The sequence below is a fragment of the Porites lutea genome, chromosome 2 (assembly GCF_958299795.1).
Source record: "Porites lutea chromosome 2, jaPorLute2.1, whole genome shotgun sequence".
Classification (NCBI taxonomy): Eukaryota; Metazoa; Cnidaria; class Anthozoa; order Scleractinia; family Poritidae; genus Porites; species Porites lutea.
The window spans coordinates 16,777,210-16,838,514 of record NC_133202.1 but is presented as its reverse complement, the minus strand read 5'-3'; the positions used below and the strand labels follow the sequence as shown (position 1 = coordinate 16,838,514).

The 61,305-nt window shown below is 39.6% G+C and overlaps 5 protein-coding genes and 1 non-coding gene across 6 annotated transcripts; 2 read left to right on the top strand and 4 right to left on the bottom strand.

Moving 5' to 3' along the window:
• Window positions 1-1,593: 1,593 nt before the first annotated feature.
• On the bottom strand, window positions 1,594-6,668 carry LOC140927888 (uncharacterized). Its single transcript, XM_073377585.1, has 6 exons — window positions 6,538-6,668; window positions 6,311-6,340; window positions 5,799-5,845; window positions 4,204-4,285; window positions 3,338-3,877; window positions 1,594-2,076 (listed from the first exon to the last, which is right to left on the bottom strand). The coding sequence occupies exons 1-6, from the start codon at window positions 6,598-6,600 to the stop codon at window positions 1,774-1,776; spliced, it is 1,065 nt and encodes a 354-aa protein (XP_073233686.1). The 5' UTR covers window positions 6,601-6,668; the 3' UTR covers window positions 1,594-1,773.
• A 7,058-nt stretch (window positions 6,669-13,726) lies between these two features.
• LOC140925719 (neuropeptide FF receptor 2-like) lies at window positions 13,727-14,641 on the bottom strand. Its single transcript, XM_073375613.1, has one exon. It carries the CDS (start codon window positions 14,639-14,641, stop codon window positions 13,727-13,729), a length of 915 nt encoding a protein of 304 aa, XP_073231714.1.
• Window positions 14,642-33,765: 19,124 nt separating this feature from the next.
• LOC140927887 (proteasome subunit alpha type-7-B-like) lies at window positions 33,766-40,964 on the bottom strand. The gene is made up of 7 exons (XM_073377584.1): window positions 40,765-40,964; window positions 40,528-40,654; window positions 40,322-40,446; window positions 38,189-38,311; window positions 37,304-37,423; window positions 36,843-36,905; window positions 33,766-34,310 (listed from the first exon to the last, which is right to left on the bottom strand). The coding sequence occupies exons 1-7, from the start codon at window positions 40,867-40,869 to the stop codon at window positions 34,203-34,205; spliced, it is 771 nt and encodes a 256-aa protein (XP_073233685.1). The 5' UTR covers window positions 40,870-40,964; the 3' UTR covers window positions 33,766-34,202.
• Window positions 40,116-40,187, bottom strand: Trnae-cuc (transfer RNA glutamic acid (anticodon CUC)). Its single transcript has one exon. It is a non-coding gene; the product is annotated as a tRNA-Glu (tRNA).
• A 63-nt stretch (window positions 40,965-41,027) lies between the features above and the next one.
• On the top strand, window positions 41,028-55,516 carry LOC140926685 (uncharacterized). Its single transcript, XM_073376398.1, has 8 exons — window positions 41,028-41,447; window positions 42,824-42,989; window positions 48,609-48,861; window positions 49,813-50,031; window positions 50,670-50,741; window positions 51,410-51,514; window positions 52,916-53,020; window positions 54,471-55,516. Exons 1-8 carry the CDS (start codon window positions 41,193-41,195, stop codon window positions 54,589-54,591), a joined length of 1,296 nt encoding a protein of 431 aa, XP_073232499.1. The 5' UTR covers window positions 41,028-41,192; the 3' UTR covers window positions 54,592-55,516.
• A 1,256-nt stretch (window positions 55,517-56,772) lies between these two features.
• LOC140926684 (uncharacterized) lies at window positions 56,773-60,957 on the top strand. Its single transcript, XM_073376396.1, has 5 exons — window positions 56,773-56,822; window positions 56,899-56,967; window positions 58,484-58,554; window positions 59,552-59,626; window positions 60,517-60,957. Exons 1-5 carry the CDS (start codon window positions 56,779-56,781, stop codon window positions 60,585-60,587), a joined length of 330 nt encoding a protein of 109 aa, XP_073232497.1. The 5' UTR covers window positions 56,773-56,778; the 3' UTR covers window positions 60,588-60,957.
• Window positions 60,958-61,305: the final 348 nt, after the last annotated feature.

Below are 61,305 nucleotides of genomic sequence, written 5' to 3'. Positions count from 1 at the left end.
CTCAAGAGCTTGAGGTATTACTTAGCACAGCGGGAATATGAATCAGGTTAGCCGCACTATTGAATCTGATTAGGCAAATATTCTAACTTTTAAGAAAACTGATGTCCCATACCCTGAACCTTTGTGCTCCATACAATTTATAGGAAAGAGGCCCTTCTCTTCATAATACATAAACTTCTCTACATAATGTTATCACAAACTCCAAAGGTGAAACAGTTTAGTAACATAAGATTTTGGTTATTCTTACTCCCAATTTACAAGAAGTGAATAAATAATGTTGATGAAATAGAGGCAATTACACCACCTGTAAACAAGTTAATATTTTTAATTTAACTAAACGATGATTCTCACTTGGATAATTACATGATTTTTTTTGCCCTTAAGGCCCCTTTAATTCATATATTTCTACAGGTTACTGCACAGTGATGTTGGGTAAAAGCACACTATTAGCTTATCCTTCCAAAGTCTATCTTAGTTTGTATAAAACAAATTAATGTTAACAGTTTTCATATCTTAATAGGTAAAGTAGCCCTTTGAATATAAATATGTACACCACATCTATTTGTGGTATAGTTTTATCCTTGGTTTAAATTCACTTTGCATTGTTTACAGGTATGGTGACTGTGTTAATGAGTTTAAAACAAGGAAAAGTAAAATTCAAATCAAGGATAAAATTGAACCACAACTTTATCATACAATTCACTAGATCTTTAGTCTTTATACATCTTAAAGGCTCATGTTCACCCAAGTGGCTTTGCACACCCTGACTACTCCAGAAAAATTGATTTTGCACAGTTAAAAATTGTCTTCAGTGTGTGTAGAGTCACACTTTGCCCAATCAAAACACTGAATTTGACAAAAGAAGTGTTTCAAAATAAATACACAAGCATGTAAAGCAGCTTGGGTGAACATGGGCCTTTAAATCCTGACACATCAACAACCCCTTACAAACAGATCCAAACCAATCATGGAATATGCTGACACAAAATGATAACTTAAAATGTGCGTTACTGTCTTTTTAACTTTTTCATTGCTCTCATCTAGGAAACACTGAATAAACCCATTACGTACATGAATATATTTCTGTTTTACCCATGATGAAAGTGTAGCCACATCATGATGATAGCCTTAAAACTGTCGCAAAACAATGTCATGGACAATAAAGGCACAGTCTTACCAAAATACAATGTAACGAAATTGTGTTACATTTAAAAATGAGTGTTGTAAAATAATATCCCTAACTGTGCCCATGACACCTAATTAAATGTAACAACTAATGTCAAATGGCACAATTGGTAATCTTTCTATAAAGACAGTTAAAATCCTGCTACAACTAGTCATTATGTGACTAGCTCTGATCTTGTGTCACAACATTTTTGTATTGTGCATTACTTGTATGTAGCAAGCAAAAACAATGGACATTTGGCCATGCCACCAATAATTTCCCTGCAAGATGATGACTGAGAAAGGAGTGAAGAAACAATATTATTTTAATCCACGGACTTTCTGCACTCATCCTAAGACATCACTTCCCAGGGAAACTGTTTACTGACATCACAAAATATGTTGGCTGTTTTCTCAACCTTTGTATTACAGTCATCCAACACCATGTTAAATGACACAATTCATGTCATGTGTTCTTGTCACAACATGGAACTCCTCTTCCAACTTGCTTGATGCAATCACACTTCACAAAACGTGCCACAAAATCTGAAGAATAATTTTGTAGGAATTATGCATCTTGTGTCACAATCTTCAAATCTTTGTATCACATCACACTAGAGGTGGCTGTTGCATTGGTGACTGTCCTACAGGTGCTTGTCCCATAGGTGACGGTTGACCCATGACAGATTGTCCCTGCATAGGTGTTGGCTGTTGTTGTGCAGGGTACGGCATGTGTGACAAGCCTTGCTGTTGGGGAGGAGGTCTGTACGGATTGTATCTTTGTGGTTGCTGTGGTTGTTGAGGGTAACCTGGCATCATGTTGCCTGATGGCATTCCTACTGTTGTTGGAGGGCCATATCCAGGGTGACTGTGTGATAGAGACTGCTGCTGCTGCTGCTGCTGCTGAGGCATCTAGGATACAAAATCAAGAAATACTTATTTTGAACATCCGAGTGGAGTATGTAGCCTGCGAAAACGGCCATTTCTCCTTGCTCCTCTCCGTTGGTGATGTTTCGCGCGGAGGAACATCTCAGCAAAGAAATTCCATATGATGATGTAAAATCTGTCCAGAATCCGGTCATAAGTGCTGATTGGAGGATGGAGTAGTAAAATAAATTTTAGCTATTATTTACGAACGAGAGACAAAAGACAAAAGGCTACAAAGGTCAAATGCAAATGCGCTGAAACTATAAGAAAACAGTCAAAATTTGTGGAATATATTCTTCTCTAGAAGAAGCATTTGAATTTTGCTGCAGCTCATTCGCAGATGAACACAACACTTCACCAAAATCGACCAGGAGAAACACAAAATTGAACAAATTTTGCATTTGGAACCCCATGACAACCCGATTTATTATATAAACACTGATTTACGTCATCAGTATGGTATTTCTGTCGCTGAGTCGCAGATGTTCCTCCTCACCAAACATCCCCAGTGGCGAGGAGCAGTGAGGAACGGCTGTTCCCACAAACTATAGTGTATGCTTTTTTTCTGACACAAAGACATTTTACAGTTATCTTGTATGGCTTGATTTCATCGGGAACCTTAATCTACCATTCAATTTAACTGTTTTCTAAACAGTCATGTATATGTATTTTCAAGCCTATATTTTTAACATTATGATTATAACAGCTGTCGCCTGCTGTAAAATGTAATGTTTTCCACCAACAAAGTTATTACTGACTCTCATAAAAACCGTGAGAACTAAAACATCATTCCCAATCACAGCAAACAATCTGGCTGCTAGATGACGATTTTAAATATATGCCAATCTAAAAAACCTGTAAGTCTTAATAAAAATATTTCCTCTGAGGTCAGTATAACACAGCAACCCGTAGGCCTCAGCTTTGGGCAGTGGAAATGAGGGAGGAAACCATGAAATCATCCTCTCCTTGAAGGCTATAGGATGTTTTCTGGAGAAAAACCTGATTAGAATGTAAAAATGATAGCACAGGGCTGTCACCTTGATTTCAAGTTGCCAGCTAAATACAAGGACTAGGTGGGGTATCAAAAGCTATTGATTTCTTTTGGTTATACTTTTTCTCTATTTTCCTATGAAAGTACACGTAGCTGGGGACCATGTTTACAGTAGCCGGGGGAATCCCCGTCGCCCGGCCCTTGATGACAGGGCTCCCTGATAGCAGATTAAACGAATCATAAAACATAACAGACCTGTTGGGGTGCTCCTTGTCTATATGAGAGCTGCCGCTGCTGCATCATGTACTGTTGTGATTGCTGCTGGTTCTGGGACAACATATGTTGACCCATGGGTGGGGCATGGGATTGAATTGGCACCTGAGGAGGTAAATTACCCATGGATGCCGACATTGGGGGTGGGGGAATAGGTCGGCCTGGCTGGGTCTGAGGGGGGTTAGGATACCCCATATGACTCTGCACTGTCATAGGTGGATGTTGCAGCTGAGGGGGAGATGAAGTGGACTGTCCCATCCCACTAACAGAGCTGGCACCATAACCTGCTGAGGTGGGACCAGTCATTCCTCCAAGCTGTGACGGCATGTTAGACTTCATAGGATCATTCATGCCTGATGGCATTCCACTGTTCATTACCGGAGCATTTGACATCATGTCTGTAGATGAGCTGGAGTTGGGTGTCATGTCTGGTACACCTGATTGTAACATACCAGAGCCTGTAGGTGGGGTCACTGAAACTGGAGGTGTCTTCATTGTGGAACTTCCCTGTGCACCTGGGGCCTGTTATAACAATAAGCTGGTGATTTCAGATGTAAACACTTTCCATTTAGGATTACAGGAGTATATAAAATTTGTTGCAACACTGTTTTTACAGCCATTTAAAAATTGACAATACATCTACTTTTACATTTACATTAATTTAATTGGTAAAAACTTTACAGATATTGTACCAACAAAAACTCCACCCATGCAATAGGGTGCATATCTTAATCCCCTAACTGGGAACAAAATAGGAGGACAAGTCCTACTTACAGTCCCCCTCCCCCTTATGACAGCCCCCCTAAATAAGCACATTATCTGTAACTGTACTATTAATGAGCACATACAGGAATGGTGTTCTGCATGCTTTGAGTGGAGTCAGCTAATGTAGCAAGGTACACTAGATTGCGGTGCAAGAGTTGCTGGTATCTAAGGACAAAAAGTAGATCCACAATGATTAGTGAAGCTATAAAATAACACCACAGTGGTGGTTACATCAAGGGGGCATGCCATAGTGTCCTTATTATTTGGGTGTCAGTATTAAGTGGGTTCACGGAAAAAATAACCTCACAGATACATGTTTTTATCAATATTAAGACTAAAGAAGACAGAAAACCTTGCTTAATTACTTAAATGTGACTGTATGAAGTTCATCCTAATGATAACTCATACTCATTTTATCAGAGTCTCAGTCATTTATCATGCTCTTGGTCTAAAATTACCTCCAGTTTTAAGTATTATTCATAAAACATGTCAATGGAATCTGTGACTTTGTATTGATGCTTTTAGTTTTTGACTCAGCCAGGTGGACTGAATATTAGACAGATCCCTTTTTAAAAAGTTCAGTCATAAACAGTGCGCAGCTAATCATTGTCCACAAAGTGCAGAAGCTGACAATAAATAGAACGTTTGTGACTCACAACACACGCAACTGTCTGTTGTCCATATTAAGCAGGTCAATTTAGAAAAAAATAATGAGCTTTTTGTTGGGACAGATGAAACTGTTCATTATATACAGGTGTCCCTAAGGCTATTACGCAAGAATCCATAGGGTAGGGTTTCACTCTACTTAGGAAAATGGATTGTCACTACACAGCAGGTTAATATAAATATCATTTTTAAACATTAATTCATCACTTCCTTATTTTGACTTATGCCAGTAGAAAATCTCAGTCTTTTTAACTTCTCTTTTAAAAGAAAGAAATGATCGTAGTGACAGACATTTCAACCCTAAAATTCGGAAAATAGGGAGACTTATTTTGCCAATGGCACTGGTTACTTTTGCAAGGGAGGGGTTTTCGTAAGACATGTTCATCAGAATAATTATAATTTTACCCCATGAAGAATCGACCATGACTTTACATGGTCACATGTCATGTTTTAGCAACATTTTTGCTGTTAAAATAATATTAATAAGCATTTTTTTATCCACCTTCAGCAGTATTTATAGAGCAAAGGCTAGTGGGATGAATTACCCACCATGGAAAAAAATAATTCAAATAAGTGTGAAAGGGTTAAGAATCTCAACTGGTTCATGACAAACCAGTGGGCCATTTGCAAGCATGAATGAGAATCTGAACTAGGGACTACTGAGAGGAAATCCAGCTTATTTTCAGGCTAGGAATTACACTCGGGACCTCTGGATAACATTCTTATCCAGTGCAGCCATCACTGCCTTCTGTAGGCTAGACAGTCCATTTGTTGCTAAAAACAAACTCCAAATTTTTCATTTTAGTTTTTTGTCTCCTTTCTCCAGAAATCAGCAGTGTGTTTAAAAAATCGACAGAGAAAGAGGCAGCAACTGAAATCAGGAAACTCCTAATTAAATCAAGAAGGCTGGAATGAATGTTCAAGAACAAGAGCAATAATGTATGAAATAATGCTAAATTATGATAATCATCACAATCATCATTATTTTTATTACATTTTCTGCCATACTTACTGTGTGCATTCATATGCCTTTCCTTTATTTTGGTAATCCACAATAGCCTGGAGGTAAAACCAAAATTAAGGTAAACACATTTCAACCCACAGTTTATGAGAAATCAAAACATTTTAGTCAACTAATTAAGAAGTTGAACATTTTAGTGCTTTTTTTCCTCTAGAGTTCTCTATCCAGTTATAGATTTGCATTCGTTTTCATCTGATTTTGGATCAATAAAGAATAGCTTTTCAACTGTTTCCCCTGTCCTTGGGGATGGTTTAATATTTCCCTTGCAAATCTGATTAACATATTAGACTTTCGGTGGCAAGAGTCGGTGACAAATAATTACTTTCGTTTTAGTTTTAAGATACTCAGTAAGAACAAATAGGAAGTAAAAAACAAAACAACAATTACCAAGTAAAAACAAGACGACATATAAACTCACTGTAATTTGTATGATGCTGAATCAAAACCTTCAAACAACAAATTTCAATTGAAATCTATAGGCTTAAGCTTACTTTATATTATACCTGAATAAGCTGTGAATTCTCATCTAGTAGCTGAAAGATTAAAGAATTTTTTAGATAAACCAACCATCTGTAAAAACAATAATATTCCAAACAATGCACAAACTCTTTACTTTTATGATAACACTGGACGGATCATGTCATCTTGTTTGTCTATTAGCAATGTGCGCTTCTAGTTCACTGTTTATAAGCTTACTGTTTAAAATGTTAAAAGTAACATGATTTCGTACCGACTGAACTGTCTGTTGAGTTGGCTCTGTTCGCTGTCGTCCAGATACAAATGTCATCGACATTATGCACACGACTTTGTTTTCCTTTCTTCAGTGCAGAAAGTCCCTGAAGTATGGCAAATGGATGTCGATACTTCGTGTAAGTTACACCATAATGCCCCCGATGAAGGATGCGACTTCATATAAGTCGAAATGAAAAATCCTCTCGTTCGATTGGGATTTAACCTTGTCAAAATCTCATAGCGCAAGGCACAAATTTCTGGCGAACAAGTATGAAAACTGAGTCAGAAAATTCATTTTACCGTCCCATCCATCACAGGCGTAGGGCTGAACTCAGTAAATTTGCATAAGCATGTGATGAACACGTTTTTATCAGCCAATCAGAGATGATTTTTTTCCAGTTTTTTTCCGAGTCGCATGGTAAGTGATCCTTGATGCTGATCAAAAGGATCGTAGTCGAGAGAAGGTGAAAGCTCATTAAGAAATGTACAGAAAGAGGCTAAATTTTCCAGGCAACTGTTTTCAAAAATGCCAACGTACAGGGGCACCCAATGGATCTGTTCCTCAAAATATCTGTTCTTCAGGCACATTTTTGCTGGCTGGGAGATGTGGAAGAAATAATAGTCCTTGGAAGGCAAGTGTTGCTGGGAAAAAGATAATTCAGGGTGTCAGAGGGGATTTGAAGTCTAGAATAGCTGCTACGGGTTACTTGTAGAGGTTACTTACCACTCAAGATCTGAATTGTGCCCTATGAAACTTCCCAGTAAGTCAGGTTGCAGGTTGTAAGGTTGCTGGCTGGGAACTCTTCCATCAGTCTTGCTGGGAGTGAGGAACAGATAATTTTTTTCCAGCAATCTCCCAAAATGCATTAAATAGTCTCAGAAAACTTTATTCACGCTTTGTTGTTGTTTTTAGGTCTTTTTCTCAAAATTTCCCGTTGGGTGCCCCTGAACGTATAGGGATTCAAAAAAAAAGATAAAGGTTTTGGAAGAACAAAACAATACATTGAGACAGGAAAATCAGCTGGAAAAGGACAATTTGGGCTATCTGCAAAAGAAGTTACATATACTAGAATGGAAAATCTACCCTAGAAACAAGAAAGAGGTTTCGAGAGGTTATATAACATGTTATAAGCTACAATGAAAGGACGGGGGGTGACAGCTCTAACAAGGGCTGTTTCGGGAGAAAAACAAATTTATTCCGGGAATCTGGAGATTTTGCCGGGAGTCGGGAAACCTGGGCAGTTTTTCGGGAAATATGAGATATTTTCGGGACATTGAACAAAAATTTGATATTACATGTTATCAAACAATATGTATACAGTGAATCACCCTGTGCCGATACGCTCTATCAAGAGACTATAAAGGGGACAGAGAGGCCATCCCCCATATACACCCTATTCCATAGGTAATTCGTCTCGAGTTATTTTTAGAATCGGGATAAAGTTACCTCGCGCGAGGCGTGGATGTTTCGTGGAGGTTTCGCATGACCAAACGCCGTGCAAAACATGTCGGGCGAGAGGCAATGAAAGCGTAAAAAGATCGAGAGCATTCCTGAATATTGAAGCGAAATGAGTCGGCGCTCACCTGGGAAAAAGGAATCGCTGGACTCTTTGACAACCCGTGAAATCAGTTTAACTCGAAGTTCTCGTAACCTCAGTGCTTTAATAAAATGAGAAATTTCGCCGGTCTATTGAAACCGGTCGTTTGTACAATTTAGGGAGTTTAAGATCCAACGACGCGGACGACAACTAGAACATCAAAAAAACAATAGGTTTAATTAGCAAAAAAACAACTTCGCACGTGCAACACACTTTTTTGTTCATTTCTTTCCCGTTTTTGCACGACTACGACGTGAAAATGCCTAATTTCGCGTTTTATGGAGGACGTAAATAAGCAACGACGAAATTTTATTTCTCTTTCTGAGCTTGAATATGGTCCCTTAAAATTCAGCTTTAGGAGGGTTCGCCTACAGTTGACAAAGTAGGTGGGTAGGAATAATCGCTATAAAGACTGAAAAAAATAAACATCAAACCAGAAATTGCTCTCTTCAAACTGTAAATTATAAATGATCCTGAGAGAATATTCAATGTGTTAAGGATTTCCCTGCTCTACTGTTAGCTCTATGCAAGAGAGGAAGGGCGATTCTTTTTTAATTTCGGTTTCGCTGACACAGCTTTCGCAGAAATCTCGCTGTAGTCGTTTTCGTCGACAAAAGGAATAGCAAAATCGCTCTCCGCGTCTTCCCCCATTTTGTTCTGCGTCATTTCGTGAAGGACGCGTGGCTCTCAGCGTGGGTCATCCACGCGGAACACATTCGCGCTATGTGATTGGCTGTTGTTTAATCCCCCTTGAGATCTGTGGTGTTAAAAATAACTCGAGACGAATTACCTATGGAATAGGGTGTATATGGGGGATGGCCTCTCTGTCCCCTTTATAGTCTCTTGGCTCTATTCTATGTATTTTGACACTTGAAAACGGCTTAACTCCCCATGATATGAAAAGACCAATCAGCAACGTTTCCAACTAAAATAGCATGAAGTTCGAGTGCGATTGACCACGTGGAATCCCCAGCGGATGGACAAAAGAACCGTACCGGTGCAAGGGTCGGTGCAAGGCACATACTAGCAGTTCACACCAGATTCCATCATTCATTAGTTCAGGGGTATTTTTACGCTGCATGTTAACGAGTTTTAAGAGCACATTCCACTGATTGCATACTGGAAAACTTGAAAAAAGTACGTTAGAAGTACGTAAGAAAAAAACGAAACTCATTTAACCTTGTTAAACGAACATGAGGCGATAAAAAGTAGTATGTCTGTGAAGACTCTTTAATCATCCTGATCTCGTCGGGGTCCTTCCGATTTTTATCGAAAATCCCGAATCCCGATCAATATGCGTTCGGAATAGGAAACTACAAGTTCCAGATTTCGACAGTTGTTCTGAAATTTTCAAATGAATTCTTATGATACTCATACAATGACACCACACAGAGTATACTTAGCTGAAAGTTATTTCCAGAGCAATTTCAAAAACCGCACAACTTGTATAAAATAAAATCGACTACTTCTACGCGAAGTCACACCAATAAAAATAAGCATAAAAAGGACAATTGATTTAGAGAACATTTTGGACAGAATTTATCCTCTTAGAACACTAGAAATGGCGTTTCAGAGCACCAAGATTTCAAAATTTTCTGGGGGAGCATGCCCCCAGACCCCCCTAGTGGCTGGCCCCTTCAGCCCTGGCCTGATTCGTCCGTGATTAAAAAACAAAAAAACACGATTTTATGTACTTAAAAAGTTTGACAGCCTTTCTGTGTTAACATGATACCCTCTAACGAAATTCTAATTCCCAGAGATACTCCCTCTTCCGGGGATCAGGAGCAGGGTGTAAATCATGTCATCATAATCATCGCTTAGAATATAACGTTGGACGACTCATTTCGGTTATAATTCACGTAAGTGAGTAATCCCTCTCCCCTAAATACTGCTTTTGTGCATCGCATTGACCTTCTCGTCTGAGTTCTTCATTCAGTCCTCATATTCCCAAGGCTTTATTTGAAACGGAATTGTGGTATCCGATAAGAATTTTACTGATCTGACTAACACCAATACTATTTTTTTTAATTCGGTGCTTCTTATTGGTGTAAAACTGCAAATTGAAATCTCTTCAAACTCCTTCTTTTTATAAAATGCAGAGTTTAATTTCAGTTGCCTTGAGTACCGGCATAATCTTCCTTCTCCGTGGGAAGAATAGACCGACGTGAACAGCGTTAAAGCTGGAACTACTGTTTTTGCTAGTCCGCCTTCTATTTCTCTCAGTTTTACCTTCTAAGGCTGTTTTTATATACATAGTCCGTAGTCCGCGTTTTATACCTAGTCCGTGTTTATACTCAGTCCGGAGTTCTCATTTTATACCTAGTCCGTATTTTATACCCAGTCCGCAGTCCGTGGTCCGCAGTCCGCAGTCCGCAGTCCATATTTTATACTGCTGACCGGTCAAACAACCAGTCTGTGAACACTGAAAATTCCTTGAAAAGCGATGCGATATTGTTCGCCTAATACTTCACAGTTGGCGATTGAAGTTTCTTTCGCAGTGAGCCTCCGCTTGCGTACCCCGTTCAGAGAAGTCATTCCCGGCTAAACTTTCAAATGAAACCAGTTTTAAGATGGACAGTATTTTGATTTGCACCCGTTTGTTGTAAATCAAAATGCACCTTGTTAGCGGTCCGCGATACACTCACTTTCCGTAAATAAAGCAAATCCTGAGAAGATATGAACAACCATATGAATTTTCTGAATTTCCATGGCACATATTAAGTCATATTTTCCTACCATAAGACCATAAAAAAATAAAAAAGACAGCAAAATCGATCCTTCTCTCCACCGACGACGGATCATTCACGAAAACAACCACGCGAGGAATAAGCGCTTTCAACTTCCGGCGTTTCCGACAGCCAATCAGATCTTGTGGCATTGTTCAAACAGCCAATCAGCGTTACGGCCAAAATCTGGCCGTAACGAGCACAAACATGGTAATAGTTTGTATCAGGCCCAATTGCAACGGTAGAATGTATGAGAACCGCTCAAATTGGGCCTGATCTCAGGTTAGATCGCGTGAAGTGCACATCTCTTAGCTTGGGGGCGACTTCGTCAAACACACTGTAGAAATCAGCGATTTTCCCTTTATTTCTGTTCGGAGACTTCTGAAAAATAAATTCTAACGAATTCTTAGCATAAAAGAGTCGCATTCCGTTGATCCGTACCCTGGGTACCAGAGGTAGTTGATCCGAGATATATGTCGTCAAGTAAGTGTTTGTTTACATGTATTTTGCGGGATTTTATTTGCCCTTAAACCCTTCTGCGACCACAGTTTATGCTCGGTCTGCATTTTACCCCAGCCTGCGTTTTACTAACAGTCTGTAGTCTTCATTTTACACTCAGTCTGCATTTTACCCCTGGTCCGCAGTCTGCAGTCCGCAGTCAGTCTCTTACCCTGACCGTATTTTTTTCGGTTTCGCTACTTTTCAAATTCGCTACGTTCGAGTTCGCCAGCTACAAACTGGACTCGCTGCCTTTTGGCGAAGTTCAAAACTTGCATCTTTAGAGGAGAAAGCTTAAAAGAACAAGAAACATATCAACAGATTATTTTTATGGCTAGCGAGATTTAAAAGGAAATCTTGTCAATGGTTCAGAAAAAGTAATATGTAGCGAATGTGTTATAAACCTGGAGGTAGCGAATTCGACAAGTAGCCAAACCGGGTGTTATCAGTACCTCGAGGAGAAAAGTCGGCTCAGAATCGCTGTGTTTCTTCCTCGCAGACGTCCGTTGGGGTTCGTTTGTCACGCATTCATTTCTCCCCCACGGTCCGTGGGGGAGAAATGAATGCGTGGCAAACGAACCCCAACGGACGGCTGCGGGGAGGCTAACCTGAACCCATCGACAAAGGCAATGCAAGGTCAAGAGCAAGGCCGAGGTTTAGAGTTTCTAAGTCGCAAATCGAAGGACTAAGAGACCTTGGTTTTACGTGGTCAAAGATTGCAGCAATGATTGGTGTGTCTCGAATAACATTGCACAGGCGTGTTAAAGAATTGGGGCTTGAGGAAGAAACACGCTACATTGAAATTGATGATCAGCAGCTTGATGTTTTTGTCAGGACGATTTTGGCGCTGTTACCTAATTCTGGGGAGGTAATGATTCGAGGTGCACTTTGTGGTCGAGGTGTTACAATTCAAAGATCTACGACTAAGAGAGTCAATACAACGAGTTGACCCCACAAGAAGAGGGCGCAGGCAGCGTTTACGAATAAGAAGAAGAGTTTATAGTGTCCCAGGCCCCAACAGCCTGTGGCAAGTACCCTGTTAACGATAAAATAGTTTTTGGGCACCTTCATTATACGGAATGCTTGATAGAGTGTTTGTTGAGGAGACCAATGTTTTTTTATCAATTATTGAATAGGGCTTTTTCAAAAAAACTATAACAGTCTTTGTTATCCCTTCAAAATTTTTCATAAGCATTGTTTTCAATTTCTCTTGGGGTGATTGTAAATCCTAAGAGAAATCGTAAACAATGCCCTCTCTTCTTGTGGGGTCAACTCGTTGTCTTGACTCTCTTAGCCAAGATTTTTGAATTCTGACACCTCGACCACAAAGTGCACCCCGAATCATTACCTCCCCAGAATTAGGTAACAACAACGCCAAAATAGTCCAGAGAAAAACATCAGGCTCCTAATCATCAGTTTCACTGTAGCGTGTTTCTTCCTCAAGTCCCAATTCTCTAACACGCCTGTGCAATGTTATTCGAGAGCAGCATTCTTGATCGCTTAAAACCAAGGTCCCTTGGTCTTTTGATTTGCGACTTAGAAACTCTAAACCTCGGCCTTGCTCTTGACCTTGCATTGCAGCCTTCGTCGACAGGTACAGGTTGGTATCGAAAACTATTGTCATTACAGTCTTCCTCAAGCCAATTTATGCGCTCTCTATACCGCTCAGTTAGACGTTCGTACAATTTAAGGAGTTGCTTGATCAGCTAAGTTATGTCCTCACTGATATCACAGTTCCGAGACTCAAGATGCGAAGGAAAAACAGAAATTCCCGGCAAATCCTTTCTGAAAGAACAAGTAACCGATCCGCAACTGCTTATTCTTCTGTAAAAATATTTTGCCTCATCTCTTCGTAGGGAAGTTCTTCAATAAATCATTTGAATTCATTGCGCAAAATGCATGTAAAATCATCCGTCATGATGGAGGAATAAATAAGAGACTGGGAACCAACCCTATGCCAAGCAACCGCCCCTGTATGTTTCAGGATTGCGTGACAAGTTTTATATATCGTGACAAGTTTTATTTTTTAACAAGTTTTATATACTTATATTTACAACGAGAATATTCATGACTTTTATTTATAGAAAAACAAGTTTATATTTGCAACATGTTTTATAAATTGCATGACAAGTTTTATATTTTAACAAGTTTGATATATTAAGTAACAACTGTTAAAATTTTTCAACAAGTTTTATATATTTTGTTACAAGTTTTAATTGTGTACTATAACCCTTATACTAAAACTAAGATGTTTTATCCATAAAGCAAAATGTTTTGTATATTTAATGTAAAGGTTTACATATGGTAAGAAGTATTTTTGATACAAAAGGCATTCCATACGTCCCTTACAACGTTTAGGGCTTAGCTACTTCGAGCCACGTGTAAAGCAGTCAAAAAAGAGTTGTATGCACTCTCTTCGGAAATGTTCATTTGATAGTCCGTAAACAATGGGATTTAAGCATGGATGCAGAATGTTAAGGATATCTCCAAATTTAAAGATCGTTTGTGCGATCTCTGATTCCTTTTGACCTCCAAAATCAAGCAAAAGCCAGGCGATTTGTCCAGGCAGCAAACAAATCACGAACAGGATCACAATCATGGCTAGTGTTTTGATAACTTGAATGTTTTCTTTTCTTCTTTTAAGTGCGGGTAAGGAGCTTTGGGGAATGGCTGATCGCCAGAGATAGATACCGATCCTAGCGTACGCAACACTAATGATTAACAAAGGTATCACAAATTGTAGGATGAAGAGAGCAATGGTGTACGCTTTTCGGTGATTTATGGACGGCCAGCTCTCGTCACAGATCCCGTTGTTAGCTTCAGAGACGACTGAGAAGGGAAGGACCATTATCAAGGAAGAAAACCAGATGGCAGCGATCCAAATGTATGCATTTCGCTTCCTCATCTTTGGTCTATAGGGGTTAGTAATCAACCTACAGCGATGCACCGCCATGGAAAAGATGGTAAAGATACTCACGAAATAGAAGATTGTCGGCAGAGGTGTTAAAAGTCGACAATAATACGAGTTTCGGTAAATTGTACTTATGTAAGAGTAGATGAATATTGGTGTTTCTATCATGATGAGGCTTAAATCGGAAATAGCAAGATTCAGAATAAAAAGTCTGGGAATTGAACGTCTATGTTTTTTCCTTGACATCACTGTTATTACCAAACTGTTACCTCCAAAACCTAAGATAAGAGAAGCAATGTAAAAGCCAAGTTCAACATTTCCCTCGTCTGTACTTGGTGGGTCACGATCGGCGTCTGTGTTGTTTGACATTGTTTTGTTGAAATGTTAAGGCCGAAAAGACATTCTTTTACCACTTGTCTTGTCACTTTCTCAGAACATCAATTTAGCCTTGTGTGAACTATTAGCAATTTCTTTGTTTCCTTTTGGTTTATGTTTCTTCCATTGCCGATTAAAAGTTTCAATCGTAAAATGTGAAACAGGAAAATTTAGTCTCTCCTACGTCAGGTGAGCCAACTGGATACTGAGACATGTATTTATGGTCTATGGCGTAAAATCATCAATCACTTATTAAAATCACCAATCGCTTCTTTGGCTTTAATTGATGTAAATTGCCTCATTTTAAAACACAATAATTATCTCGATTAAATGTTTCTTACGTTATTGCCCGCTAACAATTTTGGAATATTTGATAAACATGAGGCCGTCAGTAGTTGAAAGATGTGCCTAAAATATAGACAACAAAATACAATTTGAATAGGTTTTACATGCATACTGTCATTAAAAAACAAAACTATAAGAAGAGAGAACAAACAGTTTATTTTTCTTCGCTGCCTTTTTAAGCCTCTGTTAAGTGATAGGAACAATCATTTTAGGTTTCTTTTAAGAAATAGAAGAAAATTCCAATTCCAAACTCGGGCGTCAGTTGTTTAGTTTCTAATCCTCGCTTCGGCTGGCAACCCCTCGCCAAAAGCTACCACTAATAATAGTCTTTTACTGATAGATTAGTGAGTGTGTTTAAGTTTTCGTCGCTTTACCATCAAGCATTTTTTCAAAATAGGGAAACTGTCGTGAAAATATTTTTTTACACTGAAAATAAAAATTCTTTCTGTACACTCCCCATAGACAGCTTCATATATTAAATGTTAAGTTCATCTTCGAGTTTAATATTGTTGTTTTATCATCTACAATTACGAACACGTTTCAATTTGAATTGTGATGTTTATGTAATACCTTAATTATTAGTACTAAATTTCCGCGTATATCGCGTGGTCTTATTTTCGCAATTTTAACAGGTAAAAAAGGGGACTAAATTTTGCGATTAAAGCGTTCCCAACTTTATTTTCCTTTTTTAAAAAGTCTGAAACTTTAAAAAAATAAATGAACTGGAATAATCAATGTGTGAAATGTTTGTAAGCTATTGCCATTTTACAAAGGAAGACAATGCGTCAGTCAATTCCACCTGCGCCCAGCCCCCCCTCCCCGGGCTACTGCGGGGCATTTGCCCGCCTTGTCAGTCCCGGGGGTGGGGCATTTGCAAATTTTGCACTGCCCGGGGGCCAGGCATTTGCCAACCCCCGGGCCATTCCCGAGCTTTTGACACGCATGCAGTTTCCTATCAGAATATAACTACACAGAAGAAGGTTTTACTGGAAAAAAAGCAGATGGGCTCGTCTGTCAAGGACAGGAATAAATTGTAGAGGGTTGTAAAGGCATGTTATCGATTTTTCATGTATGTATGCATTTCTTCATTGCTTATCAAGCCAGAATTACGTAGCGAAATTGGAGCTATCGATGTGAATCAACGTTTTTTGGTTATTGAATCAATTTTCTGTTGATATTATTTGAAGAACATCCTTTCATATTTATAAAACTATTCATAACATATAACTTTACACCGCTCTATTAATTCTAATGTCAATAATTTTATATCAACACTAAAACCATAAACTGTTGCATGTCGTCGCGGCGTGAAGTCTTAATTAGAATCCTCGCGCTATTACAAAGGAAGACGTTAACTAAAAAAAAAAATCGCACTTTAAAATGCTTAAAATGGCACTATTTGACTGTGCGATCACTGAAAAAATGTTGCAGTGTTGACGGAGGATGGGGCATTTGCCCTCTTTTTTCGTCCCCATCCCGGGGATTTGACACCTCAAGAGTCCCCACCCCCGGGAATTTGCCATCCAAGGCAAAAAAATGCTAATGCCCGGGGGTCAGCCCGGGGGGGCCTGGGCGCAGGTGGAATTGACTGATGCATAAACAATGGGTGTTTCTCGATACATATCATGTTAAGTTTGACAGCCGTTATAGTAATTAGCTAACCTGAGATCAGTCTGTATTTTCGTTTCGCTTTGTTAATAGCATCCCCGCTTGCAAAGCACGACCACGTAAGAGAGATTGTATGAGAACTGCTAAAATTGGGCCTGATCTCAGGTTAGAAATAAGCGCGCTAAAGGTTGTTAAAACGTAGTTGACATGTTTTTGATCAGCGCGTTCCGCTCATAATTTAGGAAAGGGATTGGAGTATTAGAGTCAAATTTCTTTTTGAGATTAAAACTTGAGATTTTCTAATGGCACATTGAATACTGGCACACCGTGAAAGCCAAAGACAAAAGTTATCACGGGCAAAATAAGAAAACTTTAACTAAGTGGCTGGCTTCAGTTGTTTATGCAAATGTACCCAAACGTTCTAATTTATATACCCTATCCTGCTTGAAAACCATACCCTTCACAGCGGTACATACCTATTTATAAAATAGCTAAGATAGTACGCGCCCTCTGATTGGTCGAGAGGAGTGTTTGCATGAGAGTATGTAAACATGGTTGTGGCGTCAAGTTCTTTGGCTTTTCGCGCGCTAATCACGCAAGCACGAATTTGAAAAAGTTTTGGAGTTCAAAACTCGACAAGTTTACTTTATTTACCCATTCCTTCGTCGGCTGAAACATGGAAAATCGTTAACAAAGAAGGTGAGTCAATTTTTCTTCGCTTTAGCTGACATTTTAAGCGAGAAAAATCGGTATTTTGGAAAGCATCTTTTGCAAAACAAGAACTGATTACGCGTGCAAGACTTCGTAGACAAGATTTTGCGACTGGTAAGAACTTCTCTTTTAATCAGCGCCATGCAAAAAGTTTTGCTTTTTTTTCTTGGGAAAGTTATTTTACAAAAGCAATAGAAAACTATAATAAATAACAGTACCCCCCCTCCCGGGCTGTGCTCTTTCTAAAAGAAGCTTGCTTTTCTGAGGTTTTGTAAGAACTAAACAGAAAAAAAGGATTTTCCATTTTAAACTTTAAGCTCTCCTGGGACAATCAAGCCCCATAGGAAAATCAATGGTAGTCTTCACACTAGAGCCTAAATAAGCTAAGAAATATTTCAAGACAAGTACATTTTAAATTCTTCAAGTAAAAGAAAGCTTCCCACACAGCCTATCTTTTGTACTTCAGGTTTACCTAAGCCTATTTTCCAACGCAACATAATTAAGATTCATTGACATGCTTCGCTTTTCTCAAGGCTTAGCCAAGAACCGCAAGTTCGTTAAGTCGGTAGACTACGAGCAGTCTCTCTTTTTTCTTGGTCCGTCGAGCAAAACGCCCGAGACACGCAAATGAACACGCACGTGACTGATGGTGCGAGACGAAAGAGGCACTCCCCTTACTAAATCTGAAGAAAAAGAGAGACTGCTCGCAGTCTACTAAGTCACTTGAAACTTTCTTGAATAGTTTCAACTATCCGACTTAATGAGATTTTACTTAGCCCTTCACACACGCATTTTTGGTTAAGTAAAACTTACCAGCTCTTAAGTGTTACTTAACAGCCTAGTGTAACGACAACCAATCTTTCACTTTTTGATTGACCAGTGTTCGGATGACAGAAAGGGCAGGTTTCACCTTCTGGTATCCTAGTTACATAGGGCCTTCCTAGTACAGTACGGCCATGATAGACAGGTGTCTATTTTACAGAGGAGAAGACCCGGGGGGTACTTTAGGAATTTCTGGGTGGGGATGTGATACCCTATTCTAGACCCAAACTCTCTGATGCATATACCCTATCCTAGAGTAAACTGCTTGAAAACCATACCCTTCACAGCGGCACATACCTATATAGCCCATATATGGCAGTACCCCCCCCCCCCCCCCCGAGGAGATTACGTGCGGTTTGATTTCTTTTCTTTTTCTTGTAGTGATTAACTTTCCTCTAATTAGTATTAGCTATAGTGCATAGAATACAACAACCGACAACGAAAGGAAGGTATTTCGATGTGTTTTGTTGAGTAGAAGGTTAATGCAACAGTGGTATGCTATTTCGCTTTCCTAAACTAGACTATAATTGGGGAATACTATTGAAGTGTCCTAAAAAGAGACTGAGGCCTAGGCCAAACATGAGGCGAACCAAACTCTCATTTTGTTGGGTCAGACGTCGAACCAGGAGGCTCCTGGTCGAACCCATCAACTAAATCAGAGAAATCAGTACAGTAATAGAGAAGCTCTCGTGCGAGCGCAGCGGAGCACCATGGGTAAGAACATTTGGTTATCTGTACATCCAAGAAATTTTGGTTCTGATTTACAAACGTATGTCGGTAGCCTCCCCGCAGACGTCCGTTAGGGTTCGTTTGTCACGCATTCACCCCAACGGACGTCTGCGGGGAGGCTATGTGTTTCTATGCTTCAATCGTGAAAAGCACTGAAGGTAAGACCAGCAGTTCGCCGAAGATTTTGATTTCATCGTCAAATCACTCACTGCAACTATTACAACCAGGCACTAATATGCTGGCTTTTATAATAACTCCTAAAACAGTTCACACGTGAAATAGAGAGAAGTTTAATATAGGGGGTCATCTTTACAAGGATTTAGTTTTCTGTTCGCCCCCTTGTCTGCCCTTTTTTTCATCCCCGAGACGAGCCCCTGGGCGCTTACTCTTACCGAACCAGTTCCAGAAGCGTTTGAATTGCCTGCTTTTGATTGGCCAGAAAATTTTTTTTCTGGCCAATCACCGAAGAGGAGCTGCTGGGTGACTCTTGTGTTTTCTTACACGACGTAGTTTTCCTCATCGATCGCCATAGTTGCGTAGCGTGTTCAACGCGGAAAGTTTCTCGAGGGAAGTTTCAGAACAAAATGTTAACAACCCGCAAAAATTTCACCCTTTAGCACGGCTAAAAGAAACAAACACTCTCCGATGAATTTTTAGGGCGGATCTTTCCAAGGTATCGTAAATTTTTATTGCTGATACGATACGCCATGTATGACTTTCACTTTCCACTCCTTATGTATCGGTCAAATCAAAGCTTCAACATGCCCCCCCCCCGGGCATACCCCGGGCAGTTACACCTTTGCCGTCCCGAGGAGAAGGGAATTTGATTATCAGAGTCTTCCAGGGGGTGGGGAATTTGATGCCCATGCTTTAGGGGTGGGGAATTTGAACTGCACCCTCGATTTCATGTAAAATCTTTGGCGTGGCGAGCTCCGGGGGCGAGCTAATGTGGACGCGGTGTTAGAGGATTTTCGTGGAAAAGATTGTGCCTTTGCGGCCAATTGGTTACGAGGAAACGGCTTAAACAAGCTTTGTGCCGTATTTGAAGTATTTAAATTTTAAAATTTTTAACACTGGATTTTGAATGGATGAATGTAGTTTATTGTTGTGTTTACAATGAAATATAATACCTATACCGGCGATGCAATACAACAACATAAAATAAAATAAAATAAAATAAAATAAAAAGCTCAGGTCAACTACTTTGACCTGCTGAAAGTATGTTAATTAATAAGGTGAGCGATGATGCACGTCAGTGAAATGGTCATGATGTAGTAATCTCAATAGGTGGCGCGGGTGGGATCTTTTTTTATAGAACGCTTTGTATGTTGCACGACGAAGAAAAGCTGAGCATTCGGTGACTTTGTAGCGGCGATTTCTGCCGCTTTGCACGAGACTTTTCTTCGTAGTAAATATGCTAACAGTGTTTCTCAGTTTTTGTTATATTTATAAAGATTTTGTTCAACAACTGAAGGCGTTTCCGCCGTCCTTCTGTCATTTTTGTGCCTGTGAAATGTCCCCGGGGTGGGGGCATTTGATCACCTGAATGGACCCTGGTGTGGGGCATTTGAACGGCATTTTTGCCCGGGTAGGGGGGAATTTGAATAATAGTTTTCAAAAAAGTCAAATGCCTGGGGGGTTGCCCGGGGGGGGATACCGATACATTAATTTGCTCACACTGTCTAGTATACAACAACAAGCTTACATTTTAGATGTCCATGTTCGTTGCACAACTTCTGAAACTTCCGACAGCGTGAAAATTTCCGTTGCATGGGCCACGCAACTACATCGATTGATCGTGTGAAATGCCGGCTAACTGCAGTGCCTTCTTCGTGCTTTCGCTCCAAACTCCTTTCGAAACTTTTAAGCTTAAAAGCTTACAGCAGCTGACCGTACAAATTCTGTCGAAGTTGATAGTAGTGTTAACTTTAGATTCGAGGGAGACCTCCAGCAAGCGCTGGAAGAAGGCTTGTCTTTGTTTCCTGTGGTACAGTTCAACCCGAAGCAAAGATTTATTATTGAGAAGATTGTTGAAAGAAGAGATGTTTTTGGGCAATTGATAGAAGAGTCTAACCTTCTAACCTTTTACAGGAAACAATAATTGGTAATTGTGATAAATTATGTTCCGTGGAAAGTATTTCAGAGACACTGTGTGGAATGGTGACCATGCAATGACGATTTGTACCTTTCTGAAGAGGGTGTTTAACGATTTAAAAATAATTATTATCAATAAAGAATGTTATTGTCAGATGAGAAGAATTATGATAGGGAAGTTATGAAATATCAAACAAATGCACCAAAGGAGAAATTGTTAATATTGCAACATTATTCTTTCAAAGTAAGTCCAATCTTGTACCATCAATTGCAAGGGAGTTAAAACAACGGCACTGTGGATGTGTTTGGGGGGGTCAGTAAGGGAAACATCAAGCCAATCATAGATAAATAGTTTTGGCAAAAATCACATATTATGTGAAATTACTTTTATACATGTATTTGTTAAAAGATATCTTATAATAAAAATTCATTTCTACTATATTAGCCATAATTATAATCACAGTCAAGATTAACCCAGGTTCTCTTATGCGGTTTAGTAAGCCAGAGACCCAGGTCCTTGAAATCAAGAGGTTAAGTTGGATCTTTGGAAAGTGTCCCTATTCCTTGGTCTCTTCTCCCTGGAATTTCCTTAAGAGCGTTCACTTCTTGTAAAGTTTTAGTGACTACAAAAATATCTATATAGACATCCCACACTTCCACGATTTCTCAACTCTATACCAACTCGTGTCACACACTGCGCGTTTATCACCCTCCAAAACTTTCACACCAACCATAGCCTGCGTAGCAAGCGTTTCCAATCGAGTTATTGCGCGAAAGGTAGAGTGGGAGCAAAAAAAAAAAGGTGGAAGGGGGAGGAGGGGAGAAGAGGAAACGCTTGCCGGTAAACCCCACGATTCTGGAAAACGCCCCTTGATATTTCACGGTTCGGTTCATTTGTAAATTGACAGCTCGTCAAAATAGAAGTATAACAGATTACCCCTTGATTACCAGATTTGTAAATTTACTTTGTTCTCCAATAGAACACGTTCCAGGCGATTGCAAAAACTGTAATAAAAAAGGTTTACGATAACAGAAGGTTAAAACTCTGAGAGATTGCTGCGGAATTTCTTGTTTTTTAATGTGTGGCTTTATCTCACGTCTGAAACCTTGTCAGAACGTCAAAAATGATTTGTCCGGAACAGTTCACTCCGCCGGCTATAAGTTTTGCAGAGCGGCTGCTCTCCATCCCGTGTCGAAACGTTCTCTACAATACATGCTGCTAGATTTCCAATAAACAAAAAGAATCTTTTCATTTCAATAAGCTGGCAAATCGCTTGTCCATGGCGGCTTTAGCTAGTGTCGAAAATCAATGTTCTGATTTACGTTGATGTTATCTCCATCAAATAGTCCATTTTTTCCTGTCAGATCCGCACGCCGTCATTCCCAATAAATTGGCCTGACCTAGTCTCCACTGCTCGATCTCCCACTATACTTAAACGACTCTGATCTCATAAACCTTCGCACGAACACGATTCAAATAAATATCGGTCTAAAGCAATTGTAATCTGTGACCACAAATCAGATGAGACCAGATCTGTGGCGCACGTGAACAAAGCATACCTAGTTTGATTGATGTTTCAAGTGCTAAGTAATCAACACTACCAGCACCGCACCAATCAGAAGCTGCGTTCGTGGGCGAACGCAGTTTTTCAAAATCGTGGGGTTTGCGGGCAAGCATTTCGTTCTTTCCCCTCCCCCTCCCCCGTCATTCCTTTTTTTGCTCTCGTCCCCATTTTTCTCGACGAACTCGCGCGGAAACGCTTGCTACACACCAACCACTGTCAAACATTTTCGCAAACTCACCATTATTTTTTTTCCTCGCTTATCCGTAAAAACAAACCCACACAGCCTGCAAAAATCGACCTCACTTAACAATTCAGGATTCAGCACATAACAGGACCGAGATTTCGAACTAAACACAACGGCTGTATTTAAAATACGTACGGTAAGGAAGTTTAGCGCTAAATCAAGAAGGTGCGTGCACTGTAACGTGCACTGCAGCAAGCCAGCAATTCCCACGATCAATCGACGTAGTTGCGTGGCCCAGGCAACGGAAACTTTCACGCTGTAGAAAGTTTCAGAAGTCGTGCAACGAACTTGGACATCTAAAATGTAAGCTTGGCGTTGTATACTAGACAATGTGAGCACCTAAGGTGTGGAGTGAAAGTCATGCATCGCGTATCGTATCAGCAATAAAAATTTACGATACCTTGGAAAGGTCCGCCCTAAAAATTCATCGGAGTGTGTTTGTTTCTTGTATCCGTGCTAAAGGTTGTAATTTTTGCGGGTTGTTAACATTTTGTTCTGAAACTTTCCTCGGGAAACTTTCCCCGTTGAACGCGCTACGCAACTGTGGCGATCGATGAGGAAAACTAAGTTGTGTAAGAAAACACAAGAGTCACCTGGCAGCTTCTCTTCGCTGATTGGCCAGAAAAACTTCAGAAGCAGGCAATTCGAACGTTTCTGGGAACTGGTTCGGTTGTTCGGTAAGGGGGTGTTTACATGGGCGACTTTCGCCCCGGAGCGAGTTCACTCCGGTTCCCTCTCATGGCTCTATATTTGTTTACATGATACCACCACAAAATGTCATGCCGGCGCGAGTCACTCCTGGGCGTGAGTTCACCCCGGTTCTTGTACCGGGGCGAGAATTTCACTCCGGTACGAAATCTCGCAACGGTATCATGTAAACGCGAAACGACCACCTGTTTCGGTATGAAATCGGTCTGTCGGTAGACTGGAACGGGTAGCTCATGCGTAATGTTTTCGATTTTGAATCAGACTTGTATTTTATTAACATGAAGTGTACCTTCAGATAACGGGATATGAAATGGCCCAGTCATCATGTAAACGCGATACGAAATCAAAATGTAAACACCCCCTAAGAGTAAGTGCCCAGGGGCTGCTGCTTTCTGATTGGTTGAGCTACTACTAGGCTATATGTTACAGCCCACTAGCAGCGAAAAGCACCGGCTTTTTGGTGGCAAAAAAGGATTAAAGTCTAGCTTTAAGTAGCTAAAATTTTTTTATTCTCGATATTTTTGACCAACTAGAGGGATTTTACTAAAACAAATTATTGCGCTCACCCTCATGGCCTCTGAGTCAACAGTCTCGGGATACTGTATTTGAAGAGCACCAGCTACAACTTCAGGCTTAGGAGTGATCATTTTTTGATGCAACATAGCCTGAGAAAACAGCCGACATTTGGCGACTCTACCACTGGTTTCCCCGCCAAATGACGTCTGAGAAATGAGCGCAGAAATTCCATACTCATGATGCGTCACTACCATGATCTACTATGCTTCTGATTGGTCGTGCTGCGTGGGAAATTTGATTCAAGCAATCACAAGCACTACCCAGATCAGGGTAGTGACACCTGATCAGTATGGAGATGGATAATTATCCATGGTATGCAATTTCTGCTGCGCTCGTTTCTCAGATGTCATTTGGCGGGGAAACCAGTGGTAGCATCGCCAAATGTCATCTGTTTCCTCAGGCTAATTGCGACAGTGCTGTTTCCTATGGTCCGAAATTATAGGACCACGCTCATCAGGCAACTTCAACGATTCTAGAGAAAAATATACGTACATTGAGCATTGACTTCGATCCGGTTTATAGATAATACTCAGAGCAACTTTATTCAAGGCTACCTATTCACACGTAGTCAAAAAATACTGGAAATTTGCATGTTTACGACTTGTAAGGAAACTGAATATGGTATATTGTGCTGTAGCCAAAAGATTTTAAAAGCTGAAAAAATTGAGCTTTTCGAGATTCTGCAGCCATTATTTTAATGATTGTGTCGGTCTGTACAAACACAAGCCAACACATGTTATTACATATTTTTTGTATAATGATAATAGAAAACTCTTTAAAATGTGGAATTCATAGCCATGTTCAGGGAAAACACAGATGAAGACCCTTTTCCTCTCTTGTGATCCCCTTCCCTCGCCCTAATTTTGTTAAACGGTGTCATAGGTCTCATGATATTTATCTCATTTTATTTTTATAATTTATGTGCGAAAGTAAACAGGGGCATCTTAATTTATTACTAGTAAAGTAAAAACCTGCCTGTAAGAACCTACACCGTTTTGACGTCTGGCAGAGAGGTTCTCATATTTTGGGGTAGCTATTGATAATTAAGGCTAAGTGGGTTTTCAGAGGCGGATCTAGGGCAGGGGGAGGGTGGAAGGGGTCTATCTTTTTGTCGAGGGTCGAGGGTCGAGGGTTCCATGTCGAGGGCGAGGATGCCATGTCGAGGGTCGAGGGTAACATTTTTTTTTTCCAATTTTTTTTTTTGGAAAAGGTAATAATCGATGCAATCAATGTCATTAAAACAAATAAGAAGAATTTAAAAAACAACTGGCGCGTGAACATCTTCTACTTGTTGGGTGGGGGGGGGGGGGGGGATGGAATAGAGAAAAGTTCCGGGACATCCCAAGACATCTCCGGGACATCGAACTCTTCCATAAAAGAATGTGCTTAAATTTTCACGAAATGCTATCCAAGAAAACACACCTCTAGCTTGAAGCAGAAGAGGATCGAAATACACACTCTGTAATTGATTACGGTCTATCTTTTTGTCGAGGGTCGAGGGTCGAGGGTCGAGGGTTCCATGTCGAGGACGAGGGTACCATGTCGAGGGTCGAGGGTAACATATTTTTTTCCAATTTTTTTTTTTTGGAAAAGGTGATAATCGATGCAATCAATGTCATTAAAGCAAATAAGAAGAATTTAAAAAACAAATGGCGCGTGAACATCTTGTAGTTGTTGGGTGGGGGGGGGGGGGGGGGGGGAGGGGGCTGGAATAGAGAAAAGCTCCGGGACATCCCAATTTGTTTTCGAAGAATTACATTTATAACACCCCGGAAACCCAGGCGGCACGAACAGAACACTTTACTTGAGTGCGTTGAATTATGAATTTCTGGTCCAACCAACAAGAATGGAAGGAAAAAACTCTTATTGCGTTGTAAAATGTGTCATAAAATGTGTCATAAACGAACAATGCAATCGTTGGAGTCTATCTTTTTGCAGAGCTATTTTAAAAAATGCGCGAACTCGCATGGAAATCGCCACCCACTAGCGCAGAGGTTTAAAATAGAATAATGCCTGGTAGCGACTTTCGGTGAGGTGAACATCGGCATTTGCCGACGCTTTCCCATTAAAATACAATATATCTTTCTAGGCCACCATCGGTCATATTTATTTGTGAACGTGGACGCGGTGGACGTGAATAGGAAAAAAAAAACAGACGTACGGTCCAAGTCTCCCATTGATCCAATTAATTGTTTTACATTTGACACATTTCTACTAAAGATCTGTTGTTTTGCCAAGTTGGACATGAATAGGAAAAAACGGAGTGAATACAAGTTTTTTATTCCCGAAGAAAAATCGACTGTGTTGCAAATTCTGTTTAACTGTTTGAAATGTTACAATGTCACACAAGGCCATTCCAGTGTACAATTTTTCGGTCGGTCGGGCAAGAAAAAATGGCATTGGGTTTGTGGAGTGATTTTTGGTTCTGTTTTGAGGATATTTTCCCTGGTATTTCAATTCAAGCTTTCTCTGTGATCTATTTTTCTGTGGTTTCTGATGTAAATTTACTACTTTTAACATCATGCAAGAAACTGGACAGTGTATTCCAAGTCTGTCTTTTGCGGAATTTTTTTTTCTTTAAATATTCATATAGTGTACACTCTTTTTTTCTTTTTTTGAAAGTTCGCATAATCGGTCTGCTTCGATCTGATCGCTGTTCGTGAATAAAAGCTCCCCTTTTCGTGCAAAATAGGAAATAATCGCTGAAGCCGTTGTGAAGAAAGTTTTTGCGCACACACCTCTGATTTCTGTTTGAAATGCACACTAGAGATAAAGATGCGTACAAAATTAGTTTCGCCACATGACTTCCTATTGTCCCACTGCCGCCATCAACTGCGCCGATAAGTGTTGGTTTTGCGTTCCTTTTGTGTTCAGGGTGTTTGTACAGTACCGCAAATGATCCCCAACCGCAAATGATCCCGAGACCGCAAATGATCCCCAAAATGGACCGCAAATGATCCTCGACCGCAAGTGATCCCTAAAGTCGACCGCAAATGATCCCGTGAAAACTCGAGGAATGGAATGGATTTTATGGGACTGATTACAAAAAAGGACTAATTATAAAAAAGAAACGTTTTTCTGTCGCCTTTTAAAGAAAAAGGGAAGGAGGACGCTACATCTCAGGTCAATTTATACAAGGCGAAAAAAAATTGAATAAATCTGAAAAGGTGTGGTATTAACCGTATACTTCTTCCTTTGTCGATTGCTTCAATTTTCTTTCAAGAAATGTTTCGTCTTTTGAAAAATTTAAGGCAGGCAGGACGTTACGCAGAAAAATTATTTTAACGCCTAGAAGCTCAACCTTTCTACTGAAGAATACAAAGCCGGGCATCCTCTACCTAACAAGAGCTTTATTGACTTTACTGATCTTTTTGAAAGCGTGAAATTAATCAGCCAGAATATTTCATTTTGATTTTTCTCTGAAGTGTTAATTTTACGTGATAAACAGCAAGACATTTGTTCGTAACTTAGGTGCCCGTTACGAAACAAGACATGATTTAACATAAACACAAGGCAAAATGCCCCCGAACTTATCAATGTCCACAGGTTTCGGTTTATTTCGAAATAGCAACTTTCTTACATCTCATGAACATGTTGTGAATAGTTATATTAGCGTTTTTATGTATATTCATTTGTTGTGCTTTGCTGAAGACAGTTACCAGGAATCTAAAGCTGGTAATGAGAAACGCAAAGCCAGGTAAGCGGTAGTTATCGCGTGACAAAACATCGTAAGAAACCGTCACATTCACGGACTAAAAGAAAATCGCTTATGATTATTCGGATCCAGGAGGCACTTAGGAGAAAATTAAACAACCTAAAACCCTTATTTAGCGGCAATGAAGAGCACTGCATTTCAAAAGAGGTCAAAGGAAATGCTCTTGCATCAAAGGGCAAATCATGCCGACCAGAAAAAACAATAACCGCAGAAAATGCGTGTCATGACCTCTCAGTATGAATAAGTGGCAAAAACCACATTTGCTCAGTCAAAACGTTTTCCTCAGAGGTATAATCTACCAGCCAGAGCCGGAAAAAAGTCATTGGAACAAGCAGCATTTTAGCATGAGGTAAAAGTCGTGTGTTGCCTACCTACTCCGTTTTTACTCTTGAATGACTTTTTTCACTTAGTTTTTATTCATATATTTATTTGAGAAGTAAAATTTAGGTTTTAACCTGACTCATTGTAATAATAATAAAATCGACACGATGATCAGCTAACTTGAGTCCAAGCCATTCCTATTTTTCTTTCGGGATCATTTGCGGTCGACTTTAAGGATCACTTGCGGTCGAGGATCATTTGCGGTCCATTTTGGGGATCATTTGTGGTCTCGGGATCATTTGCGGTTGGGGATCATTTGCGGTACTGTACAGTGTTTCAAATTTCTTCAGTGATACACTTTTTAAGCTGCAGAACATGACGTTGGTAATTAAAGGAGTTTATTATTGAGGCGCGACTCGGGCGATAGCATCAACCATCTAAATTATCACTCTAGCTACGCACCTACGTACCTAGGTCACGATTTCATGTGTCGGTGATTATCGATGACTTGTATTTTAAAATTTCATGGCGAGTTTCTACTTCATTGAAAGCACGACAATTCGGTCGCATACAGTGGGATAGCTTAAAAAACAAGAATCGGTGAAATATCCATATTCAAACTACCCCACTGAACAGCCAAGCAAGGCAGAGAAGAGGCAGACGTGACTGAAAAATAAGCCGCGAAGCAGGGACACCCAACCACGCCCCTAAATGCATTAAAAACACTTTTTCGCTTATCCAGAGTACTTTCAAATCTCTAGAAATGCATTCTAAGCGGCGCTATAAAAGTTGTATCTGTTCGGAATTTTAGGTTTTACGAAAGTGAGAATTTTTCTGATTCCTCTCTCTATCGCATTTTCTAATCGGAAAATTTTAGATTTCCTTTTTCAACGAAAAATAGGCTTAGTTGGGGGCTGAAATGTGAAAAACTAAACTTTAGAAAACCGTAGGGAATTAATTAGATAAGCTACGAAAACTGTACATGAATGGAACGGCCATCTAGATATTTTTAGCCTTCCTCAAGTAACAGAAAATTGTAGGCAATTTTTGCTTCTCCGAACAGATATTTTACAGAAACAGTCGTTGGGTGCCCCTGCCTAAGCTCTATGACATTTTTTTAGGCACAACTTGTCTACCTTCACAGGAAGGGAGAAGGTTCTTTACTTTTAAGCGAATTCGAATGTCCACGTACTATTTTAATTAAACAACAACAACAACACATTTTCTTTATGGATGTCCCGGAGCTTTTCTCTATTCCACCCCCCCCCCCCCCACCCAACAACTAGAAGATGTTCACGCGCCATTTGCTTTTTAAATTCTACTTATTTGTTTTAATGACATTGATTGCATCGATTATTACTTTTTCCAAAAAAAAAATCCAAAAATATAATGTTACCCTCGACATGGCACCCTCGCCCTCGACATGGAACCCTCGACCCTCGACAAAAAGATAGACTCGGGTGGAAGGGGTGCTACCCCCCCCCCCCCCCCCCACCGAGAGAAGACCTTTGGCTCTCTGATACAACTGGTATTCTGCAAAATATGCAGATATGTATGATAATAATGTATTCTAGTGGCTGCAGAATATCTCAAAAGCTCAATTTTTTGCAGCTTTTAAAATCTATTGACTGCTTTACAATATGCCATTTTCAGTTTCATTACAAGTCATAACCATGCAAATTTGCAGTATTTCTTGACTAGGTTGCCTTGAATGAAGTTGCTCTGAGTATTATCTATAGACAGTATTGAAGTCAATCCTCAATGTACTTATATTTTTCTTTAGAATCGTTGAAGTTGCCTGATGAGTGTGGTCCTATAATTTCGGATCACACGAAACAGCACTGTCGCAATAAACGATGATTACTTCTAAGCTTGAAGTTAAAGTCGATGCTCTTCAATCAAATGAATTGAACGCTCTATGAAACACATTCTACCCAGAATACAAGTACAGTTGAATCTCTCTAATACGGACACCGAAGGGACATCGTGAAGTGTCCATAACAGAAAGGTCACGTATTAGAGAAGTCACTATGATGACGTCACTTTTTAGACCCCACTGACATGTTCTGGTACTAGTATCGGTGACTGATAGTGTCAATGTTTGTGTTACCGCCGACAGGAAATGGTACATACCACAAATTATCAACATCTGGTTCCCGGAGTGTCCATAATAAAGGGGTTAAGTTTGTATGTATTTGCTCCCAAGGGCTAAGAGTTTGTGTCCGTGGTCCGTATTATAGTGGGTGCGTATTATAGAGGTTTTTGTAGAGGAAATGTATGAGGATTTTCACGGTACATAGGAAACCGTCCGTATTGGAGAGGTTCGACTGCGTTTATATTTTTCTCTATTTTTTATTTACTTCATGGGCGTAATAAATACCGATGGTAAAAGAAAAGAAATGCAGATAGGGTGGGAACAATCTCAATAGCAACAAAACTGAAGCTAGTATGGATTGGCTCAAACACTCGGAGAAACAAGAATCTTGCTGCAGAAACAAAATACAGGTTGGCAAAAGATAAAAGTATATATACTGTTTATTTTCTTTTCTTTTCCTTTTCATTTGTATGTAAATTCTAAGTAATTACTGTAACAGAACATTTAAAAAAATGAAATGAAATTGTCAGGACATCATGTGACCCCAGTATCTCTGCGATTAAAACTCCATACTTTCATGATTGCCTCCTGAACTGAAAGAAACGGAAATAAGGATTAGGGTATGTCAAGTAAGATACTGATAGTTCAACATAACTATTGTATTCAAAAAATTATCATTACAGCAAGTGAGACAAGGCACAATTATTTAATCAGTTTAATTAGTTTTTTCTAAAATTGCATTGCAAACTTTTAAATAGCATTTAAGGTATGCCTTCGGTAAAGAGAAATAATATATCCAGAACAAGGTTATTCTATGCTTTAGGTTACAATGAATAACAAGTTTAAGAAGGCCTTACAACAAAAACTACAGATGTCGATTTAGTGATTAGCCTCACACGCAGGCGTTTTTAGGAGAGCTTGTATTTCGTCCCTCCCCACAAACACCTGCTCAACAAAGAACAATATTCCTTTACTATTGTTTTATTGCGTGGTAAGTGACCAATCAACAGTTTAGAAATAAAGTGTTTACAGGCCAAACAAGACTCATTAGCTCATGGTAGTGTAAAAATGGACGCTTGTGTTACCTTTAACGTGTATCAGAGAATATCGTGAAGTTAGGGGAGGGACCCCATAAAACGCTAGGAATGGAAGGGTGGAAAAGAGAAATAGAGTAAATGGTGTAACTGAGATAGGTGATCAGTTTCTCAATTCTCAACATGCATGAGCTTGTTGAGACATGGTTGCCAGAGGCATAGTTTTTTGTCTCAGACTGACAGTCAATAATATACACTTTCCCTGACCAAATGAATTGACAATTTGCCCAGATTATTAATGGCTTCCATTGCTGATGGTGTAAAGGCTGATCGGCTGTCCCCAGTCCGATCCATTGGAAAGATCGTCTAACTCTTGCTGCCCATCTTTGCATCGAAGAAGATAATTTTAGTGTAAGTGATCATGTTTGCGCCTTACTGCTACAAACAATTACCGTATTTATTCGATTAACCGCCCCGGGCGCTAATTTTTGGACCTTGATAGTGGGCGCTTATTCGAGGTGGGCGCTTATTCGAGGCTGGGCGCTTATTAAATTTTCACCATTTTCAGAAAGTGAAGTATGTTTTTTTTGCAACAAAACAATAAATGCTAATGACAAAACGAGAAGAAGTAACAAAGCAAGGTTTCTGTAAAATACTCTGGAGAAAACTCCGTCCTCTGGGAAGTCTCTTATTAGAATTTATTCACTCAAGTGGGTGGGGTGGGGGTGAACGCTTATTTGAGTTTGATTGAGAAGGGGAGGGGGTGGGCGCTTATTAACTTTTTCTACCTTTAGGATGGGCGCTTATTCGAGGCGGGCGCTAATTCGAATAAATACGGTAGTTGTCAAGTGTGATTATGTACTACAACAAGTGAAAACACTCTCATTGCTGTAGTTCACTTAACAATAAATATTTTTTCTCCAATTACCAGCATTTACTTTTTATTCACTGCAGCATTATATCCTACCATTTCATCCACTCACAACTACTACTAATAATACTTTATTAAAATCTCGTAAAAAGCTGCACACAAAACTTCAGTAAAATATTCATGAAAAGAAAACGTCAATATCAATACAAAATTCCGACAAAACTCCCTCGCAATTCAAAATTCCAAGAAATCACAGTTATAAAAAAATCAAGTCAATAGTTTAATAATACGGATACGTTTCTGATCCATGAGGCGAGATATAAATCTATTGCCAGTGACACACTTCACAAGTAATTATTACAATGATATACTTATTAAGCGGTCTGTTAAAGATACCATGGGTTAGCTGCATATTCGCCTTCAGTTATTCACTATCACACCCATTTTCTTCTACTATAACTACACATGTAGGAGGGTCAAATGGGGTGAACACGGGACCTATGAAACATTGGCTACCCTTCCTTAACAACACCAACCTCATTTTATTCCCAGAAAATCCTTTTTAACGGGAAAGAGCAATGGGTTCAAACTTACTCCAATAAAAAGGAGATCAACTTCATCTCACCTTCCAATATTAGAGCCAGTGTTGAAAACCGCCCTCTCAAGCTACACAATTTACTCGAAGTCTCTCCCCCCTTCCATCTCTGACTTTTTATAGCTTTTTATGGGCCTCCCCTCAGAGCTTCGCGAGGTTCTGCGATACACGTATTTCTAGTAAAAGTTGCAAATTGTCAGATATGAATGACGTGAAACTCTTCATTTAGAGCCACAGAGAAGAACACTGTCCATTACTCTCCTTTTTTTCAAGATCGCATAACTTGAAGTCGTTCTGACTGAAACATTATAGCCCACACAAATCTGAAACGAGTTTTAGGGTTTAGTACGATTCATATTTTTGCTATATGATACTAACAATTTTTGTCGGTTGTTCAAGTTTGGAATATATCGCACGTACCTAGGAAAAGACTCTCAGAATAACGGGCACACAGGGCGAAACAAGCACGGTGACCCCATCTTTATGCTTCAGTTTTTGGATGTCCTATATATTGCTGACAATTGTGCCAAGACTGAAAAAAAAAATTGGATAGTACATCCTTTTCAAGCGAATTGCCTTAACCCAAAGAAAAGGTACATAAGTGATTTAAGGAAAGATTGCATTGACTTTGGATTCGTCAAGAGAAGTTAATGTCAGATTGAGCGATAACCAGAGGGGCAAAGGATTTGTCCATTAGAGTTCGCTGTCGTCAAGGAGGTAAACAAACACTGAACAAAACCTTTGTAAATGAGGAAAAGAGAGAGTACTTTTTACTCTTAAGGACAATTTCGGTACTAAGAATGAACATACATGTAGAAGTATTTATTTGTTTCACAGGGTACTTACTAATGTAGGTACATTAAAACCGCCACATATGCATGGTAAGATTGAAAAGTGGAACCTTTTCCCGTTTAGTTCCCGCCTTTTGTTGTGCAAAATTCTACGGAATATGACTTTCTAATTCTCTCAGTTTAGTCATGCAGAAATGTGTGACTGCAGGTGCAAACTCTCGATATACATGTATCAAGAATAAAGAAGTGAACCTGAAGAGGTCGAAGAAGTAAAACAAAAGAACATCGATCACATTGTTTCCTTTTGCTAAGCTTTATTTCGCGCACAGGATCAAAAGAGGAAGTAAGAGACACAATAGTAAAGAAGTTGACCTGAATCAGTTCTTGTTGCAACAAGAGATTACTAATGCGTATTTTAAGTACCACCTATGTATTCGCTCTCATCTCACAGTAAGTCAAACGAAACAAAACTTAGAGAAGGTCAAAGGACTTGAAAGTTAACAAGAGCTTTAATCCCTGCCATTAGCCTCCCATTCTCCCCAAGATTCAAATAGCTTAAATAATTTGAATCGGCAAAAATCCAACATTACAACACTACTTGCATGACTTCAATGAGTCTCAAACTCCCTTGAAGTGTTGAATTTGGTTAACTCCTGTTGTCGCTTGATAACTCAAGCCTAAGGCTGTCAATGAAAAATACAAAAAACTGTCCAAGTTACTGTTTTTTTATTTTATTTAGCTGATCCAGAGGCCTTTTCTTTCTTTTTCTTTTCTGCTTCTGCTTCTTTTTCTTTTTCGATGACTTCTACAAATTTGTCGACTTCTTCCGGCTGTAAAATCTGCAAGAGAGAAAAAATAATTCTTGAATCGAGAGCCTTTCACTGTACCACTAAAGGTTTCACTGAAGAGATGGAATGAAAAAACTAGACTTTCACAACACTTATTTACAACGAAATTTGGCCTTAACTGAATTGATAGCAGTCAGTTAATTCAAAAGACTCTAAAAGGACATTTCGAGTGTTTAGGCGTAGTCTGTCAGAGAAATATGCTAAACAAACTTAAGGCTAGAGCTTGTAAAGCCATTTCCCCGCCGACCCACCTCCCTGGAAACCATATAACCTCATTACATACCACTTATCATACAAGAGAGAAAGGGACTGTAACTCGGTTACTGGATTCCTTAAACTGGCCTTCATCAGAAGCAAGACGTAAATGCCGGCGTCAGCAGCTCTTAAACGAGTCTGTGCATGGCAGTGCTGTGTTACCTATCCCGTCAAACTTAAATGTACCAGCCCATACTAACAACATTAGATCTCAAGCATCTTTTATAAATACAACTTCCAAGGGAAACATCTACGCGAACAGTTTCTTCCCGAGATCGATCAAAGATTGGGACGCTTTACCGTTAGATATTACGAAGATAGAGACTTTGGACATTTTTAAACGCACTGTTCGGGGACAGATGTTATTTATTTAATTACACGATTCTTTTTATTTGATTATTTTTTATTTACCTGGACGCGATGGGCAACCTTTGCCAAGTATAAATATAGAAATAGAAATGAACCGATAGTGAGGTCGTTACAGGCAAATCTCAGACCGAGGCCTTGAGATTTCCCTATAATAACCGAACGGACGAGGTTAATAAGTTATTTATCATATGGCCTTTTCATTATGGACCTGAGCCTGCGATCAATTAAAACCAACACCTGGCCTGCGAATAACTTCAAAACAACACTTCGCCTCAAAAAGTTGTACACTTGAACCCGCGATATAGTCAGATGACAATAATGCCCGGTCATTACAGTAAAACAGCCAATCAGAGCGCGCATACTGTTGTAGCCATATAATAAACTAATGATAATGTCGACTCTACTTATCTATTGTTGATTCCATATGCTAACTAATTAGTTTTTACGGACAATAGTTAGTTACAATGAAGCCTTACTATCCTCCCACGCAGAAGTTCTAAGGGCTTCGTGGGGAGGAACGCATGACAACACTCTGAGTACATCTGCGTGGGAGGCTTAAGCCCTAGCGACGGACCATGAAACTTTGGTCTAATTCACGGGGAAGCGTCGCGTGTGGTGACAAGTGTGATTACAGCCGAACCTTCATGTCCGACCGCCTATTGTAAGCGACCACCTCCCTAAGCCAGCACCAACCCAAAATATCAAAATTTTCCCAGCCAAACTACTACAGTTTCAATCTCTCGTGAACGACTTTCCTAGTCCCCAAGCCTCATTATTCCGTGCGGCCAAAGCGTTTTGGGTCACCTGGTCCAAGCGAAAATGCGAAGCCTAGACAAAAATCCACAAAAGTGAGATAGCTCATGCAGTGGTTGACAAGACCAGTGTTTCCCGCCCGTTCGCCTCGGATACGTCACCGAAGTGAATTGACCGAGAGGGAATGGGAAAACGCCTTACAGGGACTAGGCGACTAGGCAATTAAGCGACCACCTCTCGAAAAGGACCGCGACGACTCGCGATCACCTTAAGAAACTTAACGCTTTTGGGGCGACGTTATGAGGGGCAAGTTGTTGTTGCTCGAAATAACTAAGACTTTTCCACTGATTTTTCTGAACCTTTGAAAGCTACTACTTGACGCATTTCTTTTTCTCTAAGTTCGCTCTATACTACACACCATTCAGAGTATACAAAGAACTTTAAGGGACAAGATGGAAATACACTTCTTCCAAGTAGAAGATGTGTTCAGCCCTCTTCACGTGGGAGAGAGATCCTGTGATGTTCGACTCTCATAAACGACCACCTCCCTTAAGCGACTGTTAGGGAGCTTAAGCAACAACGACGGCGACGGCGACGGCAACGACAAAAAAGCAAGAGTTTAACCGTTTAGATTGGCAGAACAACAACTTTGCACGTGCATCACGCTTTTTTGTACATCTCCTAGCCGTCATTGCACGACTACAACGTGAAAGTGCCTAATTTCACGTTTTGTCGAGGACGGGAACACACGACAACAACTTTCTTTTTCTTTTCCTGAACTTTGATACAGTCCTTAAGAATTCAACTCCAAAAAAATTAGACAACATTTGAGGAATTGAACGAGATGGAAATGATAAGCGCCATAAAGTTTGAGGCAGCGCGTGTTCACTTTTTAAGTGACGTTTTCGTCGCCGTCGCCGTCGCTTAAGCTCCCTATTAACTCTTAGCATTTTGGGTAGTCGCTTACGGGGGATTCGAGTTTATCACTGATTGTTAATCTGCCGGACATTACACACATTTGAAATGTTAAAGGATAAGGAATGATGACTGGGCTTAAGTTCAGGCCAGAAAAAATGAAGGTCGTCACAATCTACGAACCTTCATGTTCATTCACGAAGACAACTACCGATACTTGTTACTGATTACCTTAAGAGTTTCCCCCTTTCTCATAACTGCAAGTTCAATATTCTTCCCTCCTGATTGTACAACCTGGAAATAACACACGCCTGTAAGCATTTCATTATGACAACTGCATGTGTCTGAAAGATTAGTCAAAAAGATTTTTAGGAAAGGATTTAGCTGTTTGTTCAAGAATAAGAGTCTGCGTGATCAATAACATGACCAGTCAGTGGAGCATTTGGTCGGTCAAGATGCTATTCTGGCCGGACATTGTCCATTGACTGGCCGTTATTTTGAGCCCTGTAAAGTGACGCCTATTCGAGTAAATACGCTCGGAAGTGTAACAGCCTGTAAGGGTGGAATGATTACACCTTCAATGGTGTACACTACAATCGGGAAACCTCCAACAATAATCCCTGGATTTCCTCTGTTATGCTTGTCAGTTTAAGTTGCAAGTTACCAAAAACATCATGCTCATCTCTACATACCTCAAGCAGAGCTTTAATGGCTAGTTTAATGGTCTCATCGTCTGAGTCAGCTACTTCATCTGTGTAGTGTTTCTCTAAAAATTCACGAACAGTTTTTGCACTGCGGCCAATGGCATTTGCCTACCGAGACAAAACATGAACAAAATAAAGATCAGAGAGTATCATCAGGAGTTACAGTAAACGTCAGTTACAGTAAGGGGGAGGGGTGCAGAACATCAAGTTACCAGAGCCACTTGATTGAGGTGGTCATTTACTAGAAGTTACATTTACCAATCTTTTTTACAATTATTATTTTTGGACTTTAAACTGGCCACTTAATAGAGTGAGACCCCTTAATAAACCATATATCTCTATCTATCTAAATAGGAGGTCACTTAACTGACATTTAACTGCATTTTAATATTTTACTCAAAAAATTTTTTTTTCAAGATTTCAGAGATAGGTTGAGTTTGATCGTTTGGGTGAACATAGTCCTGAATAGGACTGTTGTTGTTGACAGTGACTGAGATAAGATTGCCACAAATGCCTTGGCCCACCCCTAAATCCAACCATGGATTGATTATTCTGGATATCACAAAACATGTATCTAATAATATTTTTTTATTGTACATTGTTTTGAAGAAAATACGGATAAACACAGCATCACATGGAACACAGTTTGAGATTGCTCTTGGAAATCATGCATTGCGGTCCCAACCTACAGTTTAGTCACTAATCAGCGGGCAGATAACTAAATAGGTTGTGCTAATTTCCAAAACTAACTGTAGGATCTTAGCCAATGAGAGGAGAGATAGTGAGTATAATGTATAATAATAATAATAATAATTATTAATGAAAATGGTGCAGAGTACCAAGCTGTCTTAAAATAGTCAAGGAGATAGTCACCTTCCAAGCATGATATGTTCCAGATGGATCTGTCTGGTAAAGGCGTGGAGTACCATCATAGTCAAACCCAACAATAAGTGTAGAAATGCCAAATGGACGGCGACCATTGCTTTGGGTGTAGCGCTTTTAAAAAATGATTTAAGCAACTTGTTACATGTTAAAAATAATAATTAACAAATTATTAATTAGTAATTATTTTATTGCCACAAGCCCCAAAGTGAGTAGGACACTAATCTTTGGGTTGCCTGTAATTTTTTGGGATCCCTGAGCACAAAAATGTATGTTGTTTATCAATGATTAAATTCATGCATATTTTTGCATTGTTATTTAAATTTCAAATCATAAAACTCTTACTGTGTCCTTTGAATTGCACTAAGATTTGCACATTGTGGCACACACAAAGAGTTTCAAATTATTTTCATGTGACTGTAATAGGCCAATTAAGAACCAAATCAAAAAGATATCATGATTGTAGTTCTTTATCCCACAACCATTCATTGATCCAAATTTACAGGTATGTCAGTTTATTGTTTTTGTGATGTTTTAGAGCCCAAAATCTGCTTTCAGCAATATACTTACAATAAAATAAAAATATTGTAATCTCTAGTTCGTAAATGTATTCAGTAACACACAAAAGTAGAAAAAAGAATAGCAATAGCAGGGCTAGGCTGTGAAGGGGTCCATACGCCAACTATAACATTACAACAGCTTTAGAAAAAAAAGAAAGTAAAAACAAATCCTTATTAAAAAATGCAATTTTTAAGTGACACCATTGTCTGGAAACTGAGTTTGCTAATAAGCACTTTGACGGTAAAGGGTTATGTATCGGTCAAACCGAAGCTTCAACATGCCCCCCCCGGGCAACCCCCCAGGCATTTGACTTTTTGGAAAATTATTGTTCAAATTTCCCCCTACCCGGGCCAAAATGCCGCTCAAATGCCCCACACTAGGGTCCATTCAGGTGATCAAATGCCCCCACCCCCGGGACATTTCACAGGCACATAAATGACAGAAAGACGGTGGAAACGCCTTCAGTTGTGGAACAAAATCTTTATAAATATAACAAAAACTGAGGAACACTGTTAGTGTATTTACTACGAACAAAAGTCTCGTGCAAAGCGGCGGAAATCGCTGCTACAAGGTAACTGAATGCTCAGCTTTTTTTCGTCATGCAACATACAAAGCGTTCTATAAAAAAAATCCCACCTATTGAGATTACTACATCATGACCATTTCAGTGACATGCATCATCGCTCACCTTATTAATTAACATACTTGCAGTAGGTCAAAGTAGTTGACCTGAGCTTTTTATTTCATTTTATGTTGTTGTATTGAATCGTTGGTATAGGTATTGTATTTCATTGTCAACACAACAATAAAATGCATTCATACATTCAAAGCCTGAATCCAATATTAAAAATTTTAAAATTCAAATACTTCAAATACAGCACAAAGCTTGTTTAAGCCCTTTTCTCGTTACCAACTGACCACAAAGGCACAATCTTGTCCACGAAAATCCTCTAACACCGCGTCCCCCATGATAGCTCGCCACACCAAAGATTTTTCATGAAATCGGGGGTGCAGTTCAAATCCCCCACCCCTAAAGCATGGGGATCAAATTCCCCACCCCCTGGAAGACTCTGATAATCAAATTCCCTCCTCCCGGGGACGGCAAAGGTGTCAAATGCCAGGGGTATGCCCGGGGGGGCATGTTGAAGCTTCGATTTGACCGACACATTAATACCAATATGTCATGTTTACTATACAAAAAAGGTATCATATGTATTTATGGTTCCTTCCACAAATCAACCTAGATTTTTTTTCCCTTCAAAAAACAGTATGGTTTTAACATCAAAATCAGTAACCAAAAAAATTAAGGGGAAAAAAATGAAGTAGAAAAAAATAAAAATAAAAATAAATATTGTCCTTCCCACACCGGGAATCGAACCCGGGCCACGGCGGTGAGAGCGCCGGATCCTAACCACTAGACCATATGGGATTGACGACTTCAGAGGTTGAATTTTTCGTATATTAATAGCTCTACCACGTGACTAGACCGCGAGTGTTCTTAAATTCTCCAAAAAACAGACCTTTGAATAGGTAGAAACCTAAACAAAACATAAACTTATTTACCTGTTTTAAGGTCGCAATATATCTTGTAATGTACTCTAGAGTAACAGGATCTTCAACGGTAAGTTTGTGGCTTTGACATTCTACACGGGCTCTATTCACTAAAATTCTAGCGTCCGCTGTCAAACCTACAACACAAATTAACAAGGAACTATTAACTGAGAGTTCTTTAACTCATTTTTTTCTTAACAAATCCTAACTTTTATTACCTGCAAAAGCCATGACAACGTGGTCATCCAGAGTGCAAATTTTTCTAACAGTGCGTGGTTCTTGGAGTTTAGCGACCGCCTTTCTCTCCACTCCAAGGACGACAATATTTTTGCCGCGGACTCCAACCTTTAAGACAAGGGTTTGTCAATGATTTTTTAATGAAATCATTTAAAATGTGGACATCAAATGCGAGAGTCAATAAAAAAAGACGAAAAGATTTCAAAAAATAAGCTTACCGCGGTTGAACCTTTCTTCACCGCCTCTTGGGCGTACTCTACTTGAAAAAGATGCCCATCAGGTGAAAATATGGTTATTGCTCTATCATACGAACCTCCCGACATGTCTGTTTGGTTTTTAAGATTCTTTTTATGAGCGGAAGAAAAAGAGCCGAGAAGAAGTAAAAGTTGTGAACAGAGAATGACTTTGCATGAGGCTTAGTAACCATGCCATTAGTTGATATCCCGTGAGTCCACGCGAATCTTAGACATCGGCGCGAACTACAAACATGGCGGGTGCAAAAAATACGTTTTCAAACCATTTTAAGTGGTTTTACGGCAATGTAACTGTCTACAACCGTTAAGTTTTCATTGTTTGAGATAAAAGCAAACTTTCTTGCTCATATATGAACTATTTTAAGATCTAAGGCATTTGTGTTTAATGCAAAATGGACGTCAACGAAGGTACCCCTCGAGAAATTATCCGTGGAGTATTGACCACAACAAGCGTTAGTAAAAGCGCCAGAAGTGTGCGACCGAGAACAACCCCAAGAGCGTTTAAGGTGAGGGAAACTCCAGTTAATCCTCCATCCCAGGCGGAGGTAGCAAGCCGTATGTTGACTCGGTCAAGATCTGCGAACAAAAGGAAAGCTCCTTTGGCTATTGCTACAACACCATCTGATTCCACGACACCGAGAACTCTGGTAAGTTATGACTATGATAAGCTAACGGTTAAAATTTCTGCTCAGCGCCATACATTTATTATGCATTCATGTTTCGACTCTATTCATACAAACTATCTGTGTGAAATAGTATGAGATTTTTGCACAACACATGTATGAGGCTGTACAGAAATGTTACCAGATTTTTAGTTAAGCTTAAAATTAATTAATTCATTCATTACAATTTTAAGGTCTGGAATACCATCATATTCATGGAAATTTATTTTGTACATCTTTGAAACCTATACATGTCATACCCTCTCATCTGGTTAACCTGGCCTTATGACCCGTGGGGCCAGTTGCAGAAGTTGAAGGGGCTCTTACTGTTGTTCTAAAACAATAACTTATTGTTTTGAAACAATACGCAAGAGTCTTCATAATGTTAAGATTCTTTATGCAACCAAACCCCGCCCTCAAATTCTTTGCCTCAAGAACAGTTCTTTATACCAGACCACGGCATTGTGGCATTGCCACACTTTTCCAGGAAATGCTGCTCCATTAAGCCCAAGGGATCTCAAGGGCACAAAGGCAAAAAAAACCTCTTACAAAACGTACATAAACATAAACATACGTAAACATGTGTACATTTCCTTATTTCTATTATCTAAGAAAGTGTGAGGTATTTACTCTAACTCTAGCCTGTGAAACATCCCCAGCGGTGAAGAGCGAGGAGAAACGGATGTTTTCGCAGGCTACTCTAACTCAGACCTGTGATTAAGTGCTGAGTTAACTTTATCTAAAAATTGTGACCACTTTTCTCCCTCATGACCCCCTTTTAGCCTCTCTATGTGTTCTTTGGACCCCAGTGTAGAAACTCCTGGTAAGAACACTACAGTTTACCACTTGAATCATGCATAGCAACAGAAAAATAGACCCTTGCACGTTTTTTTTTAAGGTTGTGATAAGAATCATTTGGCGAAAATCTGTCAACACAGCTGAAGAAAGAGCACCTAGAAATTAGTAAACTTGCTAAGTTTGAAAAATGATAGATCTCAAGCAAGACAAGATTATACATGTAGCTGAACAAAATCACAAAATTTTACAGATATTTGCATGGCGGAGGCAAGTTGGTGCCCTAATTACTGAGTTTATTCTCTTAAAATATTTAGGCCGATAATTGGACTTTCAACAAGTCGACCTCACGAGTTTCTAAGCGAGCAGATCAAGTTTTTAGGAGTTTCTAGATTAGTGGAGCAGCTTTTTAGGGTGCAAAGTGGCTGAGCAAGTAACCTTTATCCTGTGCCATATTAAATTAGATGAAGGACTTTTTGAAAGTGTTGCTGATAAGTTCAAGCAACCTCTTGCCATTTGTGCAAGCTGATATTCTTACTATTTTCATCTCTTCTTCATCCGGCTAGATTTCAGGATTTCTGCAAATAGCGCCAGTGGCTAAAAGTGCCGTGAAACTAAAGAAACCAAAAACAGTTCCAGCAGAAAAAAGTGAAGCAAAAAGAGGAACAACAAGAGCAAGTCTTCATGATGACAATACTCCAAGGAGCACCATTCAGAATGTGTTACGAGAAGGTACAGAAAGTTTGTTTTCTTATTTCGATTATAAGGTCACATGATCTCACAATTCACCTGCATTTGATTCGGTTTCAGTTTTTCGTATGTTTTTTTTGCACTATTACAATGAGGTTTCTACAAAACTTACAGTACATTACAAAAGCAAGAAAAAATAGAACAACAAATTACATAAATCATGAAAGGTGAAATGTGCATAGTGACCAAAGGAGCTTAGGCTTTCAAGTTCATTTCCATCATGTGTTTATTAACATAAATGTTGATAAACACAATTCTTAACAACTAGAGTTTAGATGACAGTTATTGTCACATCTATTTTACATTTCTTGATCCCTCTAAATAAAAGCCCTTTTCAAAAAAAGATTTTGCAGACAAATCTATTTGGAATATATTACATGTACTCTTAAATGTACTTTTAAAAGTGTAAAAACAGTTATTGTCACAACTATTTTACATTTCTTGATCCCTTTAAATAGAAGCCCTTAGCAAAAAAGATTTTAAGGACAAATCTATTTGAAATATATTACTCTTAAATGCACTTTTAAAAGCGTAAAAACATTTTAAAATGTGTGTCTGTTTTCAAGAGAATTTTGCGACGCTCTATCTTTAAGTTATCTATCTTATCTAGATTACTGAACATTATTTAAATTGTAATATTCAATTATATTGTTATCATTATTATATTATTCTTATTTTTCATATCTCCCACCACTAGTTGTATCGGTGGTCACTTATCCCTAGGTCATCAAGCTATTCCCTATACCCTTAGGTTTTTAGGATCCTTCTTAAGATCTTTGCTGTTCCCAACAATCAGGCTTTCTGGAGTAAGTTCAAGATTCCAGGTGTTCCTATCGTAGTAACCCGCATCATCAAGTTTTGGTCACTGCCCTGCCCCAATTAAAACAACAGATACACTTTTGCAGTTCCATATCTCTTGTACAATGTATTTCCACTTTTAGGTATTGGTAATGGTCGATCTTCTCTTGTTCTTTTTCTGCAATTCGGGTATCAAAATGACATGCCACATGGACGATTTGGCACACTCTGCTCTCCTTTTCCAGTATGACTATATGGGGTCTGTCATGATCTAAATGATGGCCTGTTTGAATCCTCAAATCCCACAGTAACTTCACTTGGTCATTTTTCATAACTTCCTCTGGAGAATAATCGTACCAAGTTTTGTTGCACTGCAGATCATAATTTTGACAGAGTTTCCAAGGCCGTGCCCTGAGGAAAATTGAAGGGTGCCCAGTGCTCTGAACCTGTAAAATATAGGAAAGGGTGCCCAGCATATGATTTGTATGAAAAATCTGAAATTTTCTAGTCACCCTAGAGCACAGCCCTGGTTTCCAATGAACAACTTTAGCAACCTAATAGTGCCTCCAGTTCTTCTAGTTCTTATATCTTATTATATTATATTATTATATATATTGTTGCATTCTGTTGTCATATGGCTGACAGTTTCCTCCCTTTCACCATCAGGTGACACATTAGTGAAACATCTTGCTTGTTAATCATGGTCCTTATGTAAGTCCAAAGGGCCTGATCTTGTGTGGCAGTTAGGAGGCCTTCAGTCTCTTTCTTCAAAGTAGCTCTTTTCAGCCAATCCCATGTCTGCGGGTCTCTTACTTCTTCAGTGCACCATACATTCAGTGTACTGCCCATGTCGTGTCTTTTCTCTATAACTGCTTCACCTTCTTCGACTTACACTTTCCTTCTCTTCTCCTTCATCCAAGACATTTTCATCTTTTGTTGCCATAAGTAGCCTTTCAGGGCTGTTTACCACAAACTGATACAAACAAGCAACCTCGATGTTCACGCAATCTTCAACACTGATTTAGCTGCTGCCTCCCTCTAATCTCTTGACAAAAAACCTGTCTACATCTGCTTGAAAATGAAGTGATCTATGAATCATTAACAGCTTCCTTGTTTTTCTGTCCAATGCCCTTAATTCATCCTTACTCCATCTGACGATACCTGCCCTATATCGTACTTATGAAAATGCTCTTGAATTAATTATTGCACTCACAATATTTCCACCATTCAACTATGATTTAAGAATCTTTATGATCCTCCCCAAATACTCGTTTGATATTGACTGTTTCATGTCATTATGCCTCACATCATCTGCCTCCAGTATTCCCTGATACATGTATTTATATCTATCACCTTCCTCAAGCCCTCTGATGACTTGGGCATGTGTTAAAAGAATAACTTTGCATGCTCATGCTTTTCCCCATTTCATTATTAGCACAGCACATTTGCTAATTCCGAATTGCTGAAAATATGGATAGTATTTACCAGCGTGTCTACTTGCTTTTTGTTCTTTCCATATAATTTTAAAGCATCCATAAATAGGAGATGATTAATTAGGCCCTTCCTGTTTTCCTTCATTATTATTATTATTATTATCATTATTATTATTACTATTATGTAAGATTTACTACTGTAATAAATTGCAAGTGAATTTTCTATCTCAACATCCGATTCCAAACCATGGACTTTGGGTGGCAAAGAGGGTTTCTACTTGTGAGAGGGAACCTGCCTGAGAAGGTGGGCTGTAGAAAGGTGAGTTATTTTCTGGAGTTCATGTATGTTGATGTTGCCAGCGATTTTGTTGGTGTAGTTTTCCATGTCCTCCTTGATGGTACCAAGATCTTCCATAACCACCAGAACTGTTTTACCCCCACATTCGCTCAACCTTGATTTCCAAGCCTTTGTATTTTGTTAAGCTTTTCTGTCATTTTGACTGAAGTGTTGGTGTCGAGAAGTATAGTCATGTCAATGAGAAGGCAGGTTTTGTCCTTCTTGTTCTTTAGCACAATGTCCGGCCTATTAGCTGCGATAGTCCTATCAGTGTGGATGGGTATGTCCCACAGAATGGTGATGCTGTCCTTCTCGGTGACAGTCTTGGGTTCATGCTCATACCATCATTCCTTCACCTCAATGCCAAACTCTGTGCAGATCTTCCAGTGCATATGTGCAGCTGCCTTGTTTTTTGGTGGTGCGTGTATTCAGTTTTGGCTAGTTCAGGACAGCCAAAGACCAGGTGGTCAATGATCTCATCGAAACAGCCCCACAGTCTGCATTTTGGGTCCAGGTCAGGCTTCTTGAGGATGTTGTGTTGGTACCAGCATGTTGGGAGGCTTTGATCTTGGGTTGCAATGATAAAGCCCTTGGTTTCTACCTTGAGGCCAGCTGCTTTAAGCCATCTGTGGGTCTTGTCTTGGTCCACTTCAGACTGTTTCACCAGCTGTGGGTATTTGCATTGGAGCGCTTTTAATTCCCACTTGGACCTGAGCAGTTGGCGACCCTGGTGTTTGGCCTTGGCCTTTGTACTGCAGGCATAGGTGGTGTTCACCTCATCCTCTGCAGCTGGTATTGCAGATTGACAAAGTGGAAGAGGGTGTCTTGCGACTCCTGGAGGTATTTATCAGGACCAATAATGGTCGTCTTGTATGAAAGCTCCAGTTGTATGAGCCCTCTACATTTACCTTCTTCGGTTCTGGGCAGGTACAGCCTGTCCACGTCAGATTTGGGGTGGTGTGTCTTGTACATAGTCATGAACTTCCTACTCTTTGTATCAAGTTTGGCCAGCTCTTGTAACATCCAGTTTTTGGTGTTAAAACAGTACTGTAAGTTACCACTGGTACTGCCAAGGTGTTGATAGCTTTCAGTTTGTTTGCAGAGTTCAGCTCAGACTTGAGTACCAACCAGATCCTGCAGTAGTACTCTTTCCAGAACTTTTCTTCCATCTGAGATTGCTGGATTTCAACTCCCTCGCTGACTCCGAGGTACTTATAGGTACGTTCCTGTTCTAGGTCCTGAAATAACGGTGTTGACATTGAGCTCAATGTTACTGGAGTGGGCTAGTTGCCCTCTCTTGATGGTGGCCTTGGCACACTTGTCCAATCCAACCTCCATGCCTGCATCGTCACTGAAAGATTTGATGGTGCTTAGCAGGCCCGTCAGCTCGTCATCATTTTCCATGTAGGTCTCCAGGTCATCCATGTAGAAGAGGTGGCTGATCTTTCCATGGGGGGTGTTGTACCCATGGCCACTCTTGTTCAGGAGGGAGCCTAGAGGAGCAAGAGCAAGACAAAAGACTCGAGGCGACAGAGAGTCTCCCTGATAGATGCCACTTTTGATTTCGATAGGTCTGGATGTCATCATGCCCTTATTGTGGTTTAGGTGGAGGATAGTCTTCCATTCGGATGATAGTGGGGCAGATCTCGTAGAGTTCTATGCTCTTGATGATTCAGGTGTAGGGAAGGAAGGTATGGAAGGCCTTCTTGTAGTCGATCCAGGTCGTGGAGAGGTAACAGTGTTTGGATCTCACCTCTTCAAAGATGGCTTTGTTGATGAGGAACTGGTCTTTGCAGCCTCTCCTGCGGCAGCATCCTTCTTGCACTTTGGGGAGCAGGTTGTTGCTTTCGAGAAAGGTGTAGGCCATTTCAGAATCTGTAATAATGGAGGTGATGACCTTGTACTTAGTTTGTACGCATGTAATATACCTGTAGTTTTTAGGGTTCTCTGCATCTTCGGACTTGAGTGTCAGGAAAGTCACACCCTCGGTCAGCTACTCTGGGGACTGTTCTAGGTTTTTGAGGATTTTGTTGTACTCGTTGGCTAATTTGGGGTGTACGCTGGTCAGTTGTTTGAGCCAGAAGTTAGCCACGCTGTTGCATCCTGCGGCTTTCCAGTTGCTGTGGTCTTGTGGATGGCTTTGATGGTCTCCTCTGTGGTGACTTATGACCATTTCTGCTCAACCTCTTTGAGTGAGGGAGGGCTCTGCATATTGATCGCTTTCTTTCCCAGCTCTTTGTAGAGCTTTATGGCTTTGTCCCTGAAGGTCTTGTCTTGCCGAAAGATGTTCCCGCTTTTGGTGTATCACCTGAGTCTCTGTGCTTTGGCCTGGACTTGTTGTTTTAGAGACTCTTGTTAGTAAGCTTCCATGATTCCAATATTCTGTACCCTTTCCTAGCCCATTTGTATTTTTCCCTTCTGGGTCTTGTCTTTGAACTGGTGGCAGATCGTTGAGGGCCACTTTGAGGAGTATCCTTGGCATGGCGTTCCTCTAGTATTTGCTGGGAAGAGTTTGTTCTAGTAGTATACTTTCGATCTCAGGCTGGTTCCACACTGAGGATCGCAGCCATCGTTTATCTGCGTTATGACCGATGCAGCATGAAAATCTATTATTTCTTCTTGTCATGTCATGATACTTTGTTGTAACCCTGACGGGGGTAGCTTCAGGGTTACGAACACTTGCCAAAGGTGTCACCCCAGACTCTGGTGGGCGGGGTCGTCCATGTCCCCGTAGAAGGCTGAGGTCCAACCTGTCCTACTTGAGTGCCCTTTATTTATTATTACTTGAATAATTTTTTTAATGAAATGAATTTTTTCTAATGAAAACTAATTGTTTTTTTTTAATGAAAGGAATTGTAACTAGTGTTTTGACAGAACAGTTTTTTTAAGTGAATTAATTGTAAACGGGATTTTAATAGTTAGCATTGTTATCAATAAAATATGTTCATTATTTGTATTTTTAAAATTGTTATTATTATTATTATTATTATTATTATTATTATTACACTGAAAGACGTTCTTCATTGTGTCCAGCCATAGCAGAAACTCCAGTTGAGCCAACCTTTTCACCATCCACCGAGACTGAAGATGACATGACACCTCAACAAGCAAATGACAGCAAAAACCAGTCATCTCACATGATAAGCACTGCACCTAATGAAAACAAACCTGATACAGCTAAAAAATCTGATGAGAGGACAACTACCGGCCAATCAGATGAAATTAACATTGAAGTGGCTTCAAGATCACAGGATTCACTTGAGGAAAGAGAAGATACTATGCCAAAGTAAGAGACAGTGGAACCTCTCCTTTGAGACAAATTTCTCGTGAAGCACAATTAATCAAAAGCACTACCCATATCTGGGTAGTGACACATCATCAGTGTGGGATTTCTGCAGTCATTGCTCAGACATCATTTCACAGGGAAACCAGTGAAGGCATCTTGAAATGTTGGCTATTTTCTCAGGCTAAAAGGGACCTGGGTCCAAAACCCAGGATCAGAAAGTCAGTTTTACAGCTTGCTATTCAGGCAGGCTGTAGATAGCATGTACTAGCCCAAGAGCCATTTTAGCTAGCCTGAAAAATATTCTTTTGACGAGCAGGATTGAGAACAGTTTTTCTGTAATTTTTATTCGTCAAAAACTTCCCTTGCCCATCCGGTAAGTTAAGAACAGATTTCACTAGTCCGATAGCAAAATCTACTAGCCCCGTGCTATTGCACAAACCTTTCTTTGCATGCTGAGGATTAACCTCCATTCTGTTCAGGGTATACCTTAGCACTCAAAACTTACTGACTGACTTCAAAGAGTAGTTGTTAAGTTTATGTGCACACTGAGCAATGATGACCACTTTCACAACATGAACTATCTCACTTAAATCAATGTACTGCACTTGTTGGAACTCAACTTGTTTAAAAAGTAATTTTTGCTGTCAATTTTAGGTAGTTCTTTAGAACATGCAAACTAAAATTCTCAGGAATTTGCTTCCTAAACGTTCAGATTTTTATATTTCAAAGTTGGTGCTAAACCTGGGCAGCTTAAGCCTGCTTCGAAGAATGCGGCCTAGGAGCTTTAATGATTTATTGTTATCACTGATCACTTATTTGCTGTTATTCCACTGAAAGACATAAAATGGTTACCATTTCTTGTTGCTTGGGTTTTTTTATTTTATGTTATTTTTTCTATTTTTCTTTCTCCTGAGTTATTTAAAATCATTTTCTCTGATTGTCTCATTAAAGTTTCAGCATGAGTGTTAATGACATATCAGGGCTCAATAGCACATCATCAATTATGGTAACTGCAGATCAAGCTTTGCAAACAGATACAGTGATCAGTGATGATGCTGTACAACACAAATCTGGGAAGTGGCAAGATCTGGTTACTCCTAAACTGCCTCTTAACATTCCAGCGGCAGGTGGAAGACAGTCGTCTGCATCAAAAAATGATGAAGTAAAAAGGTAACAAATCATTCTGACATCAAAATATCATTTATGAAAATTATGTTGCCAATTAGTAATTTGTTACAGAATGAAGGGTTTCCCCAGTTAGAGAAAAAAAGGAAAAAGTTTTGAATCATTACAAAGTAAGATTCTGAAAAGCTGCCAACTCGCCCCTCACTCATCCCAACATTTTGCTTTTGGCAAAAAGTTAGTGTTAGTGTTGGGTTAGGGACAGACCATTAAGAAAGTTATGGAGGGGGCGGGTGAAGTACAGACAAACATTTTCTTGCAAGGGGAAAATTAAATGGAAAATTTCACCTACTCTGAGCATTTTCTTGCAAGGGAAAAATTAAATGGAAAATCTCACCTGCTCTGAGTAACCCCAAAATAACTATCCTGCACTGGCCTAAAAAATATATTCATGCAAGAAAAAAAATTTCTTGAAGCTCAAAAATTTCCCATTCCCCACCTCCATAACTTTTCCAATGGACTGGTGGGCAGTTTCCCAGGATCTTACTTATCCAAATTTTTTTCCCCTAGGAAAGGAAAATGTACTGTAATTTACCTGTGAAGAAGGTTCTTTCTCATTGCATAAGCTTAGAATGCATCTGATCTAAGTCCAATTAAGAAACTTTACTTTGATTTGTGATGTTTAGAGCTGCTGGTGCAAAGAAGTTTTTTGGAGGGAAACCACCAACAGGAAAAGTTAATGCAGTAAAGAGTTCTAAGTATGTAGTCTTTTTAATTACTTACTACAGTCACCTCTAGAGTTAAAAAATGATGGATAACTCCCTATAAAAATGGACACCAAGAATGGCCTTGAAAAAACCTTGCCAGCATCTGTTTTCTTGATCAACTCTGGTTTCCACCTAAAGTTATTAAGCAGTCAGTTGGCCATTCCCAAAGGGTACTGCTTAATGCAGGTTTGGCTTTAAAACACTTTACTCAAATAGACCTATTCAGCTAACTAAATGTTGTACCCAATTCAAACCCTTGGGGGATAAAACGTTCTGTTTCAGGAATTTCCATATCATTTAAATGTGAATGCAACATTATAATGCAAATACAGTACACAAAGAATCTTAACCCCGGGAGATTTGAATAGGGTACATCATTGAGTTAGCCGAATAGGTCTATTCAGGATAAAAGGTTAAAAATTCCAACTAGTAGGAAGCAAGTCTACCAATAGTTTGTTATTTACAAGCATGACAGAAACTAAAGAACTGCAGAAAAAAAAAAAAACAAATTAATCAGTTTGTTATCAGATCAGATCTTGAGCCCGGGACCTTCAGTTTATAAACACAGTGTGCTGTCTACCAACCGTACTGCTGAGCGCTCTTATCCCTTAAGCTTCAGCACCCTCTCATCTTCTTTTTCATCCTTAAATTTTCAACAGGAAGCCGACGGGACCTAAAATGCCAACAAATCTTGTGAGGGATATTTTCCAGCATTTCTCTCAAGCAAAGCTTTCAAGGGAAGCTCTTCAAGCCGTTGAAAATGGGTAAATCAACAGTCAAACAACATTTTGCTTCTCTCTCATCCACTCTAGCAACATAATTAGCTACAATTACTAACAACTTTTAATAGAGTCACCCTGAACTGTATAGACTGGAACTAGACCTCAACCTTTTCCTCAGACATTTAGTTCCCAGTTCCTACATCTGTAGTTCCAGGGGCATACTCAACAAAGTCTTATACAGAGCAGGGGCGGATCCAGGATTTTTTAGGGGGGGTGCACTCGTCTCTTGCTCTACTTCAACACCAATAAACCACATAGTTTTTTTTTTCGCAGAATACCAGTTGTATTAGAAAACCGCAGGTCATCTCAGGAAGGGGGGGGGGGGTGCGCACCCCCTGCACCCTCCCTCTAGATCCGCCCTGCAGAGGAGGCTCCACCCAAGGTGCAACCCCTTACACTTTTGTAACCATTTTTGACAGAAAACGTACCCCTTTCATATACCTTTCTATTGACAAATAGAGCCCTTTTCACATATCTAGTTTAGAACTTTGCATCCCTTTTAACTACTGTAAATGCACTCTATCACAGTCCATAAGCGGACCCCTGATTAACCGGACACTAAGTCGAGTCCCGAAATTAACGTCTTATATTTCCCTTAATAACGAACCCCTATTCAGCGGACAGTAAAATATATTGTATTTGGCTAATTTCTATTGTTAAAAACCTCGCCAGACTGAATTGACAATAGTAGTATTGGATTACGTCCTTGAAATACGTCCTGCAGTCGATTAATAAAGATAAATCAATACATTTAGATGTCAATAAACTGTAGATTAGACCGATATCCGGCCGTAATTGTCATCCACGATCAAAATTTACCTAAAAGTCTTGCTCAAAGTACAGCACTTCATGGAACTTTATCACAGTACAGAGTAACCTTGGAATGTTAATCTTAGCAAACTTTGTTAAAACAAACGTTGCGCAAACCTCTTTGAGGCGGACACTTGGGAAGGTCCTGAAGGTGTCCGCTTCATAGAGGTTTCACTGTATTACAAAACCAGAACATTTCGTTGATGTTTCCACTGCTATAAAATGCATCTGTTGGCCCTTTTTTGGCCTTTTTATAGATCGAAATGAAAGATCTCCTCAACTAGTGAATTCATCCTTTCATGTACCTGAGGCCTGGAAAAGATACCTTTTTGGATGAATCCAAATTGGGGAGTACTTCCCCCACCCCTTATGTGGGACTCAGTGTGCTTGTAATTGTCTATTATGAATATAGAACTTTGTGCTAAAAGTTTCCTTTTTATTTCATAAAAAATAATCCTTCCTAAGGAATGGTTGGTATTTACTTAATTTATCAAGTGAATAAATTTTTCCATTCCCAAGAAGATAGACTTGCCACAGTTTTCAGTAACTAATATTTGCATGATTCGTTGACAGGTCACAGCTATTTTTCAAGCAAATTTCATCTGATCTTATGGCTTACTGCCAACATGCTCACAGAACGACTATTGAGCTTTCTGATGTGGAACTCCTCATGAAAAGGTCAGAATCAGAATTCCTATAGGGATCTTCTTTACTGAATTACAGTACATGGTTAAGGAACTGTGATTACAGTGTATGAAACCTTTCTTGGAAATAGAGCGTTAAAACTAAACTCAAAGTAATTACTTGTGCAATTACATTACGTGCAGAAATTTACATGAACCAATCAGATTCTAAAGCAAAATTATTGTTATTATCATTATCATAAACATTGTTATTTTTATTATTTATTATTTTATCTATTTATCGCTATTTTTTTTCAACTTACTCATTAGCCCTGGTTGTTTGCCGAAAAAGCACCCTTTGAAACTAGTCAAACTGTTTTATGGTTGCCATCTGCCGGTCTGGTCATAAAGAAGCCGAACTACCCTAAAACTTATGGCCGTTTACACCAAAAAAAAAAATAAAAAGAGACTCGTCTTACACAAGACCTGAACGGAACTGTACCATTTTTGCGAGCATGTCATGTCTTTCGTGTCTTATTTCTTGTCCTGTACTCGTTTTTGCTTACCCTGTGTATACAGAGGTTTTTATTCTAGCACTTCAGCACTCCGTTCTCTATGCTTCTCGCCGCATGGTGAGCGAGATGACCTCCGGTATCCTGGGTAGTTCTCGTGTATCTGTTCTCCAGACCTTATGTCTTTGTTTATTCGAGGAATTTATCTAGAGCAAAGCGCGCAAAAATACTATTTCTGGCCCCTTAAGCTTGGTTCTCATATGTCGCCGAAGTGCGACGTAGCCGCGGGCACTGCCTGCGATACTACTTGGACATATGAGGACATAACGCCGTCGGCTCAAGAAACATCGCAGGTCTTTACCGCCGGTATGCCTGCGAAGTCGAACTCGGGTCAACTTCGCAGGCATGCCGGGCGGTAAAGACTGACATAGCCTCTGTTGCCGGCGACTTCTGTTCTCATATCGGAACGGTATCGCAGGCATTACAGGCAGCCCTGTCGGAGTCATGTAGCAGGTAGATCGGTGGCATTGAGAACCAGGCTTTATGCTAGCAGTCAATGAATCCCCCATGCGTTTTATTTTCATATGTGCGCTCGACAACCTCTGAAGAGAAAATAATAGGTCTGTAAAAAGACTATTAGAAACAAAACTGTCACTCAAACGCCGGGCCTGACCGAGCGTTTTCGATCTACTCACTGGTATCAGTTTGCAATTTCTAGCAAAGACGTTTGACCACTCGTTATGAGTCAATGTAGTCGTCACTAAAACCCGCAACCTCTCGCTCAGTAGACCCTTGTACTCTCCTAACTAGACTAACTGAGTAGTTGTCCAATCCAGGCTGAAAAGTCACCAAACATTAATTTGAATCCCAGTTTCATATAACATTACGAAGATCAGACCGTGAATTTTATAGGGAAGTACCTCTCCTGGGAATTGGGGATCGAAGAGTATGACCATCCTTTAAAATACTTTTTTCCTTGCTCCTTTCTTTTAGACAAGGCTTCATTACTGAAAATCAGTCACTGTATTCGCTGGTTGAAAAGTATCTTCCTCTGGAATATCGACAAGAAATCATCCCCACAGTACACGCAGGGAACAAGATCGTCCTGAAATAATTCCCCAGCCGTACATATATACTGTACAGAGAACAGACTGCTTAAAAGCCAATGAAAGAAGATAGCTAATGACCTGAAGCATAGTGTACCTCACCAGCATTTTTAGCCTCTGAACATTTGTGGCTTGCAATTTTTATTATTATTATTTTGCGATGTTTCTGAGGCATTAGCTTGTCTTGGCAAAACAAGTACAATCCTCCCCTACTGTTTTCCAACTCCGCATTTACCATTTTCACATAAACCATAATGCACCTTGTTTACCCCCACCCCCCCTCCTCCTTCAAATCTTGCATAACCATTGTTTCCAATTTTTCCTGGGTATTTCAGTCGTTCCAACAGAAATCAAAGACAATGGCTTTGCAAAGTATTGAGTAGTAATCAAGGTGCATTGAAACTGGTGCTGATTGCCAAAAAGCTGAACCACCGCGCTGCTTCTTTCCTTGAGGTCTGTGCGCATGTCCCTTTTTCTGTTGATACAGAGCCTCCGTTACTTTTGTACAGCGGATAGGATCGCGGCCTCTGGGAACGAGATTGGTGGTTGTGAGGAATGAGCAGAAGGATTTAAGTCTGTCAGGAACGGAGAAATACTTTCAGTCAAGATAGGTGAACCTTTCGTTTGGGATATTAGAGTGATACCACGAGCTGTTCAAGTCTTCAATAAGTTAAACCATGTTTCAATAAACGGACATTCCAACGCCTTGTTTATAGATGTAACATATTTTAAAATTACATAGAATTAGTATAGTTTAATATTAGAGTAGGTTTTTAACATTGATATTTATTCCCTTAACCTACCCTAGGTTAGCCTGGGACCAAGCTGCGCATTGGGAGAAAAACGAGAACAAGATCTGCGCGAGAAGCGAGCCGGAAGGTAGTCTGGGGACGTAGTGATGGATAGTGGGGTAGTGATGGATAGTGATGGATAGTGATGGATAGTGATGTGAAGTGATGGGTAGTGATGGGCAGTGATGTGTGGTGGTGGACAGTGATGTGTAGTGATGGATAGTGATGGGTAGTGATGGAAAGTGATGTGTAGTGATGGATAGTGATGGACAGTAATGTGTAGTGATGGAGTGTAATGGAGAGTGATGTGTAGTGATGGATATTGACGTGTAGTCATGAGTCGTGATAGGAAGTGATGTGTAGTTATGTTGAGTGACACATAGTTACATGTTACATGAAGATATTTTAGAGTGGTTTTCGTTTGAGTGTCGTAAAACCAAAACCAAAGTAATTACTCTGGCCAATCACATAGGACACAGACAATACATTGAACCAATCAAAACTCGAAGTAATTACATGTGGCTGACGCAAAGCGCGGGAAAATGCATGCGAGCGCGTCACAATTGGCTTTGGTTTTACTTCTGATTGGATGAAAAGGTGGCGCGAATCTTTTAAGCCAATCGCATCGTGTAGAAAGTGCAAAACCAATTACTTTTCGACACTCAAATGAAAACCGCTCTAAGTCGATTTTTTATATTGGTGTAGGTGAACACGGATTTATTACCCCTTCTCCCTCCCCAGGCTACCGCTTGGCTCGCTTCGCTTACTAATATTTTTCCTATTTGACCCCGCTTTTTGCCTTTTCTTTCCCTTTGCGGAGCCTGGTCCCAGGCTAACCCTAGGTCAAAATGTCAAAAATAAAACGATACTTACCTGAACGTACTAGCAAAAACAGAAGGTGAAAAAATAATGCTTGTTCTCTTAAATTTATTTTATTTACGTGTCTGTTACAATACAATGACCGGTAAACCGAAAGTTTGTCCGGGCAAATGGATAAAGATGTACAGGGATCTAGTATCGCATTTTTGGTGATATTTGTGAGCAACCACAATACAATTGTGAGTCAGGAGACCCGTGAGATTTTATCACCCTTGTCACTTCATTACATTTGCGACCCGTTATTTCTGTCATTTACAGGGCTAACAATGCCTTTGACAGTGAAGAAATTTCCAAAAAATTACAGTTGTTGAAACGACAACTGTAAGAAAACGTAGACAGTAGCAAATAAATCCGCGGTGTGCTTTGGAATTAGGTGGTGCGGTCCTTTACACACCCTCCCTAGCCAATTCCTAGATCGAGAAGCCGATGCAAAACTCCTTGAAGCCGATGGTCACTTCAGTGTCTGTTACATGATACTAGTCGCGTGAGGGGAGGTCGGAACTTGGAAGTTTGTGATTATCTTATATGAAGGCAATTGCAAGTTCTTCCATTGGCGTGGAGATGGTGGAGTAAGTAACGTGTCGATCTTTTTTGTGTTTATTACTGGTGTTTTGCGTGGTTATAAATTCAATTTTTGTTTTTTAGGAGAATAAAAGATAGTCAACTTTCTGCTTCGATAAACCAGAAGCTAGTGGAGTCGGGCGAGCGAGAAAGGTAAAGCTTAGAAAACTACGTCGTCTCATGGTAAAGAATGCACCGGTAAACACTCTAAACTCTAGATTTCTTGTTTTACTTTAGGCAAAAAATTAAAACATATCATAGAATAAGATTTTTTCCTCGTAAATTGAAAGCGCCACTTTAAATTACAGAAAAAAGAGATCTTATCCTATGATTTGTATTAATTTTTTTCTCGTAAACATTTACCCTGCAAGCAGAGTCGCTTCGATCTTTCCTACATAAGTCGCTTTCCTCTTTCCCGACTTAATCAAGATCGAAGCGACGCTTCTAGCAGGGTAGTTAAAAATTAATAGCCAAAGTTTTTTTCAAATTGAGAGATTGGGGCAATCTCGAATTTAGAGTGAAATATGCGACTTTAACTTGCAATTGATAGAGTTTCGACTTTGGTTTTCTCCCTGTAAACCTTCTTTAAGTTGGTATTGCTGTATAGCTAACCTTCAAAAAAGTCTGTGAATTAAGCTTTATTTACTCGGATCCAAGGTGTAGACCTGCCGACCCCTCATAAAGGGAATTCTGGAAATTAATGAAAAAAAAATTGGGAGATTCTACAAAAAGTAGTGAGATTCTAATTTTCCTGATCAAGATTAAACGAACCCTTTTTCCATTCCAGTGGGGGAATGAACTGTTTTTTTAAATATTACCCTGCTTAAGTTGGGTCCCTCCTGTAACGAATTAGATGCGGCTTTTTCTTTGATGACTTTTATTTAAGAGGCCAGAGAATAGGTTACCACTGGGACGAAACTTAAGCTTATAGCAAGGAGTCATTTCTTTCGGATAAGCTAACTTCATAGCTAAAATGTTACAAAACCCCATGAAGGCTTAACCAGGCTCTAGCATTCTGCGCAAAATTTCTTTTTTTATTCATCAAGGCAACATTTCATTTGGGAGTGATATTTCCCAAAAAGACGTGACATTGGGAGTCTTGTCATGAGTGCATGGGAAAAGTTAACAAATCATGAGACTCACCGATAGAATCGTGAGAGTTGGCAGGTCTGAAACACAGGTGGTTCCAACAGATCCGATGAGAGAACGCATCTCATTAACCCCTGAAAGGCGTGCAAGAATGTTTTGTCAGTTGGTGTCATTGGTATGAATAGAAAAGAGGGTACCTCTACTCATACCAAGAGTCTCTACAACAACCCTTGTTTCCAACATCATTCAACATTGTTGGATCCAACAATGTTTGATGTTGCTGAGGATATGTGTACAATGAAGTAACACGTTCAGAGCTTTCACTTTAAACAAACACAGTGATAGATATTAGGGAGCTAAATGACAAGGGCAATGATGACAACAAGAACAGCATACAAGCAACAGATATCTTGAACAACGTAAAATGAGAGGGATGAATTTTGAACGGCGTATATTAATTTAAGGGACTTTTTTTTGCCACCGTAGTCATCATTGTGCTTAAGCTCCCTAATCAAGTGACTGGACACCTTTGTGCTAAATAACATGTTCATAATGTGATTCCTCTTTTGATTTATTAAAGGTTGAAGGAACTGTTAAGAACTAAACTCATTGAATGTGGTTGGCGTGACAAATTAAGGAGTCACTGTAAAGGTAACATTATATGTTTTTGTATTCCTAGACTTTCACTCAACTAAACAGGGACAGCCATTGGCTGATTCTTGGTCATGTGGCCTTGACTAAAATCAAATGTGTCCCGATTGTATTACATTAAGCAATGTACCCCGCTCAGGATACATTACAGCACGTGATCAAAGCAAGGTGGAAAGTGGCGTGACAGAAGGCTTGAAAAACACTGCCAGTTTTCTTTTTCGCGAATGAACACAACAACAGAATCCTGAAGCCTCAAGCTAAAAAAAAAACAATTTTCAAAGTTATCCCAGAAGAGAAACAGCAGCTAGTGGAGGAAAAAGGAGCAGATAATATAAGGAGAGTACTTTGTAAATCATTCATTAAGTGGTTTTGAGAATTAAATTTGTCCTGGGAAACATCAGGACTCTCGGCAAAACAAAACTAGCTGTTTGCCTCGCGATCTGACATTAAGTGTATATTATACAAGTCTTGTTTAGTGTATTGGTGTAAAATCCATTCATAAGCAGCAATGATACTGGTGAGGAGGAGTACTCATATAAATCTTGGATAGGTCTGATGGGTTTGTGGGACCCTGGGTCTTAAACCCTGACCCTATTTAAGGATTCAAAACAAATGAAAACTGATACCCTTTTTAGGGCCCAAAGCTGGAAAATGAAGCCCAATTAAAGGGAAAAACAAAAACTAAGAATTTAATGGAAACACAAATCTTTCTTAAATTGCTTCTGTTATACTCTGAGGTAAACTTCAGTTTTAAAAGCTGATGTGTTTCTTTTGTAGTGGGGCATTTACTCAGTTGAAGTTTAGCTGATATAATAACAGAATCCTATCTAAGGATCACACTGAGTACACAGTGCCAACAAGGGCAAAGCTGTACATACCTATCTAGCTCATACATGGGAGTGCACCACCCCCCCCTTCCCCGCCTACCGCGCAGTGATAGTATTGCCAATGACTCTAGTGAGTAATCCACTTTGTTAATTCTGACCTTCCATTGCAGAAGTGATTAAACAAAAAGGCCTTGAAAATGTCACAGTGGATGATTTAGTTGCTGAAATAACTCCTACGGGAAGAGGTGAGGTCTGGGTACCTACAACTTTGAGATGAGTTGTGGGTAGACTTTCGAATGAGTTCGACATAAGGGTAGAGTGGGGTGAAGGTACAAGCAGGTGCTTAATACCTTCAGTCCCATCAGAATAGCTGGATTTTCTAAAAAGCTATTAGTAAATGTTACCCAAGACCACAGCTTGGCTTGGGTGAGGTTTAAATCACACCAACAAGTGAGAAGGTCGCTGCTAAGACTAAGAAGCAGGGCTTGTCAACAAGATATTTTCAAGTTGCCAGGTAAAAACAATAAGTAGGCAGGGACTCAAACCGCTGGGGATTTCGTTTGGTTCTATTTTTCTTCTATTTTTCTATCAAAATAGCCGGGGGCCATGTTCATTTTAGCTGGGGGAAATCCCCAGCCCCCGCCTCTTAATGACAGCTGCACTCTCTTGCATGTTTTTTAGCATTTATGAAGTCGTTCACGTGGCTTGTCTGTCACTTAGTCGGTCTTATTTATGCAATGACAGCCCTGAAGAAGTGTTAAAAATTCACTTGGTGAACATTCAAAATTTCGCATAACTCATACTTATGAGGTACATGTGTTACTCTCAGTTCATTGGTTCTTGTAAATTTTGTAGGGCAATGTTGCAAATCAATCTGAATTGATGGGCCTTGTGACCGGAACTATTCTATAGATATCATTAATTCCAAGGTCTAGAATGAATAAACAAGTTCTACTCATCCACATACTCAATATTGTTTTGTCAAAATCAAACAATATTGTTTGAAAATAATCTTAATGGTGCAAAATTCAATATCAATGTCGTTTCCTACAATATATTTACCTTACCAAACATGATCATTTTAATGTAGTGGCATGGCTCACACATTTAAGATATATTTGTTTTTTCTTTACAGCTTTAGTACCAGATGAAGTGAAAAGAGAGATGCTTATAAAGATTCGTTCATTTTTGGCTGCCAATTCCTGACTGTTCATATATTCACACCCTTTACAATGCTCTGTACGTTTTAATTCTTCACGAACTTGTTTGCTATTCTTACTTTGAAAGATGACTTGAAAAACTTATATTGCCCTGTTATTTAAACGAAGCTTTTGATGGTTTTTCTCTAAAGAACCATAGAAGTCACCTAGCACACTTCATGTCTTGAGGTTGTTTTAGCAGAAACTAGCTAACTGTCTTAATCCACTGTTTTATACCCAAGTTAATCTTTATTGAAAGAGCCGACCCTTTAATTTATAAGTATTTAAATGTGTCTATGTAAGTTCAATAATAACAATGCTTCGTTTGTTTTGATCTGCTTGTATTATATTACAATAAATTTGTAATTTTTGTAGCATTTCTGGCTTTCATCCACATTTATCTTTCCAGCTGGTAATTTTGTTCTATACATGGTCTGTATAAAACGTGTTTGTCTTCTAGTGAAAACTTGCCAGTTTAAAAAAGTTTCGGCTAGGCCTCTTCGTAGTTAGAGGGCCGTGTTTGATTCCCAATAGCTTTAAATACCCTAAAAATGGAGAGCTGATGAAGAGAGTGGGGGGTGGGGGGGGGGGGGGGGGGGAGGTAAAATGAGTGAACTGTCAGCCTCTAGCTTATTATTCACCGACCTCATCCACGAGGGTCCTCTCGTTTTCCAATATGGGAAAACGAGGAGATCATGGGTACAAGTTTCTTTAACCACGTACCG

Coding starts and splice junctions, on each gene's coding strand:
- LOC140927888 (XM_073377585.1), bottom strand. CDS start 6,600: ATGTCGATGACATTTGTATCTGGACGACAGCGAACAGAGCCAACTCAA. Junction 4,286..5,798: donor AAGGCATATGAATGCACACA/GTAAGTATGGCA, acceptor TTTTGTCCTTAG/ATACCAGCAACTCTTGCACC. Junction 3,878..4,203: donor GCATGCAGAACACCATTCCT/GTATGTGCTCAT, acceptor TTGTTATAACAG/GCCCCAGGTGCACAGGGAAG.
- LOC140925719 (XM_073375613.1), bottom strand. CDS start 14,641: ATGTCAAACAACACAGACGCCGATCGTGACCCACCAAGTACAGACGAG.
- LOC140927887 (XM_073377584.1), bottom strand. CDS start 40,869: ATGTCGGGAGGTTCGTATGATAGAGCAATAACCATATTTTCACCTGAT. Junction 40,655..40,764: donor TGAAGAAAGGTTCAACCGCG/GTAAGCTTATTT, acceptor CTTGTCTTAAAG/GTTGGAGTCCGCGGCAAAAA. Junction 36,906..37,303: donor CCATTAAAGCTCTGCTTGAG/GTATGTAGAGAT, acceptor TGTTATTTCCAG/GTTGTACAATCAGGAGGGAA.
- LOC140926685 (XM_073376398.1), top strand. CDS start 41,193: ATGGACGTCAACGAAGGTACCCCTCGAGAAATTATCCGTGGAGTATTG. Junction 41,448..42,823: donor CCACGACACCGAGAACTCTG/GTAAGTTATGAC, acceptor TCATCCGGCTAG/ATTTCAGGATTTCTGCAAAT. Junction 48,862..49,812: donor AGAGAAGATACTATGCCAAA/GTAAGAGACAGT, acceptor GTCTCATTAAAG/TTTCAGCATGAGTGTTAATG.
- LOC140926684 (XM_073376396.1), top strand. CDS start 56,779: ATGAAGGCAATTGCAAGTTCTTCCATTGGCGTGGAGATGGTGGA. Junction 56,968..58,483: donor GAGTCGGGCGAGCGAGAAAG/GTAAAGCTTAGA, acceptor GATTTATTAAAG/GTTGAAGGAACTGTTAAGAA. Junction 59,627..60,516: donor AATAACTCCTACGGGAAGAG/GTGAGGTCTGGG, acceptor TTTTCTTTACAG/CTTTAGTACCAGATGAAGTG.